At 40.3% G+C, this 72,089-nt stretch overlaps 2 protein-coding genes and 1 pseudogene across 2 annotated transcripts; 2 read left to right on the top strand and 1 right to left on the bottom strand.

Moving 5' to 3' along the window:
• Positions 1-15,853: 15,853 nt before the first annotated feature.
• Positions 15,854-19,220, bottom strand: LOC147433962 (uncharacterized). Its single transcript, XM_086490580.1, has 4 exons — positions 19,000-19,220; positions 18,401-18,577; positions 16,946-18,247; positions 15,854-16,862 (listed from the first exon to the last, which is right to left on the bottom strand). Exons 2-4 carry the CDS (start codon positions 18,560-18,562, stop codon positions 16,200-16,202), a joined length of 2,127 nt encoding a protein of 708 aa, XP_086346706.1. The 5' UTR covers positions 18,563-18,577; positions 19,000-19,220; the 3' UTR covers positions 15,854-16,199.
• Positions 19,221-27,787: 8,567 nt separating this feature from the next.
• Positions 27,788-29,139, top strand: LOC147433961 (uncharacterized; annotated as a pseudogene).
• A 321-nt stretch (positions 29,140-29,460) lies between these two features.
• LOC147433960 (uncharacterized) lies at positions 29,461-59,160 on the top strand. Its single transcript, XM_086489558.1, has 5 exons — positions 29,461-29,476; positions 29,526-29,578; positions 58,274-58,365; positions 58,447-58,624; positions 58,706-59,160. Exons 1-5 carry the CDS (start codon positions 29,461-29,463, stop codon positions 59,093-59,095), a joined length of 729 nt encoding a protein of 242 aa, XP_086345684.1. The 3' UTR covers positions 59,096-59,160.
• The last annotated feature ends 12,929 nt before the right edge of the window (positions 59,161-72,089 follow it).

Below are 72,089 nucleotides of genomic sequence, written 5' to 3'. Positions count from 1 at the left end.
AAGATAGGCTGCATTGAAACATGGAGAGAAGCAAGCTTTACCATGTTTCCAAGCTAGGCTCCATTGAAACACTCTAGGGGGTTTTATTTCAAGGCCCACCACTTGTTTAACCTATTATCCCTAGTAGCATGAGTGGTTTGGTTTCAAGATTCACCACTTGTACACTCTATGTCATTATATTGTGTTAAGGTCCACCACTTGTCCAACCTATAAGGTTATATCTTAAATGGTATCCTTTCTCGCCACTTGAAATGCCCATGATATGTTTTACATGGGAGTTTCATTCCAAGATCCACCACTTGTCCAAGCTAACCATATTCAAACATAGAGAGAAACAAAGGTCCACGACTTGTCCAAGCTAGGCTCCATTGAAACATGGAGAGAAGGAACCTCCACCATTTCTCCTAGATAGGCTCCATTAAAACATGGAGAGAAGTAAGTTCCACCATGTCTCCAAGATGCTAGGCTCCATTGAAATACGCAAAACCCATGATATTTTGTACATGGGTGATTTACATTCAAGGTCAACCATTTCTCCAACCTATTATCCCTAGTAGGTTTGGTCTCACAATTCACCACTTTTCCACTATATGTCATTATAATAAGAGGAATTGGGTGCTAAGGTCCACCACTTGTCCAGCCTATAAGGTTATACCTTGAATGGTATTTTTTCTCACCACTTGTAATGCCCATGACATGCTTTACATGGGGGTTTTGTTCCAAGGTTCACCACTTGTCCAAGCAAATTCTATTGAAACATAGAGAGAAACAAAGGTCCACCACTTTTCCAAGCTAGGCTCCATTGAAACATGGACCTTAATACCAAATTATTCCTAGTAGCATGAGTAATATTTTGTACATGGGGGGTTTGCATTCAAGGTCCACCACTTGTCCAACGTACTTTTCCTAGTAGGTTTGGTCGCAAGATTCACCACTTGTCCACTCTATGTCATTATATTAATAATAATTGGGTGTTAAGGTCCACCACTTTTCCAACCTATAAGGTTATATATTGAATGGTATTTTTTCTCACCACTTGTAATGTCCATGATATGTTTTACATGGGGATTTTGTTCCAAGGTCCACCACTTGTCCAAGCTAAATCTGTTCAAACATAGAGAGAAACAAACGTGCACCACTTGTCCAAGGTAGGCTCCATTGAAACATGGAGAGAATGATGCTCCACCATTTATCCAAGATAGACTCCATTGAAACATGGAGAGAAGTAAGCTCCACCATGTTTCCAAGATGCTAGAGTCCATTGAAATACCCAAAACCCCTGATACTTTGTACATGGGGGGTTTACATTCAAGGTCCACCACTTGTCCAACCTATTATCCCTAGTAGCATGAGTGGCTTGGTCTCAGGATTCACCACTTGTCCACTCTATATCATTATATTAAGAAAAATTGGGTTTCCATATCTAAATGGATCTTTGCTTGGATAAGTGGTAGACCTTGAGACCTAAATACCCATTCTACACTAGAGCATTGGTTAAGCCTTATACACTTCAAGAATACCTTTAACAACAAGTAGTAGTTATTAGTTGACTTAAGTCTAGTTGAACTCCATGGTATTGAGACTAAGAGAGAGTGTAGCATAAAAAAGAGTCAGGATTTTAATTTGACTTTCTTTCTATTAATGAGTAGATCATAGATGGATTTTGGTATCTAATAAAACCTTAGGGTAGACAATGTAAAACTCATGTCTATTGTTGTGTTTGCATTAAGTGTTCTTGTTCTTTAATTTCAGAACCATTACAGAAAAATGGATTGGCTATATGCTGGCATAAATTGAAGAAAACTATTGAATTACCCATCCAACCTCCTCCAAGACCTTGTCCAAGGAATGAATCACCTCCTTATCACCTACCACTTGCTTTCAAGGACATCAAAAGAGTACTTATCTTGGATCTAGAGGGGTTACTTCTCAAGACAGTTGAAATGAAACATGGAGATTCTATGCCATCTTGGGCTCAACACATGCGACTTGTGGAGGACAAAGATGAAGTTTATCATGTGGTGCGACCAGACGCACAAAGTTTTTTGGATTTTTGTGCTGAATACTTTGAGCTATGGATATGGAGTTGCTATAACTTAACAAGGGTGCAACGCATCACACAAAAGTGTTTTCCTGAGCAGTATACCAAGTTCAAGGTGTTTATGAGTAACAAAAATTGCCAAAATCCAAATATCATGTTAGGATTTACAAGGGTTTATCACAAAAATCTGAGTGATATTTGGAAGATATTTGAGGATTTGGATGCAAACAATACCTTAATTTTTGATGACACTCCATATAGGGTGATGTGGAACATGCCAGGGACATATCTTATATTTCCAAAGATGTGGAGGCAAACTTCCGAGCAACTTCAAAACTTCTTGCAGAGAACCATAATTCCATGGTTGGTAGGATGGTTGTATGCAAGAGATAAGAGAGTCTATACATACAACACAATTGTAAATCAGTATAGTGATTCTGAGACAAATTATGTCCTTGGTGTGTACTTGTCAACACGAAAGCATTGAATAAATATGGCTATAAGATGCTTTTTTTATTCTAGTGTGTATCTTTCAACATTTGTATAATTTGATATAGTCTTTTTTTTTATTTTAAAGGTGTGTCAATTTTATGAACACTTGAATGGAGTGCACCCTACTCTAAGGGGACTTCAATGTACTATTGGAGTGCATCCTATTGTAAGGGGACTCTGATGTATTGCTAGAGTGCACCCAAATTTTTGGGGACTCATTTTTTATTTGATTGGGGCCTATGTTGGGTCATATAGTAAAAGAAATTCATTTTTTGTCAATTCATATCGAGGTTGCATTTATTTGGAACTATGAAAGAATTGATGTTTGATGTCAAAATAAAACTTGTAAGTGTGGATCAGAGAATTCATGGACTTTAAATATGTGAGAGGGATCTTTTTCTTGGGCACAAATGTTTGCTTCAAGAATTTTGTCATTACATACTTTATGTGAAAGAGTTTTAGAACCTAAAAGACTTTGAAAACAAAACTATGGAATCTAAGTGCATGTATTCTTGAATGGCTTGAAAGTTGATGTATACATGCATGTCGCTTGATGAAGATTTAGATCTGACAAGATGGAAAGATATAATTCTTGGACGTTACCTTTGTCAATTTGGTAATAACATATTTAACTTTCTTTTAATATGGGTGAAAAATATATTATTATGTGCATTTGGAACCTAATTGCTTGACCTTCAAACCAAGATTCCTATGTTATTTTTTCATATACTTTTTTGTACTAAATTAAGATTGTGGATGCAAGGTCCACCACTTGTTCAAGCTAGATCTAAGAAAGTATATATACTGAGTCTTCAAACTAGTAAACCAAGGGAAGAGAGAAGCAGGGTCCATCACTTGTCCAAGCTCATCTCTAGACAACATAGAGAGATGTTATGTCTACTAATTGTCCAATATAGTCATGGAGAAATGATAGAAGGTTGATCCACTTGTCCAACCTATCATCTCTAGTAAAATGGGAGGTTTGGCCTTAAGATTCACCATGTAACCAACATATACTTCATTGTATTATGAAGAGTAGAAAAGAAAAGCTCCACCACTTGTCTAAGGTAGTTCCAAAATCAACATGGAGAGAAGAAAGCTTCACCATTTGTCCAAGATAGGTTCCATTAAAACATGGAAAACCTCATATATGTTGTACATGGAAGCTTTTTTCCAAGGTCCACCACTTGTCCAAGCTAGGATCCATTAAAACATGGATAGAAACAAGGCTCCACAACTCGTCCAACCTTTATAGCTGCGAAGTGTACCGGTTGTCTAAACTAGGCATGGGAAAATAATAGAAGGTCCACCACTTATCCAATATATTATCTCTAATAGCATGGGAGGTTTGGTCTCAAGATTTAGGAATTGGTTGACCTGTATTTCATTGTATTATGATGAATTTGGTTTTAAAGTCAACTACTTATCCAAGCTATAAGTTTATATCTTGAATGGTATTCCTTCCCATCACTTAGAAAACCAATGATATGTTGTACATGGGAGGGTTTGTTACAAGGTCCACCACTTGTCCAAGCTAGTTTCATTGAAACATGGATGAAGACAAGCTCCACCATTTGTTAAATCTAGACTCCATTGAAATCTAGAAAATCCATTCTATGTTGTACATGGGGTTTTTGTTTTAAGGTCCAACACTTGTCCAAGCTAAGATCCATTGAAACATGGAGTAGAGAAACACTCCACCACTTGTCCAAGCTAGGCAACATTGATAGTAGTTGGTTTATTTTGAAGATCCACCACGTGTCTAAGCTAACTCTATTGAAACATAGAGAGAAGCAAAGGTCCACCAACTATTCAAGCTAGGCTCCATTGAAACATGGACAGAAGCAAGCTCCACCATTTCTCCAAGATAGACTCCATTGAAACATGGAGAGAATCAAAGGTCCACCATTTCTCCAAGCCAAGATCTAGTTGTCCAACCTATAAGGTTATATCTTAAATGGTAATCTTTCTAATCACTTGGAATACCCATGATATGTTTTACATGGGGGTTTTGTTCCAAGATCACCACTTGTCCAAGCTAACTCTATTGAAACATAGAGAGAAGCAAAGGTCCACCACTTGTCCAAGCTAGTCTCCATTGAAACAAGGAGAGAAGCAAGCTCCATCATTTCTCCAAGATAGGCTAGCATGGATAAGTGCACCTTGAAACCAACCTTCCTATGAGGCAATAGAGCATATGCTACATATTTTATGTATGCCCCATGCCTCAAATTAAGAAGTTATAGATTAGAAGTGGAAATTGCTTAAATGTCACATGCAATAAATTAAGGAAAAATAGCCAAGTGGATTGTATTCCTCAATGGATCCTTGCGTTCACAAGTTGTGAACCTTGAGTCACTTTTACATTAACTTGGACAAGTGGTGGACCTAGAAACCAAGCTCTCCATGTTGAGATAAGTTGTAGGTAGGACAGTAGAACATAGACAACGATAATGGATGCAATATACTCCTCTCCTAATAATCCAATTGATTGAAACCATGATATTTTAGTTGTTTTCATTGTGTATTGTATGTGCATAAAGTGGAATGAGACCTTAAGAAAACTCAAATTTTTGACAAAATCTCTATATTTTATACATGATATATTGAAAGTTGTCCAACCTGGGAATTGGGATTTTCCCACTTTACCTAATATGGTCTTAAGGGTTTCAATGGACGAATATGTGCGTTTGCATTCCCTTGCACCAAGGGGTGTTTCTTTCAAATATGTGATGGTGCTGGAAAGATTCATAATGTGGGAATCCTTTTTCTTCATTTGTTGTTGAAGAGTTTCAATCTCCCTCTCCGAAGAGGCAATACTATCTTGTAATGCCGACGTCTTGAGCTGAAGAGCTTGACATTCATGCATCCACATATGCAAAGAAGCACCTGCGTCCATACACAACCGTTTGCAATAGCCTAACAAGCCTGCTTCTCCCCTCCCAAGATATTGAAGAAATGTTGAAAGGCTATTAAAGGATGGATGGAAGCCGCTTATAGGATTGTAAGGGTACAAATGGCCGTCCACCCAAATGTCAACATTCGTCTCACCGGCGGCGCGAGTTCCTGTGATGACCTTTGATCACCCTCAGATGCGACCTTCGGTGCAAACATCGTGGGCAAGCAAATATGCATGATTTTGGTGTGCGGAGTATGTGGTGGTGGTGTAAGCAAACGAGAGAGGAGGGAGGAGGAGGAGAGAACAAAGTGTTTTTTACTTTTTGGGAGAAAAGATTTTGAAAATATGGACTTTCAAAGCTAGGGTCAAAAAATGATTTTTGGATATGTATATATGTTGGGAGGGACTTTTAAGTAAAAAATAAGTAAAAATGAGATTTTTGAAAAAAAAGTCAAATTTTGGCTCTTAGTGACCCACATTTTTGCTGATGTGGCCACACATCAGCAAAAACTTTCAAAAAGCTAGAGAGAAAGTAACCTCTTACGTCCGCATCTTAAATTTGTCTAAGAAAAATGGCTAGAAAAGCCTACTCAAAACTACCTTCTTCAATGCCCTTGTCCCCTTAACCCTACGCCTTAATCCCTAAAAATTAGGATTCCTTACAAGGCCCATGCAAAGTCCATATTTCTCATAATATCAAAGGTCTGGTAATAAAGACATGAAGAAGTGGAAATATCATTATTGCAAAGCAAATTATCATATTGACAAAAAAATTCCCTAAGATTAAGGTTGAAGAGGTGAAAAAGAAAGAGATAAATGCATCCATTGCAGATGCTACATATAATACAGGTTTGTGGTTTTAGCATGTAGTGTCAATATGACCCATCTGTTTAATATAATATGTGGATCATGCGTGGTACTTTAATAGTGGTGCAACTAAGCACATTACATCCTAGCATGATTTGTTTACTTGCCTTGAGACTGCCTCTAACGGGCAGGACATACTGCCATGTGTGCCAACAATGCCTCTTATCCAGTTCAAGGAATTGGAAAGATTACGCTTACTGCTATCAGTAGTAGATCTTTCACACATTTGGATGCTTTGCATGTACTAGGGATCAAGAAGAATCCTTTATCTATATATGTACTTGCAAAACGTGGCCTTTTAGCCAAGTTTGTGGATGACATATATATTTTGTACAATCTTAGTTTTGGGATACTATTGTGGCGCCCGCTACTTTGTTTTGTAGACTATATAAGATAAAATGTGTGGAAGATTCAACATGCATGCTTTGTGATCTAAAAGCTATTTTAGATGCAAATATTTGGCATGCCAATTTTGGTCATCTAAATTTTGCTAGTTTGTTGCATTTGTGGAAATCTAATACAGGTGCTTCGTTGCCCCCTCTTGAGGCATCATTAAAACATGTATGTGAAGGCTGTATTTTGGGCTATACAAGGATGTTTGTGGTCCAATGCACATCCCTTCTTTTGGGAGTCATTTATACTTTGTGACTTTGATTGATGATTCTCTTGGCATGCATGGGTGTGTGCACTAAAGGCGAAGTCCAACCTATTTTTGCATAAGCAGTTTTTGCTTATGGCTAAAAATGTATCCAATAATAGTGTGGGCACCCTCTATTCTTATTGAAGGTCTAAAGAGTTCAATGCATTTTTGTCTAGTCATGGGATTAAGACAAGAGAGTAAAAAAGAGATGCAGGATGTATGGTCAAAACCCAAGATTTGCCACATACATTTTGGCTTGAAGCTGTCATGTGTGTTGCATATGTAGGTGTCCCACTAAAGTGTTGCAATCTATCACTCCTTATGAGGCTTGGCATAGAAAGAATCCATCCATTTTCCACTTGCGTGTGTTTGGTTGCTTAACTTATGTTTTGGTGCTTGAGAAACAACACAAGAAATTGAATGATAAAGCAGTGAAATGTATTTTTGTTGGAATAGTCTAGAAAACAAAGGTTACAAGTTGTAGAATTTGCAAACAGAGTGTATCATGATTAGTTGAGATGTTTTTGTGAACAATGCAGTTGACCCCTTGTTAACATTTACCAAAGAGACAGATACAATTTCATAAAATGTGTATGATGCATTGTTGCCTCTATTCAATGGTGGGAGTATGAATATAAATCCTAATGACGCACATGCACAGCCTATGCAGGTTTCATAAGAAGATTCAAATCAACAATTTTTTAATGCAAATTTACAAGATGTCATTGATGAGGATAGGGATAAAAATGAGTAGGCTACAACTATGCTAAGATGGCTAAACCAAACCTTGCCTGGTAGTAAATTGGATGCACCTCTATCTAGTTGTACTCATTCCATGTTTCAATATTCCTCTTCTACATCGTCATGCCAAGGGCCAAGACACACATGCGATAAAGGGGGTCTATATAGCTAGAGACAAGGGCCTATATATGGCATGATTGGGTGGAGAAATGCATGTGTATGCCCCCAGTCTCTTACAATGGTATCAAAGCTCAAGGGAGAGGGGTAGCAGGGAGAGGCGTGGAGGGCTTGGCATGCATGAGTTTTTGCATCTCTCTCTCTCTCTCTCTCTCTCTCTCTCTCTCTCTCTCTCTCTCTCTCTCTCTCTCTAACTCGTCAAAGCTTCCATGGCGAGCAATCCATGCGGGAATGATCCCCTGACCACAATCAAGGCACATTTTTGATGGGCATAAAACAGGGTGTGGTGAGGCTTGATGGGAGTGCCCAAGCATGATGAAGAGTGTTTGATTGTATGGGGAGAGTTGTCAAGGCCTGTAGCAAATATTGGAGCTTCATCTCTCTTTCACATAGGTCACTGCAACAATAAAACACCATGGTTACACACAAGGGGTTATGTATTGGGCACCCTCCTCAACTACAAGACCTGGCCCATGGCCATGGATGCCTTGCCTACCCAAAAAAACCTTATCTCCATAGATGCTTAAATTGGCCAAGGGCCGGTTTCCTCACACAAAAAGTAAGGGGGCACATTCCATTATGAAAATTTTGGACTAAAAAATGGGCCTTGTAAGAATTGTTGATGTGGCATAGCTTTCAAAAAGTGGGGATTGGTAAATTTTTTGCAAATAAGATCCAAACTTTTCGGAGGTTGGATATTTAGAATCTACTCTTCAAATGCTATCTATTGATATATAGCATGCATGTATCGGACATTGCCTTCATGTAGATCTAGAAAAAGGTGATTTTAGATTACCGTAACGGTAACAAAACCTGGCTGATTGAAAAAAAAAGGCATAACTTTCATAGAAGTCATCCAAACTTTTTGGACCTTGGATCTTTAGAATCCATTTTTAAAGAACTTTCCAATGATAGGTCATATCATGGGGTTCTAAACAATATTTAGAGGGGTCTACCGGGTTGCTTTCTTTTGTACAACTTTGATGATGTGGCACTCTTAAAAGGCCCAAAAATGAGTTCAAAATTTTCCTAATGAAATGCAAGTATGAAGGCTCATAGGCTTCAACCAAAAACCCCTGGATCATTGAAAGTCAACCAAGATTTCATGCATGATGCATGCGTAATTATGCATGCATGTATTGGCTTCTATAAAATATACGATGGTGGCGGATAAAGTTTGGTATGAGAATTAGCTGTTACAAGGGCTCAAGCTTGGGCAAAGTACGACTTCTTGGAGAATTTTTACAAGCAAAAGATTTTCAACAATTGAGACGAGAAGTAAGTATCAAATTAGAGTTTAACTTTTGCATTTGATTAAGTTTTACAGGTTGAATGAGCACGAATGTCTAACAGCGGTAGTAGCACCCAAAGTTGGGCTACAAGTTGGAGCTTATTCTGAGTTGTGTTGTGCAAAAGCAAGGATGACTGGCAAGGCTTCATAATCTCTAGGAGAAATATCTTGCTTCAAGGCGTTCAAGGAGAATTAAAAATGGTTGATAAGACATCAGAAAAGATAAGGCAAGGCCTATTAAATGCCAAGGAAGGGCTCTTTCTATCATGCCTATGCATGGTGAAGGAGGAAAATTGAATGATGCTCAGCATGGACGACCATTTGTTACAATTTCACAAGTTGACAGCGTAGTCAAACCTCATCATGTGGTGATATGAATCCGATGCCAACGGCCGGTGATTCAAGCCTTGGCACACAAGAAGGTGCGTCAAGGATGACACGTGGGAAAGTTTCAAGTTTTTTAATGTTTCGATGTATTTTTTGCCTTTATTTTACAAAGAATCTTAACAAGGTAAGCAAGCTATTTTGAAAGAAATAAAGGCAAGCAAGCCAAGGATACCTACTACAAGGAACCATTGGACAATTTAAGGTACGCTTTGGGAGTGCAATTAAGATATACATCAATTGCATGTACTTTTATGATTCTCAATACAAAGTAACTTTTGACAAGGTTGATTATCTACAAATGATCAACACTATCGATCCGATTTTGCTGTGACATATACATGTCGGCAGGAGCATATGTTGGCTATGAGCACAGATGCTCCATCATGTTTTACTCTTATGAGGTACTTATGGGAAGAAAAGCTTCAATTTTAGGCATATTTCATAAAGGCTTCCAAAGTTGAATTATGCTATCAGCATAAAAACTTGGGGGGACTTTGCAACGTGTCTAAATGATCTTTCAATGGGTATTGACATGAACAAACCCAAGGGACTTATATGGTACATACGACCGCTTTAAGTATCAGAATCCATGGCTATGGGCCGGACACAAACAAGATTGCAAATTTGCACCGAAAATCACTCTCCAACGAGCATTTGTTTCGTATTTTGAAGCAACTCGCAATAAGTGGGTGAAAAGGCTAGACAATTTCAAATTATTCTTGGTTTTTTGTGTTCCCCCTTGTACTTTCAAGGAATTAAGTTCTCAACTGCCAAGGTGTAGTAGTTAAATTCACTTAAACCAAGTTGTTTACAATCACTATTGGTAGCAAGATAGCCTTGCTGGTCTTAGTTAACTAGTTTAAAAATTTCCTTTTCAAAATCTAACCAAGGGGTTCCAATTTGAAAAATCTAAACAAGGGTTTTAAATTGCCAATGCAACACCCAAGGTTATCGATTAAATATTGTTTTCTTTTCACTAATCACTAGTTTAGTGTCTAGCAGCTCAAAGAAATATTGGGCCTCTGAGGATGGAATTTGGTAATATACCTTTCAAGTTTAAAAATTGACCTTGACCTCCGGTCGCATGACAAGGTCATGTAGGTGCAAAGCATTTTGGGAAAGTAGTGTACCAAGTACCAATTCTGAAACCTCTCACTTTCTCTCTTAACTTTTCATTATGATACGATCAAGGGTTCACTTTCTATCAAAACAATTGTAGGCCTACATGGTAGGGTTTTTTTTTTTGCACATGTTGTTAGTCACAAGGTATGCAACATGGTCAAGGAACTCATGGACTTCGGTTTAGCTAGTGTGGAGCAACGTTTATGAGGATCCCTCTCACTCATGTGTTTACAATTATCTCCACACACAAGTACATCTCGTACTTGATGGATGTTCTATTTCTTAACATCACTATATGAGACATATTCCACATGTGGAGAATATGAGTCTCTGAGACTAACACTAGCACATGTTTTCCTAATTATGTGTTGCGATAGAGTTCCTAGGTGCTGGTCAAATTTCCTTATTAGACCATTCTAAGTATGTAGTATTAGGAACAATTTCATTGGCTGGTCTTTCTTTGACTTGCCTCCTAGAAAAAAGGCCACTAGTACTAAGTGTGTATTTAAGTTGAAAAGTAAGCTTGATGTTAGTGTTGATTGCTGTAAGGCTAGACTTGAGGCAAAAGGGTATGCTCAAGATAAGAGCATTGATTTTGATGTGACTTTTTCTCCCACTTGTTATATGGCTACCATTCATAGCATTTGAGCTCATAATGGTTGGTGAGGACACCATTTGAACATAAAGACTACATTTTTGAATGGTGATTTGCATGAGAAAGTGCATGTATCATAGCCTTGTGGCTTTGTTCAAAAAGGGTAGGAAAACAAGGTGTGTAGTAGGCTCATGAATGCATTATATGATTTGAAGCAAGTACCACATACTTGGTATGAAAATACTCATACTTTCTTGGCTATATATAGTTTTTAAAATAGTCCAACTGAGAGCACTTTGTATGCCAAGCATGCACTTGATGTATTTTTTATCATTGTGCTCTATGTGGATGACTTGTTGCTCATTGGACCAAATAAGGAATGTATTGTTGATTTTAAGATTGATTTTGATGCTTCTTTTGAGATATCAAATTTGGGCCTTTTGGATCATTATTTGGGAATACAATTTAAGTAGGTTGATGGAGGTATTGCTTTGTGGCAAACAAAGTATATTGAGACACTGTTGCATAGATTCAACTTGAGTATTGCAAGCCAATCGCTACTCCAACTGAGATCAGTTTGAAGCTTAGTCTTTATGATGCTAGAGATTACTTTGATGCCACACTCATCGACAAGCTATTGGTAGCCTTAAATATGTATGCATTATAAGGCCAAATGTTCAATTATGGAGTCTCATAGGTGAAAAAATTTATATATAGCTTAGGGTCTACGCATTGAAAGGAAGTTATTCGGATCTTTTGTTACTTGAGTGCACTATAAATCCTCGGTTGTTTCATCCCAAGGGGGGATAATTGCTGCCAGATTTACATGCTTTTTCAGGATGAATTCGATTGCTGGTTGCTATGACACACGAGTGTCCACTAGTGGTTTTTGTTTTCATGCTTGGCAGGTCATGCATATCTTGGTCGAGCCATAAGGGGCATCTAGTGGTCACTTCTAGTTGTGAGACTGAGTACAGGACAACTTTCACGGCCACTGCTGAGTGCATTTGGTAAGCTTAGATGCCTTTTGACTAACTTGGGTGTTGGAAAAAAAATTGCCACCACCGTTTCTACTGATAGTGAGACGCGCTTTGGTAGTTGCAAGAATCCAATGCTCCATGCTTGCACAAAGCAGGTAGAGGTGCATTACCATCATATTAGAGAGAGACTATTTGTAGGAGAGGTTAGCCTAGGTTATGTGCCTATACAGGATAATCCGCTTATATTTTTCCAAAGGCTTTGCTTTGTGAGAAGTGCGAAGCTTTCTGCTAAGCTTTGGGCTTATTCGCATTTATTGATTGATCACATAGGTCTATCACTTCCCTATACATGAGTGCCAATTCATGTTCAACACATCATTCCCAGGAAGGGTTTGTTTTGGTAGAGATGGGAGAAGGCTTTGCTTTGTGAGAAGTGCGAAGCTTTCTGCTAAGCTTTGGGCTTATTCCCCTTTATTGATTGATCACATAGGTCTATCACTTCCCTATACATGACACTTCCCTATACATGAGTGCCAATTCATGTTCAACACATCACTCACATGAAGGGTTTGTTTTGGTAATGATGTGTGAACACACTTAGGACCATCGATGCACTTTTCCCCCTCTTTAGGATGTTTTTTCCTCTAGAACAAGCCTTATGTTTGTATTGGCACACTCAATAATACTACTTCTTCTGTTGTGTGATCTTGAGATTCTCTTTCATCTTCTCCATCTTTGTATGCATTTTTGCAGTCGTATTTCCAACATTTATAACCTATCACCTTGTTTTCTAGTATCTCAAAGTGTACCAATGCACTATAAGAAGAAGATTCAAAAATTTTGAGTAGTATTTTTGCAATTGGTGTTTATATTATTTTTTTCACATTTAGAATTGTTAAGTTGGTGAACTAATAGTTTATACACCAGCTATGAGTTAAGGTAGAGATGACATCTTTTTTCTTCAACAAACCTATAAGTAACATTGGGAAATAGAGAAGCTTACTAAGTTATATTTAAGTTACTAAAAAAAAAAGCAAACCAAATGACTACCCAGTTTGACCTCAATGAAATAGAAAGCCTACTCATTTCTAGAGTGGTCCAATGTCTCAGTCTGAGCAATGTTATGTTGCCTATTTGTGAGGCCAAATTTGATTGGAAAATCTAGCATTGGCCCATAAACAAAACAATTGCTCTGCCAAAAACAAAGGGAACTTACATCAAAATTTTCTACCAGGCAGATTGGTTTTTGCCACTTAACAGATAGTGGAGATTGGAGTGACTTGAGGAGAAGTGGGTAATAGTATCCTCCATGGCCTAGCATAATGAAGATCTTCATTTGGAAGGTAATGTGGGAGGCTTTACCAAAAGCGAGAGGAATAGGCACTAATCTATGTTCAAGATATAAAGCATCAATCGAAGACCTCCTCTGTCTTTTTAGAGACTACCCAACAACAGTAGGGTTCATGGAAAAAATTTGTAAATGGGTGCAAAGAACTTGGAAAATTCACTTTTTCAAGTATGATCTGATTCTAAGAGAAAAGGTGTTGAATAACCAAGCCATTTTGTACTACACAAAGATTGTTTGCTTTTGCTATTTCAAAAAAACTTGGAAAGCAAGAAACCTTGGAGTTTTTCAAAAGAAACCCTACAACAACCAAATTTGAAGAAATCATTCACGAGAGTAGTGAGTGGATACTCTCTATAGGTACACACAAAATGTCTGAAGAGTAGAAGCAAGCACTACTTGACATCGAATACTCAAAAAGCGCTAACTATGAGCTTCCAGCTACAAGTTGTAACCCACCTTGACTTGGCTTTATATGCACCCTTTTGTATCTTTGGGCTCCTCAAGGCACGAGCTATGCTTGAGGATTTATGTACGTTCACTTTTGACTTAATACAATACTACCACTCACAATTCTGAGTATGGCAAAAAAAAAAGAAGCTACTATTTCTTGCATATTTTATAAGCTGTATGAATGACTTTTCTAGAAATTTATCAAGTTTTAGCTGAGAACTTGTTCTTATCATTTGAAAAAGTTAGAGAGTTAGAAGTGCATGGAGTTGTTGGAGATGGTGGGTTATTGTAGTGGGATTCAAGTTTATATAGGAAGTATTGCCTGATGCCATTGAGAAGTAGGTGCCACTGTTACGTACAATGAGTGTAATAATGTTTTTTGCATGTTGTCTCTTGAGGAAAAAATAGATGGAAACAATTACTGACTACGAGCATACATGGTGCAACATGTGTAATATTTTAAAGGGCCTCGATCTATGCTTATAGGGTCTATTGAGGATGTTGCAAGTTCTAGAAGTTCTTGTGCTTGAGGTGTTTTGCCTACCTCTAAGCAAGCTCCTTGCGATGATAGAGATGCATATATTATGTCCTCATCGCATTCTTTATCAAATGTTCTATTATTTCATATATTCACTCACAAAAACAAGAAAACATGATAGTCTTAACAAATTTATTCAAGTCAAATATTGCTTATCTATGTAGACAGTCAGCATTCAAAGTTATTTGAAAAGAGGATGAAATAAGTATTGGTCTTTCAAAGGTTAAGACTCTCAAAAAACACTCAATTGCTATAGGTTTCCTGCTGTGTTGCTAGACACATATTAGATTTTTGTTTCGACTCGGAGATTTGTGTGACATTAACTAAGCTTTTGTGGTCGTTCGAAAGGGACAATGGTAGTGGCACCTCCAATGTTCTTCTTTGGGTTGCAAATCCCCTTCTGCAAACAACTACTACTATGAAAATTCTGACAAATAAGGCAATAGGATTTACTGTAAGGCGATCGATGACTTAAAGACGATATCCTACTCGATGAATACACAAAACAATGATAAGTGGGCACAATTTCCGTTTGAAGCTCTCATAAGGTTGCAATGTTGCATTTGCTATGCTGCTTGTAGAGGGAAAAGAACTCTCTCTCTCTGATACCCTTATCAATGAATCCTGGTAATTTCAATTGTGAAATTCTTCTCTTTGTACAAACATCACTTTAGTGAGCCTTCGTGAAACTTCACCTTGCTTTGTCTTAGTCTTGTTATGCTTGGTTGTTGCAATAGTGTGGCAAGCGTAATAAATCACCCCTTTTGAAGATCACGCGCTAAGAATTTTGAACCTAAAACCGTCGTTCATTCCAATTTAATACAATCATACCAGGAAGAGATTGGATGTTGTTAATGTAGACAATGCAGAAATGTAGAGACAAAGAGAATGCACGTAAGAGGTTATCCAAATCAACACATTTGGCAGTGAATTAGATGATTATTACAATGGGAACTCGAGGTCCTTATATACCCCTCCATTGAATTGCCCAACCCAATTCTCATGTCAACACATTTGGCAGTGAATTAGATGATTATTACAATGGGAACTCGAGGTCCTTATATACCCCTCCATTGAATTGCCCAACCCAATTCTCATGTCAAGTAAAAGAAAATAACTAAATCGACAAAACAAATAAAAAGGCTCACATTGGGCCTTGACTTGAGACACATAACTGTAACAGATATAAATATTGGCATACATTTGGCAGATGTATGCAAGTATACAAACCAAGAATGAGAGAGAGAGAGAGAGAGAGAGAGAGAGAGAGAGAGAGTCCCAAAAGAGAGCACAAAAGAATCAAGGGAACGATTAAGTGATGTACAAAAGAGAGTTCAAATACAAACATATCAGAAAAGGCCCTACGTTTTATGCTCTTATCTACCTACCTTGTTCTGACCCTTCACAAAAACAAAATTCTCCATGGTCAGCCCTATTGACAAAACCATATGTCTCATGCTCAACCCTATTGACAAAAACAAATGTCTCATGCTCAACCCTATTGACATCAGAAGTAGCTTCAATCGGTTAGAGGAGCCACCCATGTGGAGGAATTCAACCGTGAATCTTTCTCATCCATTTGCAGCAATCACTCGACTTCTACACCCGTATGCATAATTTAATCAAGCCCATTATTGAGATTTTACATGGATGGAACCCAAATTCACTGGTGATAAATTCAAGTCAGATTGCTCATTCTGCACCAATTCGAAGGACTCCTCTTGGTTCCCCTTAATATCAACAGAAATACTCTTTCCATGTTCAAACTCTGTGGTTGGCTCAGATTTTCTCCCTTCAAGTCTCTCTGCGCTATTGCTTTCCGGCAGCACATGCTTCAATTCAGGACTATCTGCTTCCTTATCTTCCCATGAGCTCGGCTCTAGAGCAGGATCCTGTGCCTTCTTGTCAAGCTCAGCTACCACAGGAGAAAGAGCATCGTGTCCTTGTTGCTCATGTTCAAGCATTTCATCTCTCTCAACAGGAAGCACTTCCATGGAAACAACAACTTCCTCAGAAACAGCTGATGACGACTCATTTTTGGAGTTCTTTGTGGTGTCGGTTGTTTTCTCTTCAGACTTAAGATACTCTATGACCATGTCATTTGTCGTAGTTCCAATGGCACTGCCACTAGATGCAAGCTTCTCAGTAAAACCCAAATCGGGCTGCTCTGTAGTGTTTTCTTCGTGCTTACGGAATGCCTGGACAGACTTAGGCTCCTCCTTAACCTCACAACTACTTGCTTCCTCAATGCTTTTTACACTAGCAAACTCACCAGCAGCTGCTTTGGAATCTACCTGCATCCACACATAAAAAGAAGTCTCAGCCTTAGTTTGTTTTATATGTATAGGTTCTAATTTGAATGCAGAGGCTTACTTACATGTGAAGGGAGCACATTTGCTATAGCTTTTTCGTTCTCTAATTCTCCATCGTTTTTGCTTTCTTTGTCATCAGCAAGCTGATGTTGCTCATCTTTTCTTTGCAGCCTACCAGGAACCTCTTCATTTTCATTGTCTTGCATAGTAACTGCCTCCTTGCCACAGGTCCCATCTGGAACCCCTCCATCCTCAACATGCACATTCATTATTGCACATTGTATGCAAGCCTTTCCTTCATTTTGCAACTCTTCTTTCTTACCTTGTTGCACCACACCCATGCACAAACCGGTCTCGTCATCCGCCTTGCTCTCTCCATATTGCACCCCTGTTTTCTCACCTTTTATGGATTCCCTATCTTGCACCCCTGCTTTCTCACCTTCTATGGATTCCCTATCTTGCACCCCTATTTTCTCAGTTTCCACAACCTGGACTCCTTCATTCTCACCTTCACTGGCCTTCTCTTTTTCTTTGAATGTGGCCTTCTCACTCCCCAAATAAGACTGGGAAATATACTCAGCTTGCTGCACCACTGGCGGCTTGCAGGTTTCCATTGTACCTTCTTCATGTTGAGTCGCTAATTGATGAGCTCCCACAGTTTCCTCCACCTCTCTAAGCCTAGCCTGATGTGCTTGCAATTCTTTTTCTACAACACCTTCCATGGAAGGCCCCTCTGTCGTGCCCTCACTCTTGCTTTCAGATGCCATTCTTCCTGAGCTTTGGTTTCCTTCAACTTCTTGCTCATCTCTGTCAATTACACTCTCCACAGATTCATCATTCACTGCTCGAACATTTGCGGCAGCAATTTCCTTAGCCTTAGAACCTTTGATATCATGCAGAACCTCGTCCTTACAAATGCTTCCTGATGAGTTGGGTTCAGGACATGGAAGATCACCTTCTTTAGAGTGCGATGTAACGCTGTAAACCTTGCCATCAGCAGGCTCCGACAAAGTATGATCATCTGCTTGTTGCTCTGATGCAATGGAGGGAGTGGACACCTCTTCAATGGTAAGGTCTGTAGCTGATTTAGAGGCCGCGTCATCTAAGATGGCGCTGGGTTCACTTTTTTGTGCTGTTTCCAGAGGGAGCAGAAGCTCTTCTGCTTGTCTGCATTTATCTGCGTCTTGGTGAGCTAGGTCAGCGAAAACGGAGATAGGGCTGCAGGGCTTATTCTCTTGCTGCTGCGGAAAACCTTTGGATGCTGCCTCTGCGTTTCCGGCGCACTCGCTGTCGAGGGGTTTAGGGTCCTGCAGCAGTGCTTGCAGAGTTTGTGGGTTCTCGACCACAACTTCCCCGTCCCGGTGGTGCTGCCATCAAGTGTTTAACAGCCTATATTAGCAAGATCTCACAAGCATATACAAAATACCAAGACTTGTATGCCCAGTCTTTTGCACTGCCTTACTCACAAATAATTGAACAATTTGTATTGCTAAACTTCAAATACAAAATTAAATTTAAACCTGAATGAACAAGCTTTGAAGTGTGTGTTGAGAGCCTTTGTATGGTGAGGCGTTACTTGGGTCAATGGCTTTCAGGCCACTTAACAACAAGTTTAGCTCCGGATTGGAGGCATTACGGACCTCACATTCCGCAGTTTGAGGTTTGCTAGAGCATCCCCCCATTCCTGTAGATTGTAACTGCACACAACCAAGCCATTAATAGCATGTACAATGGAACTTTAATTCACAATTTAAGAAAGCAAATATATCAAACTTGCTCTTGACAGGTAATTAGTCACACTTTGAAAGGTTTATTCATGTGAGCTTAATATCTTAGTAATTGACTCTTCATTAGGCAATAATTTCTAAGCATGACCGTAGTCCAGCTAAATTCTACAATTAACCACAAAGAGAAGAACAATGATATCTCTTGCGTACATAACATGAGTCAAGCAATAAATCTCAGCAATTTTTCTATGCAAGACAACTAACTAGCAGGACCCTCATGCTCAATTCTAAAGAGTTGCACACACTCTAATGCTCAATACAGAAGAATTTCACACGTACTCACAGAACAGGCAATTCACTTCAACACTTAAAACAATTTCTATGGAAGATACCTCCTTCTTCTTTTCTTCTTTGTATGGAGTAGGATAAAAAAGCTTCAAGTTTACTCGAGAGAGTGGGAGCCAAAAGCATGAAGCTCCTGTTATCTAGAATTCAAACTAGAGTTTGCCCTAAAAAGGAGTGAAGGGATAGTTTTTCCACTTGTTGAGAGGGCCATGATCCTCTTGTTTCAAAAATTTGAAATAAAATTCTTGGTAGGTGTGGAGAAGGAAATGATAACATCACACAAAGGACACTCATTGTCACACTTGGCAAAATTGGAAAGGTTTTGGAAATCATTATGAAGGCATTGTTGTGGAGGGTGGGGCAAAGACAAGATTGATGATTGCAAAAGACTCAAAGAAAAGAGTATAATGTATTGACTATTGCAAGCTTTCTCACAAATTTCTCCAATCTCCTTTCTTTGTAAGTCCTACTCCTCATCAAGTCTTGTCTTCCTTCCATGTGGGCTTCCCAAGTATGGTCCTTTCTTCATCCAAAGTAGGTTCAAAGTATGTGCATAAGTATGATTCAAGCAAAGTATCAAAAAACATTTGTGCATTTTCTACAAGCGATACTTTTCTTTTTTGTCTCCCATGCCTTTAACAACTCAGCATAGATGATGCCTAGCCTACAAGCCTTTGCCGAGGATGTATTTGGGTTCAAACCAGCTCAACAGCTCTGCTTTGTGTATTTGACCACCAACGAGTCGATATTGTTCACCAAAAATTGACCTTTATTGTATTTTTTAATTGGCTAACATCACAAAATCTCAGCTAAATATCAAGCTCATCTTGATGAATACTAGCTAAATTTTACACATTTTAGTGTAAAAACTATCACTTTTTTCATATTTTGACACACAGAAAGTGAGAGCATTCTACATGTGTCCTTCTCACTGGTTGGAAAAGAAGTTTTTGGAGAGCATTGCCAGTAAGTGACAGGGGTGGCATAGTCTCTATCATTAGTAAAATTTTTCCATCAAACAAAAAAGCAAAGAAGGTAATATTTGATTTATAAGTTTGTTGTGCATACCCATGTGAAACATTTCCATTAAAAAAACCAATTAGTGGGCTAATTTTATGATGAAGCAGAGGAGATGGAAAAGTAAGAAGTTTAGAAATTGATTATTGGCTTGTGTGTGTGTGTGTGTGTGTGTGTGTGTGTGTGTGTGTTTTTTCTTTGTTGTGTCTTTTTTTTCATTTTTTCCTTTTTTTTTGGTTTTTGGGGTTGTTGGGTGGTTTTTTTTTGGGGGGGGGGGGGGGGGGGGGGAGGGCGAGCACAAGAAGATTTAGAAATTTTCTCATGTAGGAAGACCGTGTCTTTCTCATTGTTTTTCATACAATGCATAACATCATGAGCTTCTACTCGAGAGGCCCTGCATACCTAGCTAGTTACGATTGGGGGCAGGGGACCATCGGCCCCCTCACTGGGCCGGCGATCCCCTGGCCCCAATCGTACCTAGCTAGGTATGCGGTGCCTCCCTCACAGAAGCTCATGATGTTGAGGTAAGTCACAATGTGAGAAATATTGTAAGAATTTGTTGTTGTTTTTTTGGGGGGAGGGGAGAAGAAAGAGAGAGAAAAGAAGGGGGGGGGGGGGGGGGGGGGGGGGGGGGGGGGGGGGGCGCAAAAAAGGTTGTATCTACTTAGATGAAAAATGCACATCTTTAGTCATTTACATGACATTTTTTCTTGCTTTGATAGCAAGCAACATCCATGAGCACAAAAGCTGTCGAAAGATTCTACTAAAGTCAAAGAAACCTTGCGCATGCTCCAAGCCAAGATGCCTTTTTGGTTGAATTGAAGAAGTAAAAAATAAGTACAAGACAAGCGCATGCTCCAAGCTATAACGCACCTTTTCATTTCAGCCCAAAAAGAAAACAAGCTTAGCTTGGACCGACAGGGCTTTGTTGGTTGAGTATTTATGGTCTGCTACCTAGGTCATGGGTTCGAGCACAGCCAAGGGACCCTAGTAATTGCTCACGGACGTTCTCTTGTAACATCATGGGCGGGAATACCCATACTATTATTGAAAAAATTTAGAGGTAAATCTCAAAATTAGCACTTGTGAGAGAGAGAGAGAGAGTGTGTGTGTGTGTGTGTGTGTGTGTGTGTGTGTGTGTGTGAGAGAGAGAGAGAGAGAGAGAGAGAGAGAGAGAGCTTTTAGGGCCAAAAGGAAGAAAGAGACCTCAGGGAAAAGAAGTAATAGAGAGATTTGAAGAGAGAGAGAGAGAGAGAGAGAGAGAGCTCTTAGGGGCGAAAGGAAAAGCATGAAATGCACCAACTTTGAGATGCATTGGCATTCATCCATCATATGAATCATATGAAGGTCAAAAATTCCATGAGTCTTCATTAGAAGGGCTTGTTAAAAAATTGTCCTTCTATAGGAAAGTACAAGCGATCATGTGTGCTCATAAGGACGTTCGTATGGATTTGCACGGGATGTGAGCGATGTGCTATAGCATTAGAAACTGCAAAGTAGTATGTCAAATAGGAGGCTTTTCTAGTGTCCATGTGCATAGGCCTTGGCTAGGCTGACCAAAAACTAAGCTATGAGCATGGTCCTAATTGCATGGCTACTCTAGTAGAGAGATTCTTTTCAATGCAAAAGGAAACTTTAATAGTATCAAAAACATAAACACTACAGAAAGTTGCAATAGAAGTTGGCTGAGCTTGTTCTCTAGAGTTAAGGCTACTTCTTCTTTATGTCTGGTGGCCAAGGATTTGGCGGATATGCAAGCTTGAATAAGAAGCAATCTAACTTAGCCCTAGAGCTATGCAATCATCTAGCCTATCTACCCACCCATGAAATAAATTGTTCTGCACCAGACTTATGATACTAGCTCTTATGGAATGCCAAAATTTTTATACCAGAATTTGACCAGCGTTTGCATCCATTGAGGGTTGAGTCCATTGCGATCCCCTCAATGAGCCACATTCTATGTTAATATCACTAACTTTGGTTGGCACCTTTGATATAGAAGCTGAGCAACATGTGCATATATTTTGCACAATTAAGATGAATATTAGAGGATGCATCTTGCCTTTTGTCAATATGCATCTTGTCATTTGTCAGAATTTGACCAGCATTTGCAACCCATTGAGGGTTGAGTCCAGGGCTAGAAAAACACATTTTTCCTAACCGATCAAAATAAGGGGAAACTTGAAATTCTCCCGGTTTTCAGGTCAAAGTTTGAAGCTTTTGCCGGTAATTACACTAAAACTTGTGTAAATTTGCCGGTTTTCTTAAAGGCAAGCTTAAAATCTAACCGGAATTTTGTAATTTGAGCTGGTTAAAATACACTAGACCCCGGTTTTTTTCTAACACTGGTTCAGTCCATTGCGATCCCCTCAATAAGCCACATTCTATGATAATATCACCAACTTTGGTTGGCACCTTTGATATAGAAGCTGAGAACATGTGCATATGTTTTGCACAATTAACATGAATCTTAGAGGATGCATCTTGTCATCTGCCAATATACCACCAAAATTTAGTGAGAGGGGTACATGATTTCTAAAAATCAACCGCCAATTAAAAGAGCACATTAGCATGAGGAAATTTTGAAGCCAATTAAAAAAACTCCTGAGTTCGAGAAGAAAGGGGAGAAAATAACCAATTAATCTCTTACTAAATTCACCTTTGGTGCAAGTACTTCCAACAATGCATCCATCCCCCCAGAGTTGAAGCTATTGAAGGTAGGAAAACAACATACCCCATGAGATTCCAGCGTATTTACACACGTGGCATATAGTTAGAGAAACCATGACTCCGAGGGTCCATGAGGCTTACATTGAAAAGCAGATAGCTTGAGATACCTACTTCATTTGAAACAGTCCTCATCCATGCAATGAGAACAATGTTTATGCCAGACAGTCTACGATATAAAGTTGTGATGCAACCTTGGACTACCTACTAGATGGTATGGTCCCTCCAAACTTAGCGATGAATTCAATTTGGCAAGGGCCGTGTATCATTGAGCAAGAGCTAGGAATAGACATTCCCAAATGAATCAGGTACACAACAAGCACATAATCATTTATCTGTTCAAGGGCAAAAATATTCTTGGTAACCTAAGGCAAGGAGGAATTTTCTTTGACTTTCAACTCCAATATTTCAAAATTCTACCTTGATCTTAAGTGAGTGATTGGAAGGAAACACAAAAGTATGGCAAAAAAAAAAAAAAAAAGTTCTCTTCAATTCTAATTACCCCCAAGGTATTTAGCTAATCTATGCATTGCTTTAACATGAATAACGCAATTATTAACAAGCTTAACACAAATCCAATAATATGTAGTGTGCACAAGAGATTCAATTGTAAGCTAATTTGAGTGCACTCCCTCTTTTTTTTTTTTTTGGAAAAAGAGGAAAAGGGGGGGGGGGGGGGGGGGGGGGGGGGGACCCTTTAAATTTCAAAGAGTCTCATTATTAAGACAAGGGTACATCTTTCACTTTGAACAACCAAATGAATTTGTAATTATTTGTGGTTGCAACTTGTACAACTTGGGGTTAGGCATTGATTGGTGCATGTGTTGCTATAATATTATTCCCATTGGCCTTATACATGATTGCCATATCTATGTTTGGTGGAGCAACATGCACATGGTAATCACTATCCACTTTCACTATCGAAGTTGTATCACTCATGATGATGACGAGTGGTAAGCTTTTTAGAACCAAAAATTGTTGAGTGCACCCCTTATGACTGAATGGGGGTGCAATATGGTTTCAATATAAGTCCAACTTCAAGAGAAAAAAAGGTCCCCCCCCCCCCCCCCCCCCCCTCTCTCTCTCTCTCTCTCTCTCACACACACACACACACACATTCATTTTGAGGGTGGAGTATTTCATCCACTATTCTCTCTCATTGGCACAAGAGCAAGGTGCCATCTCTTTGTTTCTATTTTTATGTGTGCCCGGGAGGATAAACTTTGTGAAGCTCCCCTCCTCCTCTCTCTTCTGTTTTGAAGGACATCAAGAGGACTAGCATTGTATTTCCAGAGTAGTCGGATGATAGTTAGAGAGAGAGAGGTGGGGGTGCTTTGCTTAATAAGACTTGCATTCTTCATTGTACACACATGGTTGGCTCCTATACAAGCAACAATGACACCTATTGAAATGGTATGTACTCTTGCGTGCTTGTGTGTGTGTGTGTGTGTGTGTGTGTGTGTGTGTGTGTGTGAGAGAGAGAGAGAGAGAGAGAGAGAGAATGTGTGATTGTCATCACTTTTTGATGTGATACATTTGAATCACTTGCATAAGAAAAAAATTATTAATTTTCTCATCCAAAATATGTGCTTTGCTCCAAAAATGGTAAGAGGGTGTGCATTCCTATCTAAATAGAAAGGAGTGGAGGAGGCCAATTCAGGTTAAACAAGTGATAAAATCACAAGGCCTACGACAGAAATTGTTTGTTGGCTATTTACAACATAAGCTACTATTCATAAAATTCTAGGAGATTTTTCAAGATTAAGCAAGCTCTCTCTACATTTTTCTAATCAAAAAAATCAAACAATAAAATGGGTATCTAACAAAACATACCGAGGCATTACTAATGATACTTCCACATAGTGAAAGTCTCTGTATTAACATTTACCAATGGAGTTGGAGGACTCACGATGGTCACCTTGTGCGTTAAAAGCTCTAAGCTAACGAGCTAATTTAGCAAATGGTTGGGATCTGTGCAATGATATGGCCAAAATCATTGTGTTGGCAACGGTGGGCGGCGGCCCAAGCTTGAAAATTGCAACCCTTCCTTTATCCGTAGCCCTGCATTTGCCTAGCAAAATTTTTGGAGACCTTCCCACCGAAGGCCACTTTGGTAGAGGAGCCCTTCATTAAGGAAGGGATGGCATTCTCTTGGCCTTCCCCGGAAAGGGCCACTTTTTAAAATGCCCTTCCAAGGTTAAATGGACGCTGGAGCTTGGGAGTCCAGGTTTGATTTATAGCATAAGCCCAAAGGTAAGCAACTTTAATAAAATTGCGAAGGTCGAGACAACCTTGAGGTTTGCATGCAGCTGCCAGCACACCTACTCCATTTACTTACTCTATTTGATTTTGCAATTGTGATTCACAACTAGTGACTCGCGAGCGAAGTTGGAACCAATATAGCTGCGCACTCCACGGGTTCAATTTTCAAAACTCAAACTCTAGAGCAGTGAGCAGTCGAGACTCAAGAGATTGCATGCGACTCGCCAGTCGCTCGCGAGGGCTGCATCAGCCTACGCAACAACGATGATCAAAACTAGTTGTCACCTGGTCCTAGAATATTGGCCGCATTGCCCTAGTCTCTATGTGTAGCCCTCATTGTGGAGGAGGATGCAGACGCATTAATCCATCTACATATTGACGCCCAAAGCTTGTCCTGGCAATTTACAATGTCGATGCAGGCATCGTCTTTGCGCATGATCATGCCATCGAGTTAGGAGTCAGGACTCGGAGTCAAGAACTGTAAGGATGACACAGGGTGAAGGCTTCTTTCCTGAGGCCTCTTGATTGTAGCAAAAGAACATCTCAGCAAAGCCTAAAGGTAATCTTATGCTTTTTCTCGTCGAATCGCCAAGTCCCTTCTTGTGTGTGCGTGCGCTTGCATCATAGTTGAGATATGTGCATTGAATAGATGTTACAGGTAAAAGGAAAATATATTTTGTATGCTATTGAAATTTGTAGTAATCGGTGGGTGCGTTCGTCAGTCATGTGAGGACATCACCTGGCTCTAGTGTAAGCTGCACACTTACAAAGATCATACACAGGCCTTTGTATCAATTTCTTTGGCGGCCTTTCCGAACATGGACAACTATGGTACCTATAGAGAAGACTTTTAGAATCATAAATATATAGCTGGACTTTTTACAACCTTGGGTTGCAGATGATTCTATGAACCTAAGTTCCAATTTCGCATCGACATCACGCATGTTTTGTTTTCTGAGAGATGGTAGGGATTTGTTTCTGCAAACTATCTGTCCTACACAAATCTCGCCATTTATTTTCTCGAATTTGCATTCAAGTATATGCATTGCAATTTGGAGGCTATGCTGTAAATGATGTCTAAGGTATTTAAGGACATTTTCTTCCTTCTTACGAGTAGAGCAATCAACTGGTGTTAATTTCAATAGCAGCATGACATAGGTGCTCATATTGTTTTGGCTTGTGAAAAGGTTGGAGAAGGGATGTCTTTTGTTTGTTTTCAACAAGTTAGTCACTTCAAAGATTACCATTTATTAATTGCATTTCACAGATTCAAAAGTAGCATGTGCATGTTTTGGTTTTTCGAAGTTTCGTATAGCTTAATGGAGGAGTGAGACTCGAGAGTATCATGCGTGCATTGAACTCCATGGTATAGTATGGTCTCTTGCATGATGACATATTACTTTATCTATAAAGCTGACATCACTTGCCTAAAGACCTCAATTAATGTTGTGTACAACTGAGCAGACACAAAACCAGTTGAAAATCTATGAAAAGTATATACTGGTCCAGAACTGAGAAAAAATGAAAAAGGCAAAAAATATATATAGAGAGAGAGAGAGATGCTAAATTTTTTGGACGAACTACTGATGTACCATTTTTGCCTTGCAGTTCTGATACAAAGAAATCTCATTTATGATGTTTTATTTGAGAGACTGGAATTCAGTTATATGTTTACTTGAGGAGCTATATTTTACTTGAGGACCAGAGTGCTTATTCCTTGCTTGGACCTTGGTATGTGAACTTACTTTTGAAGCGTATTGTGTTCATGCTATATGTGCTCTTTTCTATATTATGAAAGTTAATTTTAAAACTTGCTTGCATCTTGAATGAGTAGCAATGATAGCTATGCATTATTAGTGTAGATTCATTTGAATATGGAAAGCGATAAGAAGAAGAAGTAGGTAGACCTTTCAAGCTTTTATAAAGCTGTGGAAGGAAAAAGCAAGAGAAAAGAGAAGGAGTTTCAAAAGCAAAAAGCTCGAGTCATAGAGGAGCTTTTTGGAGAAGGCCCAGAGATAGGACAAGATGATAACGATGAAGCCCAAGAAGTGCAAGATACAACCAGCTCGGAACCAATTCCTAAAGCTAAAAAACTAATAAAATGGAGGCCAGCTTGGAAGTTTGAGCACAAATGGGCATATCCAGTGGTAGTTGAGGGACATGTTAGAGTAATGTGTGAGTGGTGTGTCTATTGCAAACAAAAACCCCTTTTGCAAATAAAGGTTCATCTACACTCCAGCTTCCTGCTCTAAATGAGCATAGTGCTTCAGATGAGCATAAGCTAGCTACCTTGAAGTGGGCAAACAAGGAAAAGAGGGTATGCATTCCTCTTCCCGAGTATGTCGCAACATTTGAAGACGAGGAGAAAATACGTGTGATCACAATAATGTGGTAAATTTACTTCATTGTGAAGTGTTTTGGGCCTATGAAGCTCTTTGAGAAGCTTTGTCTTCATCAGATTGAGCAAGGGTTGCCAAATATGCCTCACCATATAGATTATGGTACTTATTTGAATCGAACGGCTGGTATGGAATTCATACAAGCAATCAAGGACGTGCTTTGGAATGCTTTATGTGGAGAAATTCAAGCAAGCCCTTGGTACTCACTCATGGTAGATGATAGTACAGATAGGGGGAAAGAGGGTCGTCTCATTGTTTATGTCAGTTATTTGAAAAATGGGGGTAAAGGTGAAAATCATGTTACATTTGTCAAGCTTATAAAAAGTGATGATGGTGGAGCAGAAGAAGCTAAATATGATGCTCTTGTGAAATTGCTAAAAGAGATGGGGCTATCTATCCATAAACTTGTATCACTTGCGACTGACGGGTGTTCAGTTATGGTGGGTCAAAGACATGGACTCATTGCTAAAATGAGAGCAGATGTCTCCCATCTCCTCCTTGTGCATTGTCTCGCCCATCGTGAAAATCTCGCGGCAAGTCAAGCTGTTGACTCATTTCCAGAACTTGTGCATTTGGACAAGCTTTGTAGAAGTATCTACGCTTGGCTTCATGCATCAGGAAAGAGGATGGACGATTTCAAGCTTATTGAGGGAGCATTAAATTTTCCGGAGTTAGCCATGCTACGTATCCACTCTGTAAGGTGGCTTTCACGTGGACATGTGATGGAACGCATGGTAAAAGTTATGTCGGCTTTGCTTTTGGAGTTTGGAAAAGAGAAGCCAAGCCTCTATGATGAGCTTGTCCTCTATGCAAACCAGTTTTACATACATTTATTAGCAGACGTATGTTCATAGTTGAATCTTTTAAGTTGTCAGTTTCAATCAAATCTTGTGGATATTGCTAACATATCAGGGTTTGCTGATGCGGAGTTACAAAACTTGAAGAAGAAATTCTTGAGAGACCTGGCTGATTGTGGAACAAAGTATTTGAAACAGTTTTTTCAGCAAACAAAAGGTGGCCATATCACTTTTTCTGATGCAGGTGGAGATATGCATGTTCACATGTTAAGGTTTGACAAAATTGAGGGAAGCAGCAGAGGTGGATCTTTTGAGGATTGCATGCATCTAGGTAAAGAATTAGTCATAAAAGTCATGGAGAATTTGACTACAAGGATCAAGAAGACATGCCAATCTTCGAGGCTTGCAAGATTTTTAGCCCAAAGCACTACCCAAGTGAAGAGTTGTTGCTTGAAGCTTGTAGCAAGCAATGGTTGTTGCAAGTTCTTCGCCAATATGGAAGCTTGGTAGAGAGTGTAGAGAAGTGTATGGGAGAACTGGACTCATTTACCATTGTTTTGTCTAGCAACTTTAAACATAAAAGCTTCCGTGATGCATGGGAAATATGTAGAGATGACATTATCATGCATGACTCATTCCCCAACTTAATGAGACTTTGGGAGATTCTCTCAGTGGTTCCTGTGAGTACAACTGCTGCAGAACGAGGGTTCTCTTGTCAAAACAACATCAAATCAGCCCATAGAACAAGCATGAACACGACAACGTTGGAAAACTCTATGTTTATAGGCTTAAATGGGCCCGAAATCACTTCAGATGTGCCTTGGGATGATGTGTTCTCCTTATGGATCAAGAAGAAAAGGAGATTCATAAATGTTGTAGCATAGAGGATCGCAATGTAGCGTTTTGTGTTCTCTACGATTTCATGGACTTCTAGATAACATGCAAGCTATGTAGCCTCTCATAGAGCTTTTGGGCTTTTTGTACACTGATTATGCTTGCTAGAATCCTTGACAGAAAAGCTTTTGTGATTTTTGTTGGTGAAATAGTACTGAACTCGATTATGTGAAATTGCATGGTCTATTTTGATTTGTTGGTAGTGCAAAGAGTGTGGTATTTTTATTGAAACGTGTGAACTTTGAATTACTTTGCTGGTTCTTTGTGTAAACAAGATGGTACTTCTCAATCGGTATATGAAATGAGAATTGCATGTAAATTTTGAGTTTGGGCAAGTTGAATATTTAGCTTTTGGGTTTCTCTTTGCAGAATAGTACCAATACCCGTAACCCAACTACCATAGATGAAATGTATGGCTTTTCTTACAGGTGGACAGAAGAGGATTTCTAGGAGAAGGCGTCCAAGTTATACAATAAGTGGAATTTCTCCTGGTACACAATTCATTCCAAATTGAGCTTTGTTCAGTCTTGGTAAATGCCAACTTACACAAAAGGAAGCTTTTCTATTTTGATTTGTTTACTTCTCTGTTTGTGTGTTACTCATGTGGCACTACCCTCATATATTGTATCATTTGCTGCATTTCCTTCTTGTCTCAGATTTCTTGTCTAGCAGTCTCAAGCTTGAGAATGTTTATAATTGGCATGTAAGAATTGCTTCATATAATAACATGTATGATGAGCTTCTGGTTTGTTTGTTTGTGATAATTTGGCACTCCAATTAGGGCATGTATGTGATATTGCACAAACTAGTTATACATTACATTTTTTAAATACAAAGTTTGGAAGGGTCATTGAATTTCTCCCATGCACGGGGAATGCCGGATTGTCTAATAGCCCTTCCTTTGGGAAGGGCACACATGAGAGTTTCCCTTCTTGGGGAAGAGCAGGGGTACCCTGCAATTTTCAGCCCTACGGTGGGGTTATACAAATTTGTGAGCGAGCACTTTTGAGTAAAAAAATAATCAAGCAAGTCCCTTCAAACATTCTTTACTATGTAGACTAAATTGCAAAAGTGCAAGACCGTTATCCAATGTTGAAAACTAAACGACATGACATTGCAAGAGACACTTCAGACTCAAAAAAAGAACTCAATCTATAATGGACAAATCACATCCTTCATTTTATTTTCTAAAGCCACCTCTAAAGAAAATACAAACTTTCTTCCCTCCACCACAATCTCAGTATAGTACATATCCATGGTGCATGAGGTAGGAATATCAATCCCTCTCCAAGAACATCCACATAGTCTACAATGAGCTTGCTAGATGTATCCAAGATCCTCTACGCTCCCTTCACTTCAGCCACCTTTGACACCAAGCACATATAAAAATCAGACCAATCACACAAATATTGACCAAATTCTTTGATAAACTATTTGCACTAGTAAAATGGCGCCGCCGAACATGGCCCCTCTTACCTTCAAACCTCTTGCTCTTGAAAAATTTCATAAAAACAAATCAAGAAAAGTAATCTCTCTCTCTCTCTCTCTCTCTCTCTCTCTCTCTCTCTCTCTCTAGGATATAGGAGGCACAAATTACAGAGGCCCCAATGGTTGCTGTTGAGCCAAAGTTCTAGCCGACGCGGAGGTTCCATTACCTTGTTCTTGGTTTCCCCTAGAGAAATTCAAGCTTTGGCTGCAAGTGGACCTTTGACACACGCATTTACACGAAAATGTGAATCTATATATGCGTGTGCACACACAAACACACATAGATCACCTTGAAATCACATGAAGTTGTTGGCCTTTTGATTTCTTGAGAAGATTTTGTTTGTCCACGCGGCATGCTTTTCTTCCACTAAAAGAATCATTGCAGCTTGACATGCACCCATCTGCGCACGCGCCCGCGCGCACGCACACACACACACACACACACACACACACACACACACACACAGAGAGAGAGAGAGAGAGAGAGAGAGAGAGAGAGAGACTATCCTTAGTTTTTGATGATAGAGAAGGTAAACATAGCACACTTCACTATGGATAGAGATTGCAAGCAATGATTCAATTATAGGATCAATGAGCAAGGTCCAAGTCCTCACTCTAATGGCACATAACATGCAGACCAACCAAATGTGGTTTTGCGATGCTATTCGGTTGTTGTGGATGTCCCTTACAATAGCACATGGCAATTGTCCATTGCATGGAATAATGTTGCAAAATGATCCATCCACCAAAAACAACCCAGAGCTTCTTGGCCAAGGACTTGTTGCGCTCTGCTCTTTCCCTCCATGTTTGCATATCTAGTGGATATTGTTGCTTTCTTGGGGTTGCTTTACTGATTGCATCTAGAGATACACCCTCACTTGGCATCCATCACAAGACACCCTCACTTGGCATCCACCAAAAATAGCCCAGAGCTTCTTGGCCAAGTTGGGCATATCACATGGCCAATGCATTCCAAGCGACAACATCCCGAATAGGAAGCTCCTCAAGCACTTTTTGTGCTTTATCGAAAGTGCACCACATTTGGCATATATGTCGACCAAGGCAGTGCGCTCTTCCCCTCCATGTTTGCTTGTGTAGTGGATATTGCTGCTTTCTTGGTGCTACTCTGCTGATTGCATCTAGAAAGACACCCTCCCTTGGCATTCCAAGAGACGACATCCCAAACAGGAATCTCCTCAAGCACTTTTTGTGCTTTATGAAGTCGACCATATTTGACATAATTGGCATACATGTCGACCAAGTCAATGCCAAGCATGTTATTTTCTCTCAACCCTGACTCGCAATATCATTGTGAAATTTTTTCCCATATCAACATCAAATGCCGTCTCTCTGCATCTCCTGAAAATAGCGTCAAGCTTTCTGACCTTGACCCTGTTCGACATAATCAATGCACTCCATGAGACAACATTGCAGATAGGAAGTAGAATAAATAATTGGCGGTCCTAGGGTCAACTTGCAGTCGAGGCAAAGCACACACTGGGCATCATTGAAAAAGAGCCCTCGGAATGGCAATATGCTGGTACCAATGAATGGGCGTTGGGTATCGGCCTCTTGCGTGCGACCTCCTTTGTTTTTAAAACCATGACTTGCTCGGTGTAAGAGCCTCACATGCCCCAAAGTTTACAGCAGCTCAATAGAATGTTTGGGAAAAAGAACACTGGGTCACAGGCTATAACAGCTCAATAGAACACGTGTAGCCATAGCCGCAGTAAGAGTGACATATAATAAGCAGCGGCAGAGCTGAGAGGGTATGTAAAAATGATTTTTCCCGCACACTGGGTCACATGCTATAGCAACTCAATAGAACACGTGTAGCCATAGCCACACTTAGAGTGACATATAATAAGCAGCGGCAGTGTCTGAAAGGGTGTGTGCAATTTATATGGCTGGAACCAATATTGAAGAGAGAGAGAGAGAGAGAATTACCTAATTTTCTAAAATTTTCTCTTGGAAATGTATGTTTGGTAAAATGAAATTTCCCGAACAGCTCGTCACCATGCCGGTTGAGGAGGCCATGAAGTTGTGTCTCAGCTTAATATCATGCAGCGGCGCAGCCTGAAAGGGTTCGTGCAGTTATGGCTGGAACCAAATTCCACTTATATTGAAGAGAGAGAGAGAGAGAGAGAGAGAGAGAGAGATAGAGAGAGAGAATTGCATGTAGTTACCTCTGATCACCCTGTCAGCGTGCAGGTTGAGGAGGCCATGAAGACCCAGCAATTCATATCGCCGTCAACTTGGACTTGGGGAGAGAATTGGTGGGCAGTGGGAGGTGGCTCGTAGGTGCTGAGGGCAGCCCAGGTTGGAGTTAATCAAACGAAAGAGAGGACCCGCAGCCCGAAACTGGTAGCTTGTAGGACTCAGGAGCACACCTGTGTGTGTGTGTGTGTGTGTGTGTGTGTGTGTGTGTGTGTGTGTGTGTCCCTGTGCCGCCGGGCGTCTTCAGAATGCACTTGACAGAGCAAGAAGAAGCTGCCCTGTGGTAGGGGAAAGGGGGGGGGGGGGAATCCCTCCCCCTTTTATACTAGTATAGATTAAGATGCTCACCCTTGAAACTTGTGGTGTCCTTTATCCATGCAATAAGCTGCCCAAGTGATCTTGCTTGCCTCTAGCCAGGACACCCCCAAGATTTTATTTTCTATTAAAGCATCGTCAATTGAATTCTCTCTTTACGATATATCAAAGAAAACACCAAAAGATGCTTATATACCTTCCCAATTGTTAACCACCGGCGTCCACTTCTAGTAGTCATGGGTCGAGCTTGTCGGTCCAATAGGAAAAGGGTAAGAGTGATCGTCGATGAGAGGCGCACTCTAATTGGAACATTCAAGGGTTAGTTGGCTTAGCATGGGCGTCCAAGTGTGAATGGGTGAGCTCATATAAAAGTCACCGAAACCTAAAAGTCACTCATTCTCTCATTTGTGCAATTGAAGAGCGCTCTTGCTCCATCTCCATCTTCTCTTCATCTCCTTGTGTGTGTGTATATGCGTGAGAGAGAGAGAGAGCATTGCGACGGCACGGCGACGATGAGGCGGTTGAGCGCGGCACGGCGGTAGCTCCCTCTTCTCCGTGGCGAGGAATCCTCCACGAAGGCGAGTGTAGGGTGGTGAGTGACACACCCTTACTCTCTTGAGCTTGCTAGATTAATCTGGTTGTGTGCTTGTAGCCATTTGTGGCTCGCACACAGTGTACGGCAAGTCCCTTACTTTGACACGTGCGACAGATGCGCACATTTTTGGCGCCGTTGCCGGGGAGATGCCCTGCACTAAGCGCGAATAGCACTCTATGTTGCTTCGTGGTGCAATGTGAGATGTAGGAAAGGTAGAGAAAGAAGGTGTGTGGCTATTGAGAAGGGTTTGTGAACTTTGTTTTTGCTGCAGTGTACTATTTTTTGTTAATAAGGTGCTAGATTTTTTCTCTGCAATGTATTGTTTTCTGTTAATAAGGTGTTAAATTTAAGGTATTAGACCTATAATGTTAGATCTGTAAGGTGCAGGAAGTAGATTTGTTAGTTAATTAGTTGTTGTAGTACTGTGTTAAACAGTGTGTAACAGTAGCTTTGTTAGTTGCAAGTAGGTAGGTTAGGTGTGTGTGTGCACATGCACGCGGCACGACCGCGGCGACCTTATTCTCCAAAAATAAAATTATCTAAAAGGAAGGACCGGGATTAGGAACATTCTCCAAGCCCAAGCCCAAGCCGCAGTCCCTTTGGACTTACTTATTTTAGCCTCACGGATAAGTAAAAATCGACCCTTTTGAGGACCATCGGAGCTTCGAGTAATCGAACACTCTGCTGTAAAGCACACCAAGACCCCATGAGTGATACGCTCATTTTGAGCTATCACACACTCTAATCCAAAACCGATTGTAAAAAGACGTTAAAAAACATCAAAAAATGAGTGACAACGGGGTGCAAAATGCTCAAAATATCAAGCGGTTAACCTTTGAGGGTATTCGCCGACGCTTGTAGGGTGCCAAAGGCACACGCATGTACGCTCTGGTCGTGTGCTAGAGGCCAACCAACTAGCTAACACTTTGACTTATTGGTTCTCAATACCCACATACTTTAGGTTCCGGGCCCCGGCGGGGACGCAATGTAGTACAACCCAAGACCCAAACATAGCGGCTAGTGACTCTTCATCTGACTATGGTATTATGAAAGGGCATCCTACACCAAACCCCAATTAAGGAAATGAAAACGTACCTATCTAGGCCTCACAGCCTGGATTTAGTGTGTTTAGTCGCTTTATAGAAACCTTTAGTAGAGCTACTCGCTTTGAACCTGCGGCTAGTGAAGTTAACGAAGGTGAGGGAGAGGTAGATTCGCCTTTGGTATCTCAGGGGGAGCCTATACTCCCCAAGAGTGTCCACGTTGATATCCTGCCCCTTGCTTTCATGGAAGACTCTGTAAAGCAATCACCCCCCGAAGTTCTACTACCCGATGGTAGGAGTCTTGTAGAGGTGCAAGAAGTTGAGTGCTATATGCAAGCAGCTAGGGAGAGGGAAATGGAGAGTTTCCTAGAACAACGCCGAGCCATGAAGGGAGAGACCCCTGGGACAACAGGCATAGCAATTGAGCAATCGAGTGCTCCTAAGTTAGTATGCAATGTGGGTCAAGCTGTGGGAACAACAATGCTTTCACCTCAAGGGAAACCTCTAGTACGCCGGGCCTAGAAGGGTTATTTCTCAATGAAAATTTGGAATATGACCTACAAACTAAAACCTTAACTAACCTATACACGGGTTACACATACCATATAGGTTGGTTATAATTCTAGCGCCACAAGTCTAGAGGAGCGGCAACAGATGGTCTGCAATGTCATTCATAGCATCATTCAATTGGAGAGGCAAAACCGAGGGATTAACATTCCTTCAACGGGCCTTATGAGAATTCTTGGATGCGGGCAAGGCCAGACAACCGACACTATCACAGATGGAAACTCCTTCAGTGAGTCCAATGGACCCTTCATATATTGTGTCACTTGGAGTTTTGGTGTAGTCTGAACCCACAAGTAGTAGTTTGACTTTTCTAAATCTAGTTCATGTGTCTCTCGGAGACACTATGACTACGATACCTACTCCGGTGATGAGTACAAAAAGTACACCTTGGACCTCGTTTGTTAGCACTGCACCGCTACCTAGTAGCACAGTTCCCCCAACAATACCTACATGTGTGCATCAAGCCTATGTACATGTCGCATCTTATGCCCATGTAGCTCCCACACCCCCAATTATGCCAAGGGCTTACACTCCACAATGGCATTATTTGAGCTCTTATTCAAGTTGGGCCATACCATTTAGCAATAACATGTCGTATCCGGCATTGGCTATGCCTAGGGCCACACATATGAACTTTGGACCACCACGTGGTACACCACCATACGAGGTATGGGACCCGAGGGCCGCGCGTATGCCAAGGCCAAGGCCAACTCCCATTCCACATGTAGTTCGAGGAGCGCTTGCACCCGTGGCCACTATACCTGCTTATTTAGGAGATTTGGCATCATTTGCACAAACCATCGGTCGGTCTATTGCTGAGAATATGCTTAACACACCTGATAGAGAGCCTCAAAGTAAGGTAGTACAAATAGCCAAGCTCACACAAAAATTTAGTGGAGACGGGATGTGAGAAACCGTATTGAAGTGTTTAAACAAATATGCGATTCTCTAGGAGAACACAATGACCTATGATAAGAGTAATGCTTTAAGCCTAACCTTAAGTGGGAAGGGTGGGGATTGGTGTAGAACCCTAAGGGTGGAAGAAAAAATGATTTACCCTACTCTTAGGAGATTGTTCTCGAAAGAATACATACGAGAGGGAGTGCTTTGGGGTGTAGCCTCTCAGCTCCAGAAATCCCAACGAGAGGAAGGAGAGTCGGTGAGAGAATTTATTAGTCGCTTGAAGCATTTGAATTCTCATTGTAATCCAAATGAGCGCTTCAATAATAATCAATTGATTGATAGATTCATTAGGGGATTATGACATGAGGATATCTACAATGGCCTAGTCATTAGAGGTATCACCACTAGGGAAGTCACCACCAATGCAATCCAATTGGAGGATAATTTAATGATTCAAGGAGAAAAAGTGTCTGTTGAGCCTAAATCTACTAGCTCGCAAGCATCGGGGCATCAATGACCCTAAAGCCTATTGCTAAGGAGCCAAAGATATTTGAGATGACTTTAGCAGATCTCACCAAGGCCAAAACAATCATATGTATCCAAGAAGGGAGTAGCAATGGTGCTCAGTATGCTATGGTCCGCATAGTATCAGTGAATGCCCTACTTTTAGAGTAAAATTCAATGGGAATTGCAGTGCATGTGGGAGGTATGGTCATCAAGCTAAGGATTGCATAGTATTTAAGCACGCGATGACCAATAGACCAACCTTAGCATGGACAGACACACCTCGAGTGCCTGCATTGATGCCGGCCCCACCTCTTGAACAAACATCACAACATATGGTCCCTAGGGCCCAAAATGTTGTTCAAACAACACCCTTACCACCTCTAGTGCTAGGACCGGAACCACCACATCCAAGAATCACTTCTGTGAATCAAGTGGGAGTCATCTACTGCTTATTTGGAAGGCTGTGAGGAAGATATAGACCCTAATATTGCCTATGGGATTGATGCGCTTGAAGAAAGTCCACAACACTACATGGAGGACTATTGGGGACAAGTCAAACATGTCTATCAAGTAGCTGCTCTTGCTGCAAGAGACCAAAATATCAATTACACTTCCAAGAGACCACCTCTTCAATGCTATGAGTGTGGAGGTCCACATCGTGTGGCCGAGTGTCCTACTAGGCTACAAAAGAACGCCACACTAATGCAAACCAATCAAGCGAGCATGTCTACAATGACGATACTCATGTGTAATCGATGTGGCATAGATCATTTGATTGCCCAATGTCCAAATAATCCAAATGCACCGAAGATAACGCCATTGAATTTGATTGAGGTTACCGAGGAGCCATCACAAAATACACATGTGGTACCAGTAAATGTATTCACACGATCGATGCTCCAAAAATAAAATTATATTATTGAAGAAAGAGACACGGCGTCAATTGCCCAATCTCAAAAAAAAAAACACAAAGGAAGAGATCGCAAAAAGAAGCGAAGCCAGACCCCAGTTCAAAGACCAACTAGGAACTAGTGACGACCCCATATATATGAACGACGGAGAAGAGGATTTTGATTCAGGTGAAACCATGGAGATCAAAACAACCACTAGGAAAGAAACTAACAAGGAAGATCGTCACATGAGCCACAATGGCCACGACCCAAGAAGAAGATAGGAACTTACCCAAACCCTACAGAGGAGATCGAGCGAGTCAAGCAATTAAGGAGTTTGCTAGAAGAGACCTAAAGGGATCTGGAGCCAGCACGTAGGCAGATCCATATTACAGACACAGTGTTCCCTACACAACAACAACCTCACAAAGTCCATAGAACCCTTGCCATACCTAGTGTCATCCAAGAAGAAAGTGACTTAAAGTCATGGGAAAGTGGGCGTACTCACTTCTTATTGGAAAGAATGTTTACAGAGGGACTACCTGAACCTATCAAAGAAATGGAGATCCATCTTCCCCACGTCAAGGGACGGGATTCCAAAAGGTTCCGTTAAATATTTCCAAATTGATGGATTTCATGGCTTCAAAAGTTAGAACCACCATCATGTCCAAACTATATGGAGACCCCGAGCTATTCTTAGCTCTTTGAGCTTTCCTCAATGGAGAGCTGAAAGTCGGGCTACCACAATTTGCACAGATGGATGGAGCTAGGGAGATGCCAATAGAGGAGGAACAATTAGATCCACAACCCAACCTAGATGAGAACCCGGTTGTAGAAATACCTGTTAACAAGCTGGGACAATACTTTGAGGGTGATGAATCCAATGCAACCATACCAATCACTACCAAGGGATTAAATGTGAAGGGAATCCTTGAAGGTGGCGCTGGGGTTAGCATTGTGACTAAAAATTGTTGGGAAACTATGGGAAGACCTCACCTTGGGACCACAACCATAGTAGTTAATATGGCCAATGGGTCTATTGTTAAACCTAGTGGGATGCTAGAAGATCTCAAGATCAAGGTCTTTGGACATAAAATAAGAGTTACCTTCATTGTTATGGATTTCTCCAAGCACGCTATGGCATCTGAGATGATCTTAGGACTTCCTTTCATGAGGGAAGCAAAAATGGTGCATGACTGGTCTAAAAACCATGTCTACTTGTAGTTCCAAGATTTTCTCATTCGAGTGGATCTTGTAGATGGTCGAGCACATCCTCTAGAAAACAGGTTTATAATTGATCATAGATCTGACACCACAGTTCACTCGGCCCCATTGTAGTATTATTACACATGTAAAGCGGACAATGATGTTGGGGAAGATTCTCCTTACATGGATGTACTACCTGGGATGACTGAGTCGGACAATGTGGATTGGGTCCACTTAGCGGAAACCATAGACACTCAGGGAAACGGGGGGATGACCTGGGTCACACCTGAGGGGGATGAAATTCCACCACTCATACCCTTAAATATGCTAGAAGCAATGCATATAGGTTCTGATGACCTACAAGATGAAGCTTTGACTGGCATTGGAACCAGTAGCGTCTCACAAGACTATAGCCCACACCATTTGGGGGGGATTTGGGGCTAGCATCATCAATTGAAATTGACTCTGAGGACAAAGAATCTGAGCTAATCTTAGTGCAAATGTGGGGACAAACCATTCAAGACCCAGTGGTACCCTAGATGACAATCTATCCAAGGGAGCAGAAGACACAAGTAGCGATTCATCTAGTGACGATATAAGAGATATAAGAGGCGACGATATCAAGAAAATGTGCGTGTTAGAATTAGTGAAAATAAATCTACCACAAAATGGTTTAATTATATAGGGGCATGTGATGCTCATCTGAAGTTGGTCGATAATTGGGGTGAATACCTTCAAAGAGTTATGTGGTGTAGTCCACAACCCATTGACATCGCACAACTAGAGGCTATAGAGAAGCCAAAGTTGAGTTGTACCGTAAGGAGACCACAAAATCGAGAGTTGGCTCAACAACAAAAGAACTCGGGAGTGAAATCACAGTCCACAAAACAACAGGACCCCACAGACTTACACCCTGCACTTGAACATTTCAAATCCTACAACACAGAGGAACGTAAGGTTGTGTATACAAAGGCTCAAAGAAAACCTATCGATGGAAGGAATGGAGTTTATGATGGTCCAGCGATAGTTAAGGAAATAGAGTTAGCAGACCCATGAGAAGAGTCCAAACCTGTTTTCATTGCCCAAGGTCTGACAGAGACTGAGGAGTGTGTACTTAAAGAACTTCTCAAGGAATTTAGGAATTTATTTGCTTGGACATATCATGATATGAAAGGTGTTCCACCTTCGGTGGTGCAACACACAATCCCCATGAATAGCATGGCTAAACCAGTTCAGCAATGACCCTACCCAATGAATTATAAATATAAAAAAGATCGTTCAAGAAGAAATTGAAAATCTTCTGAAATGCGGATTCATATACCCTATTGAGCACTCAGAATGGGTTTCTCCGATAGTGATTGTGCCAAAAAAGAATGGGAAACTCAGAGTGTGCGTGGATCTCAAGAAGGTCAATGCTGCCACTAGGAGGGACCATTACCCTTGCCATATTCAAAACATGTGCTTGAAAGAGTTGCAGGAAAGGAACTTATAGCTTTTTAGATGGGTACTCTGGATACAATCAAATCACAATTGCATTAGAGGACCAAGCTAAAACGGCTTTTATAACGGAATTTGGAGTGTTCGCATTTTGTATTATGGCTTTTGGTTTAACTAATGCCCCTGCTACCTTTTAAAGATTAATAAACACCACTTTTAGAGAATATTTGAGGGAGTTTTGCAAAGCTTTCTTAGATGACCTTTGTGTTTATTCCTTTGGAAAGAACATCTATCATGCTTACAAAAAGTGTTTGAGAAGTGCAGATTGTATCACATCTCCTTAAATCCTTTGAAACGTCAATTTTGGGTTAAACATGGAGTCATTTTAAGACATATAGTATCCAAAAATGGGATTTCCACAGATGAGAGCACTTTGCTGAATTTCCACCACCTACAAACTATAAAGGAGTTCAAATGTTCATGGGCCATGTTAGTTATTACCGACGATTTATTTTAAACTTTGCCGAGATAGCTCGTCCTTTGTACAAGCTTCTTATTGAGTTCCACTGGACCGCAAAGTGTGACCATGCTTATGAGTCATTGAAAAAGACCTTGACAAGCACTCCCATTCTACAAGTGCCCGATTGGAATATAGGTTTCCATATGCATTAAACTTTGCTATTAGGTGTGTTCTAGCTCAACCAAGAGAACATAAATTGGACTATCCCATTATTAGCTTTGCAAGTCATCAATTGAATGATGCCAAGAGAAATTACACCACTATAGAGCGGGAAGGTTTAGCTATGATTTACGCAGTGAAGAAATTTCGCTACTACCTCATTGCCAACAAGTTTGTTTTCTATCTGGATCACCAAACCTTGTTGTATCTAGTAAATAAAACTTGTTCCATGGGAAGAATTCAACGATGGTTGTTAATTCTTCTTGAGTTTGACTTTACCGTTGTGGTGAGACCTGGTAAAAGACATGTCATGGCGGATCATTTGTCTTGCATATCCAATGGTAAAGCCCCTATTGGAGTCGATGATGAATTGCTCGATACTTTCATATTTCTAGTCGAGACCATGCCTGAATGGAGTGAGAAGATTGTGAACTTTCTAGTTAATGGTTTTTAACCTAAAGAGCTTCGTAAGAACATAGCTCAAAAACCGTTAAAAGGACGTGAACCTTATTCTCTCATTGCAAGAACTCTCTACAGGATAGGGAAGGACAATATTCTTAGACGTTGTGCCTGTGAGGATGAGTATTTATACATACTGCAAGAAACCCACATGGGTATAGCCGGAGGACATTTCTCAGGGGAACTGACAGATAGAAAGGTGTTGCAATTAGGTTATTGGTGGCCTACCTTATTCAAGGATGCATCACTTTTTGCGAAGGGATGTGATGAATGTCAACGCTTTAAGAAGCCACAAAGGAAGGATAAGATGCCTTGACATCCCATCAAGGTATCCCAATCATTTGAAAAGTGGGGCTTAGACTTTGTAGGTCCAATTAGTCCAGCTGCACATAACACTCAGTCATATATATCATTGTAGCTACCGACTATGTGACCAAATGGGCTGAAGCAAAAGCAACATGAAAATTTGATGCAAAGACAACAACTAAGTTTCTCTTTGAGAACATTATCACACGTTTTGGATGCCCCTTTGAACTTGTGAGTGACAATGGAACCCATTTTATAAATGAAGTGATAACAGAACTCACATCAGACTTCATGATATCCCACCACAAGTCTACACCTTATTATCCACAAGCAAATGGCCAAGCTGAGAGTACCAACAAAACTCTCATCTCCATTTTGACAAAGACAGTCGAGGCTCATCGTACATATTGGGATTTAAAGCTTACATCAACTCTATGGGCTTATCATACTTCTTACAAAGTGGCTATTAATTGTACACCATTCAAAATGGTATATGGCCAAGAAGCAGTTATGCCATGGGAATTTGTAATTCCTAGTCTGCGCGTAGCTTCACAAGAAGGTTGGGATGGTAACCCTTTAGTTGAGCGCTTATACATTCTTGAGAGGTTAGATGAAGAAAGACAATTGGCTGTGCAAAATACATTGTGGAGAAAGATAGAAGGAAGAAATGATTTTTGACCGTCATATAAAGAACAAAGATATTAATGTTGGAGATAAATTCTTTATGTATGGATAGCGTAACAAAAAGAAAAAGTTGAATTATGTGGGAAAAGGACCATATCGAGAGTGTGAAATTACCCCGCAAGGTACCATTCGTGTGGAGACTCTAGATGGATTTTGGAAAAAATGCAATGTCCTAAGTTTCATATGGTTCTTTCCAGGCTATTGGCACATTGCAAGTTGTTCATAGTGACATTTTTGGTCCAATGCCATACTCCATTCTTTTGAAATCATCCATACTTTTGTTTTTTTAAAACTCCAGGCATACATGGGTCTATCGGCTTAAGGCAAAAAAAATTGCATAAGTGCTTTAAGAAATTTTTGCTTATGGCTGAAATGTATATATTATATTGTGAACACCCTCCATCCTAATTGAGGGGAGAAGTATATGTCTAAAGGATACAATGCATTTTTGGCAAGTCATGGGATATAATACCAATGTGCCATATAATTTTCAGCAAAATGGAATTTTCAAGAGTGAAAATATGTCACTTATGGAGATGGCACAATGTATGGTGGTCAATATCCAAGCTTTGTCACAGGCATTTTTCCTTGAATTTGTTATATGTGATGCGAAAGTGTTGAACAAGTGTCCCACTAAAGCATTGTAGACTGTCACTCCATAAGACTTGGAATTTTAAGAAGGCACATGTCGGTAAGCTGCATGTGTTTGGTTGTTTGGCTCATGCTTTGTTGCTTAAGAAACAACGCAAAAAACTGGATGATAAGGCTATGAAATATATATTTTTTGGTTGCAGTTTAGAAAGTAAAGGTTATAGGTTGTATCATCCACAAAGAAAGCATATCTTGATTAGTCAAGGTGTTTTTGTGGAAGATGCAATTCAACCATTGGTTGCATATACCAAGGAGAGATTTTTTTCACAATATGTATACGATACATATTTGCCTTTGTTTAATGGTGATAGTAAGTCCAAACAAGGTACATGTATGGCATTTGCAGGGTTTAAATGATGTTATAGATCAACCAAATTTTTATATGAATGTACAAGATGTAATTGATTGAGGATAGGGCTAAGAATGATTGAACTAGAGGAATGTCAAAATACCTAGTGTAAACTTCGCATGACACTAGATTTGGTGTACCTTTGCAACACCTTTGCATAGACATACACACTATGGTTCTCAGCATGACTCTAATAGATCAAATTTCCAAAAAAATTGTGTATCTAGTATGTATGATAAGAAAGACCTTTTGTCATTTGATGAAACAAAAAGTTTGGAAATTTGATTGACAATGCAATCTAAAATATAATGCTATTATGAAGAATTATATGTGGTCTTTGTGTGACTTGCTATTTGGAAATAAGGAAATTGATACTCAGAGGGTTTCAAGTTGTAAATTATGCTCAATAAAAGGACACTGATTTTGATGAGACTTTTGCACGCACTTATCATATGACTATCATTTGTGCCATTTGTGCATTGTCATAACATACTGGTTGGAATGTATGCCAATTGGGAAGACTACATTGATGAATGGAAATTCGCATGAGGAAGTGTGTAGTGTAGCCTTGTGGGTTTGTTCAAAAAGGGTAGGAAAACAAGATGTACATGCTTAAAAAGGCTTTGTATGTTTGGAAGCAAGCTTCACATGCTTGATATGAGAAGATACATGCTTCCTTGGCTCTACACAGTTTTCAAAATAGTCCAACCAAGAACTCTTTGTCTGTCAAACATGCAAATGATGTTTTTCTGGTCATTGTGCTCTATGTTGATGGCATGTTGCTCCTTGGACCAAATAAGGGACATATTTTGGATTTTAAGGCTAATTTGAATGCCTCTTTTGAAATGTCAGACTTGGGGGTTTTGGATCATTATATGGCGCACACGTGAAGTAGGTCGATGAAGGTATTCCTTTGTGGTCGAGAAAGTACATTGAGACATTGTTGCTACAGAGGTTTGTCTTTAAAGACTACAAGCCTATTGATACTCCTAGAATAGGTTTGAAACCTAGTCTTCATGATTTTTTAGACTACTTTGATGCCACTCTCTATCACAAGGCTTAGGGATTATAGATTTTGATGAAGCCCCATTTCAAGTGAAAATGGCATACAAACAAGGATTCAATCTCTAAAAGATTTCTAGGGGAGAGAGATTTAGTTTACAAGCCTAGCCTTTTCTTATTAGCTTTGTAGTGCTCATCTAGAGGAGGTAGAGACTCATTATCGGAAGTCCATGGTTGACGATAGCCAAGGTGAAATAGGATTGGTGATCAAATGAGATAGGTTTAAGGAGAGGAAAGAACAAAATTAAGTTTGACCTTACATCAAAGAAGACAATACCAAGGCTGCATGCTTATGTTAGTTCAAACATTCAACATGAGTCCTAAAGTACCAAAGAGGAAGATTTTTTTCAAAGAATAACTAGTTATCAATCCCTAGGTTTGATGTGATTGTGGATCAATCTCAACGATTCAAAGAACAAAGAGAAGAGAATTCCCATTGGGAGAGATAAGGAGCTAAATTTTAGTGGAAAGAAAGTTGTAAGAATGCACACAAATGTGGAGAAGTGAAAGGAAACGCTCAAGGGCACACAATGTAGGTAGCAATATTACTGAGCGCGTATTAATACAAAGTTAAGACATGCACTAGAATGATGGGCATGGGTACAATTCCGGGGGGGGGGGGGGGGGGGGGGGGCGACCTCCTTATGAAGAAAAAATGTTTCTTGATAGTCCTAAGTTTGTCCAATGCCCAATGTCCAAGTCATTCATAAGGTGCCTCATCCAAACCCACTTAACCATGGTTGTGAAAGATGCCATGTGCTCAACCAAGATATGCATAAGCTACCCATTACAAAACAAAAACCATTATTGGACATGCATGTGTCATAGAAACCAGACCAATGAAAGTCCACAAAAACATATAAATCTGGTGACAATGATCCCCCCTTGGAAAAAAACAACCCAAGATATATAGTGCAACCCAACTAGAAGCATTCATAAATTTAGTCACATGTAAGACTCTATGCTAAATATCCAACCTTGTAATGATTATAAATGAGGAAAACAATAGATTTCTAACAAAGAATGATATCAAAGTAATCTTTAGCATCATCAAGATTTAGCTCCAAACCTATCTTTATAAGAGTTGTAGTAGGTTGGAACACTCAAGATTGAATCTATGGAGGAATCCCAAAGGTAGAACGGTCTAGGGATGAGCCATTATAACCGTACCATCTCAATCTCTATTGTGGAACATTGAAGAAACGTGGGCTTGCTATGAGAAATCACCACAAGCATGCTTCCATTCTCCTTGTCTAGATTGAAAATTTGTTCAAAGAGGAAACATAAACATTCCTACTAGGTTGTGCCAATTTTCAAAGAAAGTCTAATTAGTGTGAATCTCCCTAGATTCTTCCATGCTTTTGAGGAGAAAAACGAAGGGAAGGACGCGTGCAAGACAGAGAGACGGGGGGAGAGAGTGAGAGAGCTGTGATGTGTCACCACAATGGCCGAGTGAAGTAGACGGATTTTTTTTTAGCACGAGGTATTCTAGACCCAAAGGTGGGTAGGACAAATTTTAACAAGCCAACGCAAGGCTAGGCAATGCGGGGACATGGCAGGAGGATGAGCAACGGGCATAGAAAATACAAGGGAGAGTGGTAGTGCGCAAATAGGGCAAGGGGCAAGAGACTCTCTCTCTCTCTCTGCCTCTCTCTCCATTGCTCTCTTTGTCCTATATTGCCTGCGCACTCTAGAGCCACACTATCCCTGCTTGAGATCAATAGGTACATCCATTGACATTTAGACCGGGCTGTTGAGGCCTAATGATCTCTCTCTCTCTCTCTCTCTCTCTCTCTCTCTCTCTCTCTCTCTCTCTCTCTCTCTCTCTCTCTCAGCAAGGATGCAGGCATTGCATCGTGTGCATACAGCGGTGAATGTGGAGGGCGCGGTTGAAAGCGAAGGTCGAGTGTGCGATGGTCGCAAGGTCAGGAGGCAAGGGAGTAAGGTCTCCATGGTAGCTCGTTTGTTTTTTTTGGGGGGGGGGGGGGGGGGGGGGTTTTGAGGTGAGACTTTTGCATTTGAACGCTTGATTCCAAAAAGAATCTTGACTTCAAATTAATTAATGGAAACAAAGTAGACCGAGTAGTAGTAGCGCAGCCATACCTACTTGTAAATCTATTTGAGTTGTTTGGGTAATTTTTTTCATATTGTGAATGAATGGAGTTAAATTATCTTAGAAATGAATTTACAACGAGCCTCAAACACAATCTTTGTCTAGAGGATCCAAAAGATGCATTAGAGTTGTTTGGGTTTCTTAAAAGGCTTGCAGCTCCACAAAGCTACAAGAAAGGATCAATGATACTATCGAATTCTCTTGTTAATGTTTCACACAATTTTCTCTCTTGTTAAGATATTGGTGGGCATCAATTTGTCTACAAGGTAGTATCTTTTTCCTTTTTTTCTTTTCTTTTTTTTTGGGGGGGGGGGGGGGGGGCGGACTGAACGCACTAATATACGACCACATGTGGCTAAACCAAGGAAAACTTTGCTAAATCTAGAGCACCCATGTCCAAGGTACTTGTTGTTGGCTTTAGAGGCAAACTGGTCTATAGTGCATGGGATGCTAGCTTCTAAATATAATGGGCTTTGCACATGTAGTGGACCTATGAAATATCTTTGTAAACTTCTCAACTCAGAGCAAGGCCTTGTAGACCCTCTCCTTTGATGGCCAATTGGAGGGCCTTCCAATGTATAAAATGCCTATCATTTAATAAAGAATTGAGCCTTAGCATGCACTCAATGGGAAAAATTTCCGATGAGACAAAGGAAGAAACTAAAAGCATAGTGATTTTTGTTAACTCCAACCGTCAATAATGAATCATTCACAAGCTCATATGTAAGGCCATCTACAATTTGGTGGGTAATTTTCTTACCCTCTCAAGCCTCCATCTTCTACTATTCTAGAAATTTCACTGACATAAGATATCCACTATTCTTTGTTTTTTTCAAAGTAGCAACTATAGAGGCTCTTCAATGTCTTGTTCGTAGGATGGTTACACACTAACCACCAAACTTGGTGCATGGTGTCTATGAATACATGGAGTATAGGTGGAGGTAATGCGTTGGATGTGGATTCAAAGGGTTACCAAAAGCACGGGCAACCCTAAACTCTTATGCAAAAATATAAGAGAAACCAAAGGCTTTATCCTCTAAACTTTTCTTGAAGACTACAGAGTTGAGCTCAATCGACAATTCATGTTTTCAAAGTGTTCGTTTCAGTGGAAAATTAGCTTATAAGCACTTACACACCATCATGTCAAGAGGCTTGGAAGTGCTTGTTTGGTGTCTCAATCCCTTAGAACACCCCACACCCCCCCCCCCCCCCCCCCCCCCCCCCTTTTTTCAAAATGAGGACGATTTAATCAAGGGAAAAATTAGCTTATAAGCATTGTACGTCACACCATCAATTCAAGGGGTTTGCAAGCACTTGCTTTGTATTTTTCCTTTGAAAATCCCCCTCAAAATAGAGACTCTTTCATTAGAGAGTTTTGGCATACACTAACCGCAAAGTAATAGATGTTATAGACACAAAGTAAGGAAGGACAAAACCTTCAAAAACAATCCATCAAAAGTATCATGAAAAGCTAGCCCACCAATAGAATGGCCCATTTAAAAATCATATAATGACATGGATTACAAGGTTGGACGCTTTGACCTAGAGATAGAGATATAAAGAGGTTAACTCTTATTGTCGCTTGAAAATGTTGGAAGGTGACCATCAAAAGTGGTAAGCAAGAGTGTTTGGAGTGGTAGCTTTGTCACTTAAAAAGTGTCAACACCTAGGTCCTATGGCTAGAAGTCTAGTGGCTAGGAGCCTATGGGAATGGAAGCTAGAGGGCTTTGTATCCTAGGAGATGCATACATGGCAAGGGATCTTATGTATGAGGGCATGGCTAGCATATATAAGGAGTGGGTCAGGTCTAGATTTGATGTGTTCTTTAGGGTAACGTCCTTTTAGTTAGAGGTTATACCAGCTATTATCTCTTAAGATAATAGCTGGTATGAGAGATAATAGCTTTTTGGAGTAGCATCCTTTTAGTTAGAGGTCGTACGAGCTATTATCTCTTAAGATACGTTGAGTTTTCATTTTCTAAATTCACATAGGTGAAGGATGAGTTAAGAAAAATTTATTATTCATGATTGAGCAGTGTGACATCCCCATCTTAGTGTGGAGTTAATAAGTTTTTGGAATCTACATTGGATCACGTGTCATAGTTACTCCACACGTGGATCTCCTTCTTTACAAGAAGAGAATCAATTTTTACAAGACTTACTGTGTGTGTAGAAATTCCAAGTGCTAGTCACTCAAATAGATGATTTGCACTAGTATGAGGTCAATTCCAACAGGCTGTTAGGACTCCACCCTCCATAAATTTGAGATTGATGCGTTCTAGGTTTGTAGAAGGGACTCTAGAGGTTTATGGGCAATAAATTTTGCTTAGATGAAGCTCCTTAGAAGGAAGTAGCTTCCTATGTTCTTTTGTGATCCCTTATGGCCAAAGGGAATATATCTATGGATCCTAGTTGTGATTGACAATCATAAGGTTTAGTCTATTAGGCCTCTACTATGGGCATACAGTCAAGCTTTACTCAAGTAGAAGGATAGACCTTAGATGAGGTCGTTTGTTTGATAGAGTGATAATATTGAGTAATAAATCCTAGATTATTAATTTCACCATGAATATTTTTCTAAACATGATTCAAGAAGGTAAAATGTTTTAAGCGTTTTCAATTATATCATTATGTGGATAAAAGCCTGAACCAACAAAATTAACGATAATAGAAAATATAATGGTCAACCCAATGGTGAAAACCACAACAATAACCAACAAGGCTCCAAAAACAATCATCGAATGGCATAGCACTCAGTCTAATTGAAGAAGCTCCTCCCACAATCAACAAAGCTAAAGTTGGCTATGGTGAGGGATATGATCCTAACTATGATGATAATCAAATACATCATCCATGTACCTTTGTCTCTCTTCGTACTTTGTTTAAAGTGAAGGGAAAACTATAAGGCAAGGATGTCATAAGACCTAGTAGCACACATTTGGAACATTTTATATGCGTATTCACTATATTCCTTTAAACAAGATCACTATCAAGACTGATTCTATTCCTAGAGTAGATAACCTTATTGAAAATTTGAAATGGACTACTTCTTTTAGTAAAATAAACCTTATGTCTTTAGGTACTATCAAGTCAATATGATTGAAGCAGCTATCTACAAAATTGTATTTGGGACTCAAATAAGGCTCTATAAAATTCTTGTTATGATGTTTAGTTTTAAAAATGCCCCTGCCATTTTCACATGCATTATGAACATAATGTTTATTGATCATCATCAAGATTTTTTTCATTGTATTTATGGATGATATTCATGTCTTATAAGTCTAAACAAGAGTATAAATTAACATGCATTAAGTAAGTCCAGCGTCAAAAAGCTTAAGCAAGTTCTTCACTTGAAAAAACATATTTTTCAACTTTGGATTCTTAATTTTCCACACCCCAAGTACTTAACCACTAAAAGAGAAGCACCTCTTACCCTCACATGATGGATGCCAAGCTCAAGGAAAAGCTCTAGTCCTTTCTCCAAAGTAGCATACTCAACTTCATTGTTGATTTGTGATGTAAACTTCAAACTCCTTATGGCTACCAAAGTACCTTAAATCATAAATTACCACACCTCCTAAAGCTTCAGTGTGAGCTTTCCTATAAGAGTCATCAAAGAATAGTAAATAGGCATTGTCCTATGTCAAGAGCTTACATTTGTTGCTTCTTCATCGCATCCTCCTTGATAAGAAGAGGGATTTCTTTACAAGTAAGCAAATCAGCCAATGTATCCCTTGTACTTTCCTCAACAAGAAAAGAGAATTGAAATTCATGTAGCTCCACAATCAACTTCATGAGTCTCTTTGATAAAATAGGGCTATAACCAATTGAAGCAGAAGAGTGTCGCTAGTGAGAAATGTGAAATTTTTGGGGAGAAGATATTGTCTCAACCTTCTACATGCATAAATTACACTCACCATAATAAGATCCACATCTATATAGTCTCTTTCCACATCTAGTATTACCCTGTTAGAACAATAGATATGCTTCATGTAGTGGGGATTTGTTACCTTGTTGAAAAATCATAGCTCCAATAGCATCCTCACCTACTAATGGATTCACATAAAACTCTTTATCTCAATTAAGAGCTTGCATAACAGGAAGAGAACCAAGAATCTCCTTGATGCTTGAAAAAACTCTTCACGTTAATTGGTCCATTGTAGACGATCCAATTTTGCTACTTGTTGTAAAGGATAAAGAAGTTGAGAGGACAAAGGTATGACCCTTGACATATACTTCACATTTTAAATAAAAGTAGTGAGTTTTTTGGTCGAGTATCATAGCCTTCACTTTGTCGCGTTCTACTTCAATCCCATTCTCAGAGATCATATGTCTCAAAAACTTCACCCCTAGTTGAGCAAGATGGCACTTCTTTGGGTTGAGTTGACCTCCGCTTTCATCATAATGCTTCAATGAGATTTGAACACGATCCTTTCTAGATCTATAAACACAAAAACCATCAATAAGATCCTTCACAAACTTGCCAAGAAAAGGAGAGAGCACCTTACTGAACCACTTATGGTACCAAGCACAACCATTCATAAAACCAAATGGAATCACACAATAGCAAAAGCACCCTTTTCATTACTCGTCAAATCTAGAGACAGCATGCTTTGAGTTAAGTCCTATTTGACATTAAGCTAAACTTTGGGTTGCATCAACTCTTCAATTTTCTCATAAGGACCAGAGGTGTTCTCATTCTCCAAAAGACAAAAAAAAATTTGTTTCTCATCATGCTCTTCTTTCAACAAGGAAGAAACATCTACATCACTATCACTACTATCTTCCACCTCACTGCCATCATCCCTATTGTCTTCTTCTTCACTTGAGTATTCTTCTTCATCATCTTGCTCATCAAAATCATCATCCAAATATTTTTTTATAGCCATGTCAATCACCTTTTGTATTATAGATTGTGATGATACTGTGTCCCCAATCTTATACTACTTCGGTTGCCTATAACCATGGTCTTCCAAGGATAAGAGCAAAAGCACCCATACCCGCGGGCATAACATGACAATTGACCACTACTTTAACATCAAATACCTCCAACTCCAAGTCCATAATAGCTCCCAAACACTTCACCCTTGATTGGTTTACACAATCTTCCATGATAACGCATACTTGTGCACCTCCATCAATATAAGCCTCCCGAATGCACTTCCTCTTATGGCATCCATCCATAGTAGGACATATATTAGGTAGCTCATTCAAAGACAGGACTCTCACAAACCCCTTTGCAGGATCCTTCTTCATAGGGTTGACCACATGCTTCCGTTGTCGCTTTAGCTTAGGAAAAATTTCCATGAGTTGAGCAAAAGTAATATCAACCCTTCTACTCACTAAATCAACCCTTAGAATGTAGTTTGGTTGCCCTTCTTCCAAAGAAAAATCTGATGCAGTGTAATGTTTCTTGGGTCTTCTCTTCTTCTTCTCTTTACCTATACATGTTTCAACCTATTTCCCTCTTTTCTGGATGGGACTTGCATCACTCATGTCATGATCTCTCATAGATCTCTTACCTATAGGCATCACCATAGCTCCTAAATCTTCATTTTCTTTCTCCAAACATTTTATGCTTACCACTGTTGTCTTTCCCTTGTCTTCAGCTATCAAACCAATTAGTCCTACTTCCCCTTTGATTTCAATACCATAGTCTTGAGCTCAGGAAGGAATTTATGAAGGAAGATGATATATATCACCACCCATTCTCTTTGGCTTGTCCCATTGAGGGATTTTTTGACCCCATTCACCATAATTTCCATAATTGTAACATTGAAACATATCCCCTCTTCCATCCATGCCTCTTCCTCTACCACTTATAAACCCCTCATTGCTTCCATAGCCGTGACCATATCCATAACTATGACCTCTTTCACCTCCTATCATATCTAGACTAAGATTTTTTATAAGATCTATAACCTCTTGCATCTCCTTGTGAAAATCATTTACATCATGAGAAGCTTGTTGATCATAACATGGCTCTTTGATAATAAGGAACCTTAGCTCCTCTACAACTTTCACTTAAACCTTTAGCTCAATGTTGGTGTTGTGCTTTCCACTCCTTATTCTTTGCAATTTCAGCCGCCTCTTCAAAGGTCTTTGGTTGCTTAAGCTCCACCTTCAAGTGTAGGTTACTCCTCAAACTTACAAGAAACCTGTCCTTTTCTAACATTGCTGGAGGAATTTTAGTCCCCAAAGATGTACACCATTTTTTCCATAATGCATTGAATCCCTTCACAAAATTTTGTATGGTCTAGCCTTCACCTTGCACCAAGCTTTGAATAGACTATCATACCTTTTGTGGGTCTTCAACCTGTTGTGTGTGTGTAAGAAAAGCATGTTCAACCATTTCATAAGTCATAAATTGAGAACTTTGGGCTGATTGTAGCTCTTTTTTTAGTCTTTAAACCATTCTCGGGCATCTTTTTTCAAACAGAAGTAGAAGATTCATAGTATCAACGCTATGTCCTGCTTGTCAGCAAGAAAGCAATCAAACTTCATTTTCTCAATGAAACCTCTCGCACTCTCATTTTTGTTTCCATGAAACCTTGGAAAACTAATTGTCAGGGCTCCCAAAACCTGTATATTGAAGGTAACTTGGAGAATTTCCTTGGTGCTCAGCACAGAAAAAAGAGCAAAGAACACCTCTATAGCAATGTCTATCAATAGAGATCAAGATAGAAATTCAACACCACAAACCATATGAAAATAGCTTCTACAATATCACAACTCAAAGACAAGTGACCTCTTGGGAATTTACAAGCAGATGCCCACCCAAAAGACCACCATGGAAACTAGGAAGCATCTACCCTCGCATGGAATTACAACACACGTCAACCAATGCACTTGAGAAAACATCTTCCCCCTCACCAAATGATTCTTTAAAACCACAATCAAAAGTTTCCGTATGCCACAAGACATGTAATCCTTCACAACTTATTCTACATTAAACTACTTGCGGGTTTCCATATCATGTACCTTGCAAGAAATAGATTGTATCTTCTAGCGGAAACTCTAAAAGGGATTCTTTCAAGGCTTAAAAATTCTTTGAAATTTCCAAAACAAAAGTTTTGAAGACATCAAATTATGAATCTATACACCACTATGTGCAAAATTTCCATGAACAGCAAGCTGTCATGGCACAACTACACACTGAGGAGGCTAGTCAAGGACACAAAAACCACATCAAAAAGCATGAAGAATCCAAAACATCCCAAAACATTAAAAAATTTGATATTTGATTGAAATTTTTTTATGTTTCTACATTAGTTTTAGTTATATGCAAGTGATACTTCAAAAAACTTACTGATGGGCACTTAAGGAAACCTGCCAACTGACTTTATTGAAGCGACTTGCATTGCATGTACATGTACTTGCTAAAGAAAATTAAAAAGAAAGTCCACATACTCTTTTGACACACGTCATCATGTTCATATGTACAAATTTACAAAAAACGAGGTGTCAAAAATACGTGCAACAACATACAAGGCATCATGAATGTTGGCAAGCTTTGGTTAAGTGGAAGGAAAGGCTTGAAGAGCATTCCACTTAGGAGAACATTAGTGTGCTTAAGAAATGATTCCTAATTTTTTTGTGACAACAAAAACTATTCTTCAAGGAGGAGGGGGGGGGGGGGGGGGGGGGGGGGGGGGGGGGGGGTGTTGTATTGTGAGGACACGGGTTCGGGTAAGGCTTGGATAGGGGGTTATGAGCCCATATGGTTTGGGAAAGGAGTCTTGTATAGCATGGCAATATAAGAGTAGGGTGGGTGGAAATTTATCAAGCCACTTCCCTTGTCTTCTCATGAAATGTGCTCCCCACTCTCCACGATAATCCTATAAAATTTTCTTTCAAGATTGACTTTACTTTTCTTAGCCCTTGCCCCAAAAATTTTCTCCTAAATCTCTCGGGCTTCAAAGCACTTTTACACTCATTAATAAAATGTATATATATTGTGTGCAAATTTGTGAGAATGATGCTAGTGCTGATTCATCTTTAGCTTGAAGTTGTGCAATAATTTATGAAGATGAAGCTCTACTCTGTGTTGGGTTTAGTTTGGGTTGCTTTTCTAGGGATGTTTTTATGATGCTCCACAAATTCTTCTTCAAGAGGTAACCTCACATTTTTATCTGCCAAGTGTGAAACCCCTGATCATTGAATTTCTCAATGTCCTTCTCTACCATAATGCTAATTGAAGAGGTCTAAGCAGCCTATGGATTTTATTTTTTCAATAGGTGTCAGTGTCTTCACTCTTTACGCTTGCATTACGATCAAGTCATCTCCATAGAGAATGACAACCTACAAATCCATGTTTGAGAAATGTTATGCTTGGATGTTAAAATTCATGAGAGAGGAAGAAAGTTCAAGAAATTTTCCTTTCATTTAGGTTTCTTGAAGTCTTTTGTGGTAAAATCCTCTCCCCTTGAAACTTTTTGGAGTCCTCATTGATATAGTTTTCTGCCAAAAAACTGTGTGAACCATCCCTAGACAAAGAGTGCCCCTATGTCAGCTTTGTGAGAACATGCCCGTAACCAAGAAAATGATGCCCTTAGGATGGTGGGACTCTATGCCAATGTAGGTAGAGGACCTAGTGTTGTAAGTTGAAGAGACTCAACTCGCAGGGTGACCTCCTATGGACTCGACTTTTGAGTAAAGTGGATTGGAGGATCTTAGCATCTGCACCTATTGTAAAAGGGACTTGTCGCATGTCACTTTATGCCTGGGATTGTTAAGCCAATGTTTGACTTCAAACACGCTCAAATTTTTGGTTCTAAAAATAGTGTATGGCTTTTGAACCCAAATAGTGTATGTCTTTTGAACCCACAACACCAAGGCCAAACATAGGCCCCACGTGCTAGCTAGCCCACCAAGTTGGATTCCTTGTGGATGGAAGCTAAAGATAGAGTATTTATGCTTGTCTAATAGATCTTAAGACACACAAAGTGCCCAAATTTAATGCTTATGGTAGGAGGTCCAAAGGAAGTGAAAATCAAGGCTCCACGAGCTTGATTGAATGTTTTTTTTTTCCACACACACAAACAAACCAATGGAAAATGATTGGGTTTGTATTGAAAATAACTAGAGAGGGAAATCAAGGGAAATTAACTAAAACACACAACATGAAAGTGCTAACTATCCTAGCTATATTCCATTTGATCAAATCAATAGCTTCATCATTCTAATGCTTCAAGAAGATCCAACTGAAGAAAGCATAGAGTTGAAAAGACTTTATCTCGTCTAATCAAAGGCTAATTATTCATGACTATTTGTGGCTCTAGGGATTGGATATCCATGAACATAATTGCACATAATTAATTTTACAAATGAAGAGAGAAGTGATTAACACACAAATGCTTAGTTAAACTTAATAGGCTAACATTGCACTAATCTTCATTAAGCTTTGATACCAATTGTTAGGTATGGAACTATGGAGGTTTAGGTAATAACATAATCATAAGCTATTGCACAGTAAAGTAAATGAAAGTAGCAAACGTGATTTTTGAACTAAATCAAACTATACAAAGAAGCTCAATTTATACTCTAGAGCTTGACATATGAGTAGGTGGAAAATGGATAAGAGAGCACCTTCATTATGTTTCGAAACCATGTGAGAGGTTTCCTACTAAGAGGGATCACCTCTTAGGATTCAACTCATGCATGCACTATCATTTGGGTTTCATTTCGCGTGATATCAGTCAATGTAATTTCATGTCAATGTGAATATGCTAAGGGGTGGTTCATAGGATGAAGCCCATCTACATAATGTCCTTACTTGCCAGGACACCGGCAAGGCCGGACTAGACAAGGGCAGGGCCGGGCTAGGCAGTGTGGAAAGGGAGTCCAACTAGTGCAAAGGGCCAGGGGCTATGCTATATAGTGGGTGGTTGGGTGGTGGACTCCTAGGTTCTAGTTCCCCTTGTCTAACATTGGTATCAAGAGCTTGGTTCTTTTTTTGGAAAGGCACAGCCGTGGAGGACGGGAGCCACACAACTTTGCATGAGCAAGTTGCATGTCGGGGTCACCAAGTCGTGGAACACCTCTCCTGTGAGGAGGACGACAAGGCAAGCAATCTGTGGACGGCCCCCCTTGCAAGGAGGAGCCGCCGAGGCGGACCTGCATCAAAAATGTCACTCGCGGGCTCTACGGTTGCGCGTCGGGCGGGGGAGTATTTTACAACATTGGGCCGAAGTCCCTACCTCACCACAATGGCGGCCCTGGCGTTTTTGCCTACTCGCGCGCTGCTCATTAGGAAAAGTTTGGACTCAAAAATGGGCCTTGTAAGAAATGCCAGGTCAGCTTAGAGAGAGCTAATAAAAAGTCCCTAATTTCATTTTTGATATTCACTTTCAAAAAAACTCGGATATCAGATTTAGGGGGTACGTTTATTAAAACTCTCAAAAAGTGCTCAGACAATGATAACATACGACGGCTCCGAATTGAATGATGATTATCTCAATCTTTTGGATTTTTCAAAACTAAGATTTGGTGCTCAACGAGGTGCATTGAATTTTATTCTTCTCCTCAGTTTCGCGTCTCTCTTACTTTCCGCCTGCGCGCAGTCTCTTCCCTTGAGCTCTCTTCCATTTGCTCCACTCTTGCGCTCTCCTCTGTTTTGAGCTTTCTCATTCACCAAGTCGTCTCAATGTCATTATCATCTTCACACAGAACTCAAACGAGGAGTTAAAACGATGTGTATCATATGCATATCGAACTGTCCAAAGAATACGGGCCCCTCCATAACAAGAATAAGCGAGGCATCCTTTCCTAAGCTTCAAAAGAGAACTTCAAACTTCAAGGTAAAAAAAGCGTCGATCTTTGGGTGGATGGCAGGATGTATCCTGAGCATCCTGTCACCAACTCAACTCCACCGTTCAGAAACATAACGTCATTGTTGAACTACGTAGGAGACGGTTATTCTGGTTTACATGGCTACACCAAGCATTTGGCGGCCAGAAATGATATTCTTAAGCTTAAGAGAGACCTTGCACACAAAGAAAACTTTTGCTTGAAGCAAACTGTGACAGAGTACGCTCAGCAACTGAAAGGCAAGGACGAAAGCATCACGTAGCTCACGCAGGATTTCAAAGAAAAAAATAATGTCTTGGGTCCTCGGTTAAGAGAACGACGCTTACGAGACATTGAACAGCTGAAGGTTGGTTCTGGGGGAATGAAGAAGAGGGTTAAAGCAATCAAGTAAGATTATCATTCAAGAAGGTTTAATTCATCTTTACATTTGTAGTTTTATATCTTAATTTTCATATTTATGCTTAGATCGTTGCTACATCCTCAGTCAAATATTGACAGCAACACACCAACTTCTTCAATTCCTTATGGTCTCATACTAAAACGCAAAGATGTCGCCGAACTTTTGGACGATAAAAGCTACTGCAAGATTATTGCTAAGCAACTTGACACTCTTTTGAAATAGAATCAACTCCGAGCACGTGATGTTCAGTCAATTCTAGATGAAGCCGGAATATCCAACAAAGGTTATTCTGCAATTTTTAGGTATGTCTGGTGTTTGAATCAATTGTCTTCACCTGTCAAATCAAATGTCTGTAATTTTTAGAAGACATCTTTAGTGGAAGTAGTTGACTGGTTCCAGTCAGTGAACATGGAGACGGCAAAAATTTTTGTTTTGGCTTATCATGAAGGGTACGCAATGTTTTCAATAGTAAAATTATTTTATCTTGATTCTTGAACTCTAATTTGTTGTGATGACATATGTTTTGCTTATGTTTATTTGTAACAGCGCGCTCATTGGAGTCTTGTTCTCTTACACCTTGAACGAAACCGGTGCTACCTTGCTAATTCAGCCCATGGATTTCATGGTGAAGTACGTAGGTAAGAGGTTTTGTATTTTGTTCAACATCGCATAGAATTTTGTTAAAAGTCGCTTATGAAATTTAATTGTATTTTGCGCAGATCTATTCGGAAGCTTGTGTCTGCTCTTGAAGCTTTAACGCAAGAGCAGATATATGATAATCTTACGATTATTAGTTGCAAAGTCCCTAAGCAGGACGATGCCTACTCTTGTGGATGGAGGGTTTTAATCAATGCAGAAATTTTGTTAGGGGTCATACTTGATGGAAGTCGTAGAAGTGTAAGCATTTGACACTCGTTTACAGATTTGTATCTTAATAAGTTAGTAGCTATGTTAATAAACATGATGTTCTTAACGCAGGTAAGAAATTTGGCAGATTATTCAAAGGCTGATGTTTCTTCGTTTAGAAACAGAATGATTGAAAACTTGATCAATTGCGTGACCATGCGTCCAGACGGAGCACGTGATGCTTTTGTCCCGCCAGCACCAAGGCCCACGCCTAGGCCTCCGCCGACAAGATACCCCTTGTCTGTCATACCAACACAAGCACATATCAATATCTCCCCAGATGCCTCCCCAACCCAAGCTCCTACCAACTCTCGTCCTCAAGAAACAGCTCCAGAACCCTCAAACCCCCCATCCAGCACCTCTCCTACTCATGAAGCAGCTCCAGAGCCCCCAAACCCCCAAGCCACCACCTCTCCTCAACCTCAACCAACAGCCCCCACATCACCGGACGCACAAGATTAGAAAGAGATTATGAAATGTACTTTTGACAAATTGATTACAAGCAATGGATCGAAATTTGACTTTTGTTTTGATTATGGTTCAAAGTTTACAAAATGCTATGTACAGCTTTCCAAAAAAATGGGAGAGTGAGGATCCAATGGTGTTTGGTAATGTAGAGAGCTGCCTTTGTCGAGTAATCTTTGAGAATAGTATTTGAATCATTGTGTACAATTAGTTCACTATTTCAAGTCTGTCGCTGGTAATCTATGCACAAAGAGTCTTATTTTCTTGTTTGTGAGGTACCTGCAATGCAACGTACGCGATAAGACATTGGGATACATGAGTACGATAGAAACATTAACGTATAAAAGTAATACATGTAGCTTAGTACCTTTCGCATGTTACACTTGAAAACAAATTTTGAAGGCAAATTGAGATCGGACTCATTTTACAAATCCTTTCGAACCTGTCTTAAAGTGACATTTGATCTGACCACAACAACTGTAACCAAATAATTTGAAAACCATATCTCGATGGACATCAAGGGATTAAAAGCATTGTCACTTAAATCTTGATCCATAGCTACCAACTAACCATTCACTCGATGCCACCTCATGTAGTAGAAAGAAACTATAAAATTCTATGATGCTATCATACACTTGCACACAACCGAGCGCTTGTCAACTTTGCACAAAATGCCTTCAGAATCACTGACATCCCAATTATCATCCAAAAAATCAAGGCAAGTTTGGGATTTGCAGATGAACATGGTTTTCGTTTTTCTAACCTCCTCATCGTGAAAGAAATCTATAAAGACATGTAATGGCATAAATAGACTGACTCGTACTTGCCTGCTTGCAATGTTTGGTCGCAAACACTTCAAAATTTCCTGATGAAGCTTGAGTCTAAAACACTCAGAGGTTTCTGAAGTTGGAACTAGCCACTTTGGGGAATCTTGTTGGGGAAGAGGGAAAGGTTTCAAAGTGCCAAATCCATGGACAGAGCAAGGGGAGTTGTAAAAGTAGTCGTAAAAGAAAACTCCCCTCTCTGCGAGAGCTCTTCTCGCACTAGTTCTGTACATAAGTTCTCCCACCGAAGCATGAAAAGCATCAAAAATACCAATTATGCACTCAACTGGTTGCCAGTCTTCTTTGTTAGAAGGATAAATATCTGCAAAAACAAAAGATAAGAGAATGGTCACAAGAAATAGTCAACAAAATAACTTGAAGGATCTTTAAAGACCTTTTAGCAATATAGTAGTCACACAGTTTGGTCTATGAGCAGGAAACCCCAAAGGTGACTGTTGTAGTCGTAGTTCGGAGTGCATATATGCATGCTCAATGAGCAGCTCTTTCACTGTCTTTCCCGTTTGAGACAAGCGAAAATCTTTCACACGTCCTTTGTAGCTGTTGATGAATTCATTTTCGATCCGTTTTCTTCTTCTTGTTTGAAGCAGAACCCAACTACCAATGGTGACTGTGGTAGATATCCAGCGACCATGGTCTAAGTCAAAGCTGTTGAATAGTTCCACAGATTTAACAGAGGCGGATGGTCGTCGTGGTCGTCTTCCTTCCATCTCTGCTTCTATTAGCTGCGAAGTGACACTACGCAAAAATGATAGAAGAAAAGAGGATCACTAGTTTACACAAGAAGTAGTAGCTCGAAAAGTGTTCATCAAAAGGTGTGCCTCGTTGAATGTGAGTTATGGCACATTCGGTATTCATCGGCCATAGCAGGGTAATAATTTGCACAAATCACATGTTAAGTATGGAGCCTGATTTACCCTTGTAATTTTCTGTGGTAAAAGCGCACATTTGTAAGGCCCCCATTATGAGGAGAAGCCATCGTGCGTGAAGGAAAATCACTCACCGGAAACCAAAATTTTCACGGACAAGAATCAGGGGCAACTTTAAAGGCCTCGGGGGCGGAGGCCCCTGAGACTTTTTTTTTCGCCGGAATATTATGGCCGGACGGCGGCCGGAAACTAGTCGAAAAACAACTGGTCGGTTGGCCGGTGGCCGGTAGTCAATGGCCGATGGCCGGTGGTCGAAAGTCAATGGCCGGTGGCCAGTGGCCGAATTCAATGGCCAGTGGCCGAATTCAAAAGCGGACTTGTCTTCTCAAGGGCGGCCACACATGGGCGGATTGGAGGGTCCGATTTGGACTTATTCGCACAAGGGCGGCTACACATGGCTGTCTCTCATAAGAGGGGGCAGCCCTTTTGGCCTATAAAAGGAGGCCATTTCTACACACATTTCATAGTGTGAAGTTGATGCAACAAGGTGAGCGTGAGGTGGTGAGAGTGAAGCAAGGCGGGAGCTCCATTAAGGGTATAATCCCTTTGTAAACTACTTCTTATTTTGAAGTACTAAAGCCATTGAGTGGCTGCTTTCCCGTGGACGTAGCCCACATTGGGTGAACCACGTATATCGTGTGTACTCTCTCTCTCTCTCTCAACTCTATAATCTCGTGTATATAAATCTGTCTCTCTCCATTAAGTAATCTACTCAATTATCTATTTAGCTACGTCTTATTTCCTAACAACTGGTATCAGAGCAAGGTTTGCTCGTAGCTAAATTATCTCAAGGAAAGGATTCCTTGAATTGAGTGGGACTTATGGCGGAGGAAGGGAAGCTCAAGATTGAGAAGTTCAACAGCAAAAACTACCAACATTGGAAGATGCAGATTGAAAACTATCTCTACCAGAAGGACCTCTATTTGCCACTAGGCGGTCTTGCGAAGAAGCCCGCAACAATGGCAGATGAAGCATGGATTGTCCTTGATCGAAAGGCACTAGGAACAATTCAGTTAAGCTTGGCGTCAACGGTGGCCTTCAATGTTTCGAAGATGAAGACCACGGAGGACTTGATGAAGTCACTTGACGACTTCTACGAGAAACCATCGGCATCCAATAAGGTATTTCTTATGAAGCGCTTGTTCAATCTAAAGATGGCAGAGAATGGTTCAATTGCAGAACACCTAAATGACTTTAACACAAACATAAGTCAACTTCGATCAGTGAAAATCAATTTCGATGACGAAGTGCGAGCTCTCCTTATACTATCATCTCTACCGGATAGTTGGGACAGCCTTGTGATGGCTGTAAGTAATTCTATCTCTGGCACAAATACTCTTAAGTTTGATGATGTTGTGGGTGTTCTCCTAAGCGAGGAAATGCGAAGGAGAAGCACAGGAGAATCATCAAGTGCTGCACTATCAGTGGAAACAAGAGGAAGGCTTAAGGAGAGGTTCAAAAACCAAAAGCGTCGTGATCGCTCAAGGCGGAGCAAGTCACGCACAAAGTCAGTTCTTGAATGTTGGAACTGCGGCAAGAAGGGCCATGTCAAGAAGGATTGTTGGTCCAAGAAGAAGAAGGAGACAGAGTCTCAAGACAACAAGCCAACATCGGAGGCCAATGTGGCAGGTAAAGTAGAGCAAGATGCTCTAATTCTCTCATTAGACAATGTGTTTAATTCCTGGATAGTAGATTCTGGGGCTTCATTCCATGCGACACCACACAAGCAACATTTCCAAGACTACACCAAAGGTAATTTTGGGTATGTATACTTGGGAGATGATGAAGCTTGTGAGATTGTCGGTAAAGGTACAGTTTCTGTCAAAACTGCTAACGGAAATGAATGGAAGCTTAAAGATGTTAGGCATGTTCCTTCTCTTCACAAAAATTTGATCTCTACAGGACAATTGGACGATGAAGGTCACAACATTGCATTCGGAAACAAACGGTGGAAGATCTCAAAGGGATCTTTGGTGGTTGCCAAGGGTGAAAAAGTTGGTACACTTTACTTGTGTATTGTTACGCAACCTTCAGCTTGTGCAGCAACTACAGAAGTTGACAGTGCGGTGTGGCACTACCGACTTGGGCATATGAGTGCCAAAGGAATGCAAATCCTTCAAACAAAGAAGCTTCTACCAGGTTTGAAAGAAGTGGACTTAGAGTTCTGTGAAGATTGTGTTTATGGTAAACAAAAGAGGGTAAAATTTCAAAAATCAGGAAATGAAAGAAAAAATAAAAAACTTGAGTTGGTTCATTCTGATGTTTGGGGTCCTGCAAGTACACCATCACTTGGTGGCTCATTGTACTATGTAACATTCATAGACGATGCGACTAGAAAAACATGGGTTTATGTCATGAAGAATAAATCCGATGTATTTTCCATATTTCAAAGGTGGAAAGCCTTTGTGGAGAATGAAACAGGTACCAAGGTTAAATGCTTCAGATCCGACAATGGAGACGAATATTGCAGCCAAGCTTTTGAAAGCTTTTGTGCTAGCAATGGCATTCGGAGGCAAAGGATAACCCCAAGGACACCTCAACAAAATGGGATTTTGGAAAGGATGAACAGGACAATCATGGAACGAGCACGAAGCATGCGGCTACATGCAGGCCTACCGCTTGAGCTTTGGGCGGAAGCTGTAAGTACGTCTGTGTACTTAATCAATCGGTCACCCTCAACGGCATTGGATGGGGGAGTTCCAAAAGAGGCATGGACAGGTAAACCGGTGAATTATGCATTTCTCAAAGTGTTTGGGTGTGAGGCTTTCATGCACATAGATAGAAGCCTAAGATCAAAGTTAGATGCAAAGTCCAAAAAGTGTTTCTTCATTGGCTATGGAGAAGGAGACTTTGGGTATCGCCTATGGAATCCTGAAGATGGTAAAATCTTAAGGAGTAGGGATGTAATTTTTAACGAACAAAATATGTACAAAGATTACTTGGAAAGAAAACAAACAAAAGAAACAGGTGATGAGTACATGGAGCTTGAGGACAGTGAAGACTCAAGCACTGCAAACGGTGACAATGTGCAACAACGTCAACCAAATGAGGAGCCTCAACCTATTCCCCGAAGATCTACAAGAGCAAGTAGACCTCCAGAAAGGTTTGTTCCTTCCTTCAACCATCTCTTGATCTCAGATTCTGGAGAGCCGGAATCATATGAAGAAGCTATGAAACATAAATCCAAAGAAGAATGGACGAAGAGCATGCAAGTGGAGATGGACTCACTACATCGCAACCAAACATGGGAGTTGGTTGAGTTGCCTAAAGGTAAGCGGGCACTTCAAAACAAATGGGTGTACAAGCTAAAGGAAGAAGAAGGTGGGAAGAAAAGGTACAAGTCTAGGCTTGTGGTAAAAGGTTTTTCTCAAAAGAAAGGTATTGACTTCAATGAAATATTTTCTCCTGTTGTAAAAATGAACTCAATTAGGCTTGTCTTAAGCCTTGTGGCTGCTCATGATCTAAATCTCGAGCAAATGGATGTAAATACGGCATTCCCTCACGGTGACTTAGAGGAGGAAATCTACATGCTTCAACCAAAGGGGTATGAAGTAAAAGGTAAGGAGAAAATGGTTTGCAGATTAAAGAAGAGCTTGTATGGTTTAAAGCAAGCATCAAGACAATGGTACTTGAAGTTTGATCGATGGATGTTGGATCATGGAGTCACAAGATGAAACTCGGATCATTGCGTCTACACGGAGAATTTGGGAGATGGGAAATTCATCATCCTAATGTTGTATGTTGATGACATGTTGATTGCAAGTGCTAACATGCAGGACATCAAAGACCTAAAAGAGGAGCTGTCCAAATCTTTTTCAATGAAAGATTTAGGTGCTGCAAAGAGGATACTTGGTATGAAAATATCAAGGGACAAGACGAAGAAGACAATAAAGCTATCTCAAGAAGATTACATCAAGAAGGTACTAGAAAGGTTTGCAATGCAAAATGCAAAACCAGTTTCTACACCTTTGGCTGGTCATTTTAAACTAACGAAGGATATGTGTCCAAAGACACAAGAGGAGATAGCCTATATGTCTAAAGTTGCATATGCTGCAGCGGTAGGTTCTCTAATGTATGCTATGGTCTGGACAAGGCCAGACATTGCACATGCAGTGGGAGTTGTGAGTAGGTTCATGGACAACCCAGGTAAAGAGCATTGGCAAGCTGTGAAGTGGATACTTAGGTATCTAAAAGGGACAACAACAAATGCTGTGTATTTTGGAGGAACTGATATTTTTCTAGAAGGGTATGCTAATGCAGATATGGCAGGTGACAAAGATACTCGAAGGAGCACTACTGGCTATGTGTTCACGGTTGGAGGCACAGCAGTAAGCTGGCTTCAACGCTGCAGAAAGTGGTTTCACTTTCTACCACGGAAGCAGAGTATGTAGCAATGACGGAGGCAAGCAAAGAAATTATGTGGCTTCACAGATTCTTAGAAGAGCTTGGATTCAAACAAGACAATTGTGTCTTGTACAGTGATAGCCAAAGCGCTATCCATCTTGCGAAGAACTCAGCCTTTCATTCAAGGACAAAGCACATTGAGGTGAGATATCACTTCATACGCACTCTTTTGGAAGAGGGACAACTAAAGCTAGGAAAGGTGCAAACAAGTGAAAATCCTGTAGACATGTTTACAAAGGTGGTCAACAAGGAGAAGTTGAGCTTTTGCTCATCTTCAATCGGCATTCAAGGATAAGAAGCCAGAATGGAAAGCAGTCATAGGTTTGGTTTGGAGATCAGTCTCCAAGTGGGAGATTGTTAAGTATGGAGCCTGATTTACCCTTGTAATTTTCTGTGGTAAAAGCGCACATTTGTAAGGCCCCCATTATGAGGAGAAGCCATCGTGCGTGAAGGAAAATCACTCACCGGAAACCAAAATTTTCACGGACAAGAATCAGGGGCAACTTAAAAGGCCTCGGGGGCAGAGGCCCCTGAGACTTTTTTTTTCGCCGGAATATTCTTTTTCGTTGGAATATTATGGCCGGACGGCGGCCGAAAAGTGGTCGGAAAACAACCGGTTGGTTGGCCAGTGGCCGGTAGTCAATGGCCGATGGCCGGTGGTCAGAAGTCAATGGCTGGTGGCCGGTGGTCGGAAGTCAATGGCCGGTGGCCGAATTCAAAAGCAGACTTGTCTTCTCAAGGGCGGCCACACATGGGCGGATTGGAGGGTCCGATTTGGACTTATTCGCACAAGGGCGGCTACACATGGCTGTCTCTCATAAGAGAGGGCAGCCCTTTTGGCCTATAAAAGGAGGCCATTTCTACACACATTTCATAGTGTGAAGTTGATGCAACAAGGTGAGTGTGAGGTGGTGAGAGTGAAGCAAGGCGGGAGCTCCATTAAGGGTATAATCCCTTTGTAAACTACTTCTTATTTTGAAGTACTAAAGCCATTGAGTGGCTGATTTCCCGTGGACGTAGCCCACATTGGGTGAACCACGTATATCGTGTGTACTCTCTCTCTCTCTCTGGCGGACAATTCAAATCAATTTCCACTAGGATACTATCGATTTTGACGGAATTAGCAAGGCTAATTACACTTTGTGAGTGCTCCCAATCTCAGATATTTTTTCTGACTACTCTTGCACCGCACTGTGTCGCCATGGATTCGGATATCAATATGACATTCAATTTTGAGCAAAGTACGCTTGATCCTGCCAATGATGGCCCACGGCCGGATCCTCTCAAGGAGAGTACCCGCGACGCTACGGCAAGTGATGATACTTACGAATTGCTCGATATTCAAGAATTTCGTGCACTTCAGACATGCATGACCGTCATGGATGAAAATTTTAAAGCTTTAACACATTAGTATATTCAATTAATGCAACAGCAGTCCAAGAGTCCTGCTGACACGCACATGCATGAGCACGTTGCTACAAAAGGGCAGGGCCCTTCTAATCTAGGGCAAGGCCCAAATGCTGATACGTTGCATACTCTCACTGCAAAAAAGGTGGATGAATTGTTGAAAAACACCAAACCACCGATTTTTAAGGGAGAACATCGAGACCTCAATAAGGATGCAGTGAATATCTTTCTCAACAAGTGGGATGGAATTCACGCCTTACGGCGTACTCCGGACGCAGTCAGAGCTCTGCAAACGAGCTTAACTATGGAAGGCAAGGCCTACAAATGGTGGATGTCTCTCAAGGAGAAGAACATCATACCACAGAATTGGGTAGCTTTTGAAGCTATGTTTAGCAAAGAATTTTTGCCTACAAATGAGGCAGATCGGGATTGAACAGCTTGGGACACATGTTCCATGTGCCAATACCCATCATTGCTTGAATATATCTCTCACTATCGGGATATTATCCTCAAGTTGGAAGGCTTAGATACCTTTCAACAAGTACGGGGGTTCATACGAGATCTGACACCAGAGCTTAAGAAGTATGTCAAGACCCAAGACCCTAAAACCCTTAAGGAAGCCATAGTGAAAGCACATATTCATGATGATCCATATGAAAAGAAAACACATAATAGTCACGTGCCTACTAATACACATGGTAATACACGCACTCAGTATGGACACAATAAAAGGAAATTTATAGTTGCCAATTCGGATGCATCTAAAAAACCCAAGGGGTCCAAGGGTCCTCTCTCTCCTGAGGACTTTGATAAAGCCAAGAAAGAAAAATTATGTTTTCAATGTTTAGGAAGAGGTCATGGCAAAAAGAATTGTCCCAAGGGGAAATCTACTGCTCAGGGCAAGGAGAAAGTAGTGCACACAGTGCAACTGCTGCCTCTTGAGTCTTCCTCACAATTCTCTATAGTGGAAGTAACACACACCGAGGTGGTGCATGAATGCTGTCTCGCAGCTTCCATGTGGCAACCAACCTTTGGACCACATGAGTTAGTACGTATGCACGGATATGTGCAAGGGCACAAGGTGTGCATCTTGGTCGATGACGGTGCTACTCACAATTTCATCAATTACGGATTTGGTGAAAAAACTCAAATTGCCTCAAACTCCAAGTACCCACCGCTACAAGGTAGCAATGATGAATGGACATGATGCCGAAATTTGGGATACTCAATTCCGAGCTGTTCCGTTGGAAGTACAAGGGTACTCTACATGCTTGGATTTTCAAGTTATGAACATGGAAAGGGCAGATGTGGTTCTTAGTAGAGAGTGGTTGCATAGCCTAGGACCACCACTGAAGCGTAGATATGAGCACAACAGCTTGATGTTTGAATCCCATGGTGCACATGTGTTGTTGTTAGGAGAAAAATATATACCTTCATCACCAGTGATTTGTGCCACTGAGCTTATGCAGCTCGGGTCGTTTCTGATAAGGAATAGATCAGGTTTTCTTGTGTTACTCACTGTCTCATTTTCTTTCTAACGTTGAATCTGTTCAACATTCCTCAATGCCGCATGCTTCTCTCTCATCTTTTCCACCAATGGCTAATTCTAAACAAGCAAACGTTGCTAGTGAGCTATGAAAATTATTAAAGGAATTTCAAGATTTTTTTCCTAATGATTTGCCACCAGGATTACCGCCGACATGATCAATGCAACGGAAATAGCCTTCTCCTAAAAATCTGGAAGAGTTACATATTTTTTTGGGATTTGCATGTTTGTACCGAAGGTTCGTTAAAAACTATGCTAATATTGTTGTCCCCATGATGGATCAACTAAAAGGCAAAGGCAAAGCTTTTCAATGGGGATCCGTTCAACAGCACAGTTTTGATACGCTCAAGGATGCATTAGCTACAGGTCCTATACTGGCTATTGTAGATCCTTTGAAACCATTTGTTTTGGAAACGGATGCCAGTGATCGTGCTATTGGAGCAGTCCTGTTACAAGACAAACGGCCTATTACATTTGAAAGCAAGAATCTTGATGCAACTCAGTAGAACTACTCTGCTTATGAACGCGAACTCTATGCAATAGTGTCTGCCTTAAAAACATGGCGGCATTATCTGTATGGTGCTCAGTTTGAGATTGTGTTTGACCATGAAAGCATCAAATGGTTTACACAACAAACGGATTTGAAGGGTCGAAAAGCCAGGTGGGCCGAGATTCTTCAGGAATATGACGCCAAGCTAGGGTATCGTAAAGGCCGGTACAAGGTAGTGGCAGACGCTCTAAGTCGTATGCCAAAGATCAATTCTCTCTTGTTCACGAAACTTCGTAGTGAATTTTTAGATTCTCTCAAAGGCAAAACCTCCACACCTAGTTCTCCCTTATCGAGTGATGAACTATAGCGATGGAAGCATTTCACCATCGACAATGGGTACCTACTCCATAAGGGGAGAGTTTGTGTACCGACGGACACAGACATTCAACGTCAAATTCTTTATGAATGTCATGATAGTCCAAGTGCAGGGCACTCGGGTATTAGAAAAACTTATGCTCTCGTACGACGACAGTTTTACTGGCCAAGTATACATGGCTTTGTTCAAGCTTATGTCTTACATTGCCAAAAATGTCAAGTTAACAAATCGGAGCGCCTGAAAGCAGAAGGACTCTTACATCCTTTGGAGATTCCCAATGGAAATAAACATCTCTATGGACTTTATTGTGGATTTACCAGCCACTGTACGAGGTCATGACTCGGTATGGGTGGTCGTAGACCGGTTGACTAAACTATGTAAGTTTATTCCAACCAAATCAACAGTTGAGACACTAGAACTAGCCAAGTTATTTGTGGACAATCTATACAAATTGTATGGTTTACCAAGTAACATTGTCAGTGACCGTGATCCCAAGTTTAACAGTCACTTTTGGAGAGCTGTGTTTAAACGATTGGGTACACAATTGAACCTCAGTACAACCGATCATCCAGAAACAAATTGTCAGACTGAATGAGTTAACTAGGTGCTAGAGGATATGCTAAGAGCATACGTCAGCAAAAAATAGTCAGACTGGGAAGAATACTTACTTATTCTCGAGTTTGCCTACAACAGTGCTAAGCATGTCACAACGGGCTTTCGTCCTTTCATACTCATGTATGGGTTTCAACCTAGGTCACCAGTTACGGTGGGATTGGCAACCGATCGAAAAACTCCAACAGGTTAAGGATTTTCTCCAAGACCACATGGATATGTTGAAACTTTCTCGTCAGAATGTCTGACAAGCACAAGATCGGTATAAGAGGTACGCTAATGAGAAACGTTGGCAAGTTACCTTCGAAGAAGGGGAGTAAGTATTTTTATGTGTACCAGAACATTCAGAAAGTCTAAAAACTGAGCCAACACCTAAATTATCTCCCCGATATTGTGGATCTTTCAAAATACTCAAGCAAGTAGGTGATCGTACCTACAAATTATTGCTACCTTCACATTCTCGTATTCATCCGGTGTTTTATATAAGCCGTTTATGTAAACGGTTACATGGAGACGTCAATGTCTTTGACCAACAGATTTTGGTAGATTTCATTGAACCTCCTACCTTACCGCATGAACCTGAACGTGTTCTTGATTATCATGAGTTTTGTACACGTCATCATGTACATCAACAAGCCTTAATCAAGTGGAAAGACCAACCGGAGGAAGGTGCCACTTGGGAAAACATTAGTGTTCTTAAGAAGTTCCCCACTTTTGTTTTCGAGGACGAAAACTCTTCTTAAGGGGGGAGTAATGTCAGGACACCGGCAAGGTCGGACTAGACAAGGGCAAGGCCGGGCTAGGCAGTGTGGAAAGGGAGTCCAACTAGGACAAAGGACCAAGGCTATGTTATATAGTGGGTGGTTGGGTGGTGGACTCCTAGGTTCTAGTTCCCCTTGTCTAACATTATTGATGATAATTTTTCCATTTATTGAATTTATGCTAGTGTTCAATCTACCATTAAGCATTCACAAGGACAATAAATTAAGCGTTCCAATAAGCATTTTCTAAGGAACAATACTATGATAGATTGCATATTGAAAAAGATTAGGATCAAGAGTGTGGAAACTAATGCTTTTGTCAAACATGCTCTTTGTTTCTATGGTCCTTTTAAATTTTTGATTTTCATTAATGATGTCTCATCCAAAAAATAAACAATCTCACAAAATTGTGTTATATTACATAAGTGAAAATCCATCGTAGACTAGGAAAACATAGACTTATTTTTCTCATTGGAAAGTGGATGGCAAGATAGACTTGAGACCACGAGTGCTTTACTTAACACAAGTAGACTATTGTGGCGAGGTAGACTCCTCACATCAAAGGATTAGTCGTGTACCCTCATGTTGTCTAAGAGAGATTGAAGGATAGACAATCCCTACAATATGTGGTGGAATGACTACCAAGTGGGATCCCTTCCCTACCTTTGGGACCAATTGTGTTGTGGGAGCTATCTTACATTTTTCCTCACGCAGAGCCTTATAGTGAACATTGGAGACCAAGGTGACAAGGTTTCACACATTGAGGCAAGGTAGAAGGTAGCCACATTCACATTAGGATGACACTAGGTAGAGGTGGTCAATTCATATGTATCTTGAGGATCACTTTCTCTACGAGGTTGCATACTTCACTGTGGGATCAACGGCTAGATCTAGGCTAAGATGGGGCTATGCAACACTGTCCATACTAAAGAGACAATATCATTAGGTACACTTCTAAGAACCAAGAGAAAAGCATGACTATTCAACACTTTGGTCACTTCTACATTGATGTATGCATCTTAGTTGCACACTAGTGGATTCAATGTCATCACAAGTGATGGCAAGGATGATAACGGGATGATAACCAAGACAAAAGCATGGCTATTCAACACTTTGGTCACTTCTACATTGATGTATGCATCTTAGTTGCACACTAATGGACTCAATGTCATCACAAAGTGAGTACAATGGCAAGGATGATAGTGGACTCAATTAGAGTCATCACAAATCAAAATAATGGCAAGGATGACACAAAACAAACCCTCGGTACCACATGATGAGATCATAACAAAGATTAGAGGCTTTATTTCAAACCATCTAATAAATTCACAAAGATAATGATGCCCGGAGAGCCACTCTTTCTAGAGTCTACGACATCTCCTTAAATCAACAAACCATCACAGATTTGGGGCGAGTTCTACTAGGTCTTCAACCCCACAAAGAGATCTTGCAACCTAAGACCACACTAGGCAAGACATCAACTATGGATAACTAATTTTTGCAAAGGTCCACTCCCCCCCCCCAACCCATGCCCACAATGGGGCAACATAGAGATTTGTTCAACTCCTCCCAATGCAAGTATTACTTAAAGAGAGCTCTTTATCTCCTTCCCCTCATATGTAGA

Source organism: Adiantum capillus-veneris, chromosome 19 (assembly GCF_014529385.1).
Source record: "Adiantum capillus-veneris isolate H3 chromosome 19, ASM1452938v2, whole genome shotgun sequence".
NCBI lineage: Eukaryota > Viridiplantae > Streptophyta > Polypodiopsida > Polypodiales > Pteridaceae > Adiantum > Adiantum capillus-veneris.
Note: the sequence above shows the minus strand (reverse complement) of the source record. Positions and strands in the feature narration are given on the sequence as shown.

Bases quoted from the DNA above. Each gene is read 5' to 3' on its own strand.
- LOC147433962 (XM_086490580.1), bottom strand. From the start codon at position 18,562: ATGGGGGGATGCTCTAGCAAACCTCAAACTGCGGAATGTGAGGTCCGT. The intron at 18,248-18,400 runs GTTTAAATTTAA...ACTTGATGGCAG, and splicing joins TTCAAAGCTTGTTCATTCAG to CACCACCGGGACGGGGAAGT. The intron at 16,863-16,945 runs GTAAGTAAGCCT...GTGTGGATGCAG, and splicing joins CAAATGTGCTCCCTTCACAT to GTAGATTCCAAAGCAGCTGC.
- LOC147433960 (XM_086489558.1), top strand. The intron at 58,366-58,446 runs GTAAGAGGTTTT...TATTTTGCGCAG, and splicing joins TTTCATGGTGAAGTACGTAG to ATCTATTCGGAAGCTTGTGT. The intron at 58,625-58,705 runs GTAAGCATTTGA...TTCTTAACGCAG, and splicing joins TTGATGGAAGTCGTAGAAGT to GTAAGAAATTTGGCAGATTA.